The sequence below is a fragment of the Notamacropus eugenii genome, chromosome 1, assembly GCF_028372415.1.
Source record: "Notamacropus eugenii isolate mMacEug1 chromosome 1, mMacEug1.pri_v2, whole genome shotgun sequence".
Classification (NCBI taxonomy): Eukaryota; Metazoa; Chordata; class Mammalia; order Diprotodontia; family Macropodidae; genus Notamacropus; species Notamacropus eugenii.
Genome location: NC_092872.1, coordinates 661,051,616 through 661,112,563, shown reverse-complemented (window position 1 = coordinate 661,112,563; position 60,948 = coordinate 661,051,616). Strand labels below are relative to the sequence as shown.

General features: G+C 41.0%; 1 protein-coding gene across 1 annotated transcript; it reads right to left on the bottom strand.

The window, feature by feature from the left end:
* Window positions 1-967: 967 nt before the first annotated feature.
* Window positions 968-46,423, bottom strand: KCNK12 (potassium two pore domain channel subfamily K member 12). Its single transcript, XM_072635656.1, has 2 exons — window positions 45,341-46,423; window positions 968-1,863 (listed from the first exon to the last, which is right to left on the bottom strand). The coding sequence occupies exons 1-2, from the start codon at window positions 45,720-45,722 to the stop codon at window positions 968-970; spliced, it is 1,278 nt and encodes a 425-aa protein (XP_072491757.1). The 5' UTR covers window positions 45,723-46,423.
* Between the last annotated feature and the right edge of the window lie 14,525 nt (window positions 46,424-60,948).

The window sequence follows — 60,948 nt, the reverse complement described above, 5'->3', positions numbered from 1 at the left end:
TGAGTGGTTGAACCAGTGCTGTAGTAGGTGTTAAATTTTTCTGAGGCCACATGGGCTTGTGGGGTGGTGGCTGGGGTTGGGGAGTAGCTGGCCACACCCTGAATTTACCCTCCCCTTTGACTTCATCTGCCCCTCTTTAGTGTTCCTAGGATGTGGGGTTCTGCCTCAATATCAGAGTGGGCACTTGGCCGCCCTGTGGCTAGAGACTGCTAATGGAATTGCTTCTAGGCTGAGAAAAAGGATAAAACAATTCTCCTTATTTGGTGCAAGTTCAGTGTTGGGGGGAGCAATAGCTTTTGAATAAGTGATATGTTTCATCTCATTGCATAATATTATAGCATCATAATGTGTGTATAATAGGTGTACTGTATACATACATACATAATATACACATATCTATATACACACATATACATATATATGCAACACATGGCTCTCTTCACCCCAACCTGTCATAACTGAAACTGTCATTTCAGAGAACCACAAAGAAATTGCTATTTTTGGTCCAAATTGTAAATCCTGGGGAATTAATTGCAAGCCATGAGAAAATGCACCATACATTTCAGGATTTAGGAGAAATGCTATTTTTAGCAGGGACTCGGTGTAGTCCTCGCCAGTGGTCCTATGGCAGGGAAATACTCTCTGTGCTTCTACCAGCAGAGAGAAACCTTGGACCATCTTTCTTCTCCAAAGAGCTGAGGTGTCATCCTTAGCACCTGCTAGGTAGAGGCAAAGATTTCCAACACATTTAGAAACAGACTCATGAGTTAGCAGATAGCTTAGGATCTTCTGACATCAGCTGGTGATCCTAACAGCCCTGGTAGGATCACTTGGTATTTGGTATCTTATTTCATCTCATTAGATAAAGAATTAGACAGTGCCACATTCATAGGGCAAATTTAAAAAGGAAACCAAAAGGCTGCATCATCTGTTCTTCCCACCCCGCCCCCCACCCCCAACACCCTATCTACCTGGAATCACTTGTTTCTGCCAGTCGATTGTTCATGATCCCAAGAGCCCCCACACCCCCCGAGAAGCCATTCTGCCGTGTGTTGACACACACATTTCGGGGATAGCCATTGGCTGTCTCCGACAGCTGCTTCTGCAAGAGAGCCAGGGAGACCTTGTTGGAGGCAATCAGGTCCCTCATAGAGATCATCTCTCCTGATAACCTCCGGCCTTCCGCATCACTATCATAGTGCCCATCGGCCTCCATTGCAGTGAGGTGGTGGCGGAAGCGGGAGCCAGGGGTAATGGCATTGCGTCTTCCCAGGCGGGAACTGGGCCTCCGGCATCGGTTGCAACATTGGCAGCTGAGTTTCTTCAGCATCCAGTTTAGAACCTGCTTGATGATGATGGAGATGACATTGAAGAGGGAATAGATACAGCACACGCCCATGAGAATGAAGAGGAAATTGCCCAGCCTGTACAGCCCTTGGTTTCGATAGGCCTCCTGCTGGCTGCTGACCAGGTCCCCAAAGCCAATGGTGCTGAAAGTTACAAAACAGTAGTAGAGAGAGTCCATGTAGTCCCAGCCTTCCACGCTGGTATACATAGCAGAGGCACAGCAGGAGAGGAGGATGGCAAAGATGCCCAGGATAAGCATCACGTGGTAGACAGAGGGCTTCCAGCCCACCAGGCTGTCTGCCTCGGACAACGCCGAGCCACGGCGGAAGTTGGGGGGCAGCAGACCACTCCTACGTAATTGCCGCTCATGGCAGGCCCTCATAATGAATGCCAGCAGAGAGATGATACGCTCCAAAAAGAGGTTAAAGAAAAGAATGGTTCCTGCACATCCAAACAGGCCATATGCAATGAGGAAGGCTTTCCCAGCCACGGTTGAGGGTGTAGTCATGCCAAAACCTGTGAAGACAGAGCAGACATCAGTGAAAAGAGGGCTAGTTAAATGGTGAGCTCTGGGAATTGCATCCATTGGGGGTGTCTAGAGGGAGTCCCTAGTTTTTGGATGCCACTGTCTGTGGGCTCCAACACTGTCACATCCCTCTTCTTGCCCTGCCTTCCCTGCAGAACCAAGCAACAGGTGCTGTTTATCCTTCATTCTGGAAGAGGGCCAATGACATCACTTGCAAGTGAATTGGAATTAAGTGAGACTGGGCTGCAGCATGGTAGCCTTAAATCTGGGAGGACTGCTGAGTAGGGGCACCTGTACCATTTGGGATGTGTGTTCTAAGCTATAGTGGCAGCAGGTGAGGGATGTTCTGGGATCTCTTTTACTTGGAAATTGTGCCATACTATAAAAATGTATACTCTTCTTATTACAAACTACAAAGTACAACAGAAATGTAAGCTACCATGATGTCACTCTGAAGTCCTACTCTAACGTCTCATACCGTAGCATGGAAGTATCCTTGTTCTACCAGACTAGAAAGGTTTTGAATGAGGCTTGTTGATAGACAATATGCCTATATTTCTCCTCTTAGAATGAAGAACTTTGAGGGTAGGAATTGTTTTATTATTTGTCATTGTGTCCCCAGTGCCTAACACAGTGCTTGAAGCACACAGTAGGTGCTTAATGCACACAGTAGGTGCTTAATGAATGCTGGCTGTTGTTCTAGCACTTGCTTAGAGTTCAGAGAGGCTCATCTCCAGAAAGACTGAGGTGTTTTGTTGTTTTCTTTGCTGAAGAAGTAGATTGACTGGTATTATCTGCCCTCTGACTCTTCAGCTTCTGAGACCTAACCCTCTTGAGGAACTCCCAGGTACATAATGCTGCTTTTGTGTTTGGATCTGGACTTCACATCTTGCTGCATCATCGTTGGAATGACCTGGCCTTGGTTTACCATACAGTGTTATCTGACTGATACCTCCTTGTGACCACTAGGATTCATGTTTACCATGACTGTAAGAATAAAATCACTGGTATTCACTGAACATCAGAAAAGTAACAGAAAAAATCAGTTCATTCTGAACTATGTAATAATAATGATGAACGATGAGCAACCTGAGCCCTAGATGAAGAAATCCCTCGTTCTTCCCTCTTTTCAGAAGTGGTAGCCTCTTGGTATGGAGTACTGCCTATATTGTTGATATCTTGCTTAGTTTTACAGAAAATATTTCTCCCTCTTTTTTACTCTACATAACAAGGGACAGCCATTTTGGGAGGGGAGGGGAGAGATATATTTGGAAATGACAGTGATGTTAAAAGATATTACTTTCAAGTGAGTTCAATGATTTTAAAAAACATGGAAAGACATGAAATGACGAGTAAAATAAGCAGAACCAAGAGAACACTGTATACAGTAATTGCAATATTGTTTTAAGAACAACTTTGAACGAGTAAGTTATTTTTACTATTATAAATATGCAAATTAAGTATGAAAGGCATATGAAAAAGACTTTATCTGCATCCAGAGAAAGAAGTGATAAATAGAATAATTTTACATATATTTTAATATATGTATATACACTATATATATACATGTACATATGTATACATACTATATATGTGTATATATATGTATACATATACATACATATATCTATCTATCTACTTATTTGTGTCTAATGATAGCTGTCTCTAGGACAGGGGGGAGGGGGGAGAGAAGAACAGAAAAAAAGAAAAAAGAGGAAAAATTTACAGGATAATTTTGTTGTATATTTGAAAGGAATAACAAGTCGTGCACAGTAGATTTGTAATTTCATGCATAATCATCTTTTTTGTAGAAATACTTGTTTTATTACATAAATTAACACCAAAATTTAATAAAAAGAAAAAAGGTATCAATAAAATTTCTTTAAAGAAACAAGTTCTGAATAAATATAAAATAGTTGACTTTTCATTATGCAAAATTACTCTTTCCCCGCAGCTAGGTGGTGTAGTGGATAGAGAGCCGAGCCTGGAGTCAGGAAGACTCATTTTCCTGAGTTCAAATGTGGCCTCAGACACTTACTAGCTGTGTGACAATATACTGACCCTGAGTTTCCTGTCCTTTTGTTTCCAACAGGCAAAGCAGCTCAGCCAGGCAGAAGAAACCTGTTGAAGTTAATATGTGGAAATGTAGTCTGAACGAGGTGTTAATATAAAATTTCAGAGCATGGGAAAAGAAACAAATTGTTTTTTGAAAGCAGTAGGGTCTCCGATCAAGAGAACCGAGAACAAAGCCCAGCCAGGAACTGGTCTGTTCCCATGCCCATTTAAAGCTAAAGCAGCCTGCCTGCCACCCAAAAAGTGATTCAACGAAATCACAGTTTCCCCTGCTTCTACATTTGAGAACTCCTTAGTCAACTATTTTGATTTAACAGGATAGATGACTCAAACTATCTTTTGTATATTTAAATATTTAGCAGTGACGGGTGCCGTTACCAGAGGTATTTTTTCCAAAGAGTTGTTGTTCAGTCATTTTCAGTCATGTCTGACTCTTCATTGACCTCATTTGGATTTTCTTGGCAAAGATACTAGAATGGTTTGCTCTTTCCTTCTTCAGATCATTTTACAGATGCAGAAACTGAGGCAAATAGGGTTAAATGACCTGCCCATGGTCACACAGCTACTAAGTGTCTGAGGCTGGAGTGGAACTCAGGAAGATGCCAGCACCTCTAACTGTGGCCAGCCAAGAGCTGGCTATAACTTTTTCCTTAGCACTATTCTTTGTGAGTGGTACGACATTATTCTCATTGGTGTATGTGAATTATCCAGTAAAATTTCATAGATCACTTCCATTCTACTCTAGAAAAAAGCCTTCTTTTATCTTGATTCCTGTATTTCCTAATTACTCAATCTTCAGTGTAATTTTAGAATGAATGTTTAATTGAAGTAATTAAAATGTATCAATGAGAGTAATATCAACTCTCATTCACCCATTCATAACTGCTAGTTTTGATAACTCAAATCTACCTTGTTTTTCCCATAGCTGGAGTGCAAACAGTGGGAGGGAGTCAGAACATAGTTGGGATTTAGAAGACCCACTGGTCCCGTCACTACAAAATATGTGGCATCTATGTAGTCTGTGTATTGTTTTAGGAATTCTTCTCCTATCCCAGGTCCCCTTTGATCCCTGCTCCATCTTCTGGATATAATGCAAACCTAATGAAATACTATGCAAACCCAGATCTCACTAATGCCGGAAAGAGTGCTTGACATTGTCATTAAAATATTGGCAAAGGTAGACAGTTGGATTGCATGGGGCTCTGACCCTGTTTTGATTGCCATTTCTGCTCTTGCTCTCATTCTCCCCTGCCCCCCACTTCAAAAGTCCTGTAAAATTAAAATTTTATGTTAATCCCATTTTGCTAAGACAATCAAGCTAGATTTAATATTCACTTTTCTGTTCCTTCCCCTTGTAAACTTCACTCATCACCCACATCTCAGAGAAACTTGCTTAAATGTCAAACTTTTGTCTTGTAATTACCTCCTCCTTTGTAACCCCACCCATCACCCACTTTCCAAAGAAATTTGGTAAATCTAAAGGTCAAATCTCATCAATTCCCATTGCGTTAAGACTCCTACCATTACCTGGGAACCTCTTTCTTCATGTCTTGGCTGTGGATTTCAGAAGTGGAGGTCCAAATGATATAATCTCAATGCTGACTACATCACTGATAGCCAATCAAAAGAAGATATGACTGTACTGTTTGAGATTTTGTTCTGCTGCCATCTTACTAATTGTTATAAAAGACTCTGTCTGTTCTTACTCAAGGTCTTCATTGAGAAAGGCCATTGACTCAATTTATTGGTTACTGCTAGCTTAATTAATAAACTGCTCATGCTCAGAATGCTGTGTCTCAGTTACCCTAATTTTCAAATGTAACATCCTCACTGTCTATCTATCCTGAAGACTCATCAGATTACTTGGGCAAACTCTCAGCACCATGTTTTTGAATTAGACCAAGCTCTTTAAGAGTTAGTATACACATGGCTATGTTATCCTTACCAGCTACAAGAAGGACAGGTGGTTTGTTGTCAAGTGAAATCAATTCCAGGCACTGAGCTGAACACTGAGAATACAAACATAAGCTCAAAGAAAGATAAATGTCCTTTCTCAAAAAACCAACCTAAATGGGGGAAGGTAATGCATATAAAGAGGTTGGAAAGGGTAGGGAGTGAGAGGGTACCCATGAGAGGCCATGGTGGAGAGAGTCTGCAGAGGAATGAAGACATGGGTGGATGGAGCGTTCTCTTAAAATGGAGGTTCTGGGAGGAACTGGCCACTCAGAAGCAGGGATCCCAGGGGGACAGTGAACTTCAAGGGCAAGAAAGCTATTCTGCTTCTTTTTTTCTGATTTGCCAAATGTGGGGAGGGAGGAATGAATAAGCATTTATTAAGTGCCTAGTATGTATCGGGCATTGTGTTAAGCATTTTACAGATATTATCTCGTTTGATCTGTACAACATCTCTGTGAGGTAGGGCCTTTTATTATCCCCACTTTACAATGGAGGAAACTAAGGCTGACAGAGATTGAGCCAGTACTCAGGCTCACACAGCTACTAAATATGGAGGGTGGATTTAAGCTCAAGTCTTCCTGATTCCAGCTCAGTAATCTATCCACTGCACCACCCAGTTGTCTGTGGGGAGACTGGGGGGGAGCAGCTGTCATTTGAACCCTGGACAGGACCCTAGGCACAGTTTCCTGGGGAGGAATCTGGCTATCTCTGGGCAGGGTGTCCTCCTGATATAGGGAGTTCATAAAGTTTCCAAAAGGCAATTAGAAAATGCTACCCTTCCCAGTGAAAACCTTTTTCTTTCAATTCTTTGGTGTGCCAGGAACAAGGGGTTCACACCCAAGAGCAGGATGTTTTATTTATAAAGTGATTTAGCTGCCATCCAAGTTTTGCAGAAAGCAGACTTAATTTGCTGCTTCAACAAAAGCTGTGAAACACCTTCCCATGATTTTCCTGGTGTTGCCTTCTCAAACAGGGAAGCACCTGTAGCACTATAGATAATACTGTGATTACTGTTCTGTAATACTTCAACAGGGATTTCAGAGGCTTGCTGGGAGCTTGTTGGCAAACATTCGGATTCTGAGCTTCAATTGTACAACAAGTCAGAGATGCTAGAATTAGACCCTGTTGTCTAATTTAACTCTGGAACATAACAAACCAACCTTAATGACATATTTCCCTCCACAGATGTGAGCTTTCTTGCTGTAACCTTTAGCAAACTGAAAGAAAGAAACTCTACAGAGCTGAGAGCCCTTAAAGACAAAGCTTTAAGATTTCAGGGAGGGTCAGAGAACGTCTATCCATTCATCTCTCTATCCAAGTATGATGGAAATGGCAGAAAGAGAGATGGCAGAGAGGGTCAGGGAACATATATTATTCATCCTTCTACCCAAGTGTGATGGAAATGGCAGAAAGAGAGATGGCAGAATTAGAAAACATCTATCCATCCATCCATCCTTTCATCCATCCATCAAAATATAATGTAAGTTGCAGAAAGAGAGACTGCAGAGAGTCAGAAAATATCTATCCATTCATCCCTCTATCTAAGTACGATGCAAGCAGCAGAAAGAAAGACTACAGGAAGGGTCAGAAAATATCTATCCCTCCCTCCATCCATCCAAGTAGGATGGAAGTTGCTCAAAATAATTAGGTTTGATGTCAGGAAAAACTTCCAATTAGACCTATCCAAAAATGAATTATACTGTTTTGGGAAGTAGAAGATTCTTTCTTATAAGAGATTTTAAAGCAGAGGTTGGATAACTATTACATATGTTGTAAAAAGGATTCTAGTTCAAACATAAGTTGCATTATATGGGTTCTGAAATCTCTTCCAAATCAGTTTCTGTGAAAAAAAATTAAGACAAGAGCCTTAATCAAAGGACTTTCAACAGCGTTGTAAGTTCCCAGAGGGGAATGTGATATGTTCTATGAAAGGAACAAAGTACTCAGAGGATTCAGAGGAGGCAGAGACACTATGACTGGAGTAATACAGGAAGGCTTCATGTAGTGGATGACTTTTAATCTGGGAGAGATGGACAGGAGGATGCTCCTCAAAGAAGAAATAGAAAGAGAAAGTGTACAATCTGGAAAAGATGAGGAATATTGGAATAACAGTGAGAAGTCAAGTTTATTGACAACTAAGGTATTTTGGGTACATGTAAGGAAAACCTCAAAGAACATCTGGTAAATGTAGTCGTGACAACAGTAGCAGAGACTGGTTGTGTGTCCGGGGTGTAGTGTGGAACTGAAATCAATATTCAACACTTAGGGAGCCAAAGAGTTGTTAGGCATCTTTGGGGATTTATTATGTAACCACACCCAACATCTCTTATGGAGCCTGGCTGTGCTGAAGCTTCACATCCTGGACAGCTTTATTTATTAAATCCTGGGAATAGTGAAGAAACTCCCCCAGACTGTGCATCCTTATGGTTTTAGGGACAGGATCCCCCCTTTTGGGAAACCAACCAATTTAATAATTAACAAGTATTATGTGCAAGACTCAGACTTTGTCTTCTAGGTTAGAGGTTAAAATTAATTGGAAGGAACTTGTAGGGTGGGGGGGCAAACTGATCAGAGTGTGCTAAAATAAAAAGCAATACAATCACTGACAAAGCAATGGAGTGTTAGGTCAGAAGACCAGAACCCTAGTCAGGGATTTGCCACATGACGCTGGACAAGTCATTTATCTTTTATTTTCAATTTCCTCATCAATTAATCAAGGAGGTTGTGATCATATTCTCATTTATTTTCTCCACTCCTAGCGCTACCACTCCATTTAGGGTCGACGTGGTGGTCTCCCAATTGGTCTCTTTGCTTCCAGGCTTTTCCTTCTCCAATCTAATCTTCCTAAGGTAAGGTCTGACCATGTTATTTGTCTGCTCAAAAACCATCAGTAGCTCTCCCATTGCCTTTAAGACAAAACACCATCACCTTGACTCAGCGTCTTGCATTTCATCATAGTCTGGTTCCAAGCTACCTTCCTAGATTGGTTTTCCTGCTTTTTCCTAGAGAGAATACTGTGTTTTCAGCTCCTGTCAGTTGGTCAATAAACATTTATTAAGCACTTACTATGTGCCAGGCCCTGTGCTAAGTGCTGGGGATACAAAGAAAGGCAAAAGAGAGTCCCTGCCCTCAAGGAGCTCCCATCTGTTGGGAGAGACAACACGCAAACAATTGTGTGCAAACAAGATATATCTAGGATCAACTGGATTTAGTTGACAGAGGGAAAATACTAGCATTAAGGAGGAGAATTACAGGGAAGGCTTCCTGTAGGTATTATTTTTAACTGGGCCACCAAAGAAATCAGGAGGTGGAAATAAGGAGTGGGGGAGCATTCCAGGCATGGAGGACAGCCTGTGAAAATGCATGGTCTGGAGAGAAAGGGTCATTAAAAAACCCAGCAAGGGGGTCAATGTCACCTTATCATAGAATATTTTGGTGAGGGGGGTGGTAAGGTGCAAGAAGACTTGAAAGCAGCTTATGAAAGATTTTCAATATAACAGGTTTTTACATTTGATGTTGGAGGTAATAGGAAGCTACTGGAGTTAACTGAGTAAGGGGAGGACATAGTCAGACCTGGATCACTTTGGCAGCTGAGTGAAAGATGGATTGGAGTGGGGAGACACTTGTAGATACCAACTAACAGGTTATTTACGTGATTGCAAGAAAACATCTACCCCACAACCTGGGGGAGGGGCAGGAGCAATTTTGGAAGTCCCTTTTTACCTTTCACAAATTCTGCATCAAATTCACTTCTGGGCTTCTCAAGTGGCAGGTCAGTTCACTGCTGGACCCCGGTCAAGCACCTTAGAAACAGCTCCTCACCACCTCAGCTATTGCTCCTACCAGCTCCAAATCACTAATGGGGCCTTTAATGGTTCCTCTGACTTTTTGAAGCTCACATTTTCATAGTCAGGTTTATTTTGTCTACAATAATCATTTGCTAAGAACGGAAAAGAACAAATACAAGAGTCTAGGTGTGAAGTGATGAGGGCTTGCACCAGGGAACTGGCAGTGTCAGAGGGGAGAAAAGGGCATATCCAAGATATGTTACAAAAATAAAACCGATTGTCCTTGGTAACAGAATGAATATAGGGCATGAGAGAGAGGGTGAGGAGTCAAGAATCATTCTTAGGTGTGACTGGGTAGTTGGGAAGACGGTGGGGCACTCAACATTGGTAAAGAATTTAGGAAGAACAGAGGGTTTGGAGAGAAAGACAATGGGTTCAGTTTTGGATCTGTTGACTTTAAGATATGTATGGGACGTTCAGTTCAAGAAGTCCAAGAAGCAGTTAGTCATGTGAGACTGAAGGTCAGCCGAGAGATTATGGCTGGTTAAGCAGATTTGAGAATCACCAGTACAGAGCTGATAATTGAATCTGTGGGAGCTACTGGGATCACTGAGTAAAATAAAATCAAAGGAGAAGAGAAGAGGGCCGAAGACAGAGCCCTATGGAAAAATGATAGCTACCATGCATGGCTTTGATGAAGATCCAGCAGGGGAACTGAAAAGGAGCAGTTGGGTAGGGTTGGAGGAGAGCCAGGAGAAAGTAGCGTCACAAAAACCTAGAGAGAAGAAAAGTAGTGGAGAGATTTGCATGCCCGAAATACTCCTTTGTCATTTGGAATCTCCAGCCCCCTTCATGGCTCATCTCAAATGCCTCCTACACAAAGACCTTCCCTCACCCTCCAAGTTGTTCATGCTCTCCACCCATGGAAGCCATTTTAGATTTACTATTCATACATTTTGTGTTTCTGTTATCTGTGGAATGTTGCTTTTTTTTGCAGTACAATATAAACTTCTTACAAGAGTTTATGAAAACTCTTTAGTTTTCATCTTTGTATTCCAGCACCTAGAATAATGCCGGGCACCGAGTACATAGTTAATGAATGCATGATCTCCCTGTTAGAGTGATACTTAAGAATGAGAAGGTATCCAACTCTGCAGCCACAGGAACCAGATTAAAATGTAATTGGTAAATAGTTAATAAAATTCAATAAAACATAATAACATTACATTTTAAAACAAAATCAATATGTAGTTCACAGGAATCCTTATACATGGGTTAGCTGCCCTCTTTTCGTTTGGAGTTTGACATCACTGGTGCTGGAGTCAAGACTTGAGTTCAAACCCAACCTTACTAGGTGTGTGCTTCAGTTTCCTCATTTATGAAATGCAGAAAATAGTACCTGTTGCTCTACCTTATTTCAACCAAGGAAGAAGAATTGCTGTGGGTTTCTAGGTTGGGGGCGAGTTAATGTAATCTCCCCAACTGGCTGCCATTTGGCTGTGAATTCATGCCATCATTGTTTCTTTATCTTTTTGTATTTGTTCGTTCCTGATCTTAGCAAATGAATTTTGTGGACTAAATGAACCAGGCTATGAAAATGTGAGCTTCAAAAGTCAGAGGAACCATTAAAGGTTCCAGCAGCAACGTGGAGCTGGGAGGAGCAGTAGTTGAGTTGGTGAAGAACTGTTTCTGAGGTGCTTTGACCAGAGTCCAGCAGTGAACTGACCTGCCAGTTGAGATGCCCAGAAGTGAATTTGATGCAGAATTTGTGAAGGGTGAAAAGGACTTCCAAAACTGCTCCTGTCCCTCCCCCCAGGTTGTAAGGTGGATGGTTTCTAGCAATCACTTAAAGTTTGAGTCTACTTCCCCCAGGGACCAAATGAGTATATAGAGGGAACCGTATTCTCCTGACTTGGAGGCATGTTATTCTACATTGGTCTTTGCTACACCTTTTGAATAAATATCCTTCTGTTGAGAGGCAGCTAGGTGGTGCAGTGGATAGAACGCTGGCCCTGGACTCAGGAAGGTTTGAGTTCAACTCCAGATTCAGACATTTACCAGCTCTATGACAATAGACAAGTCTCTTGACCTCTCTGTTTCCTCAGCAGTAAAATGGTGATGACGATAGTAATACCTACCTCCCAAGGGGTTGTGTGGATCAAATAGGATCAAATCAGGGGAGGGCTCTTGGCATGGCCAAAAGATACCTCTCTTCATAGCTGTCATTCATAGAGAACTTTAAAGCCGGTAGTTTTTTAGTTAGTGTTCCCTCACAGTATCTAGGATAGTGCTGAACACATAGAAAGGCTTCAATAAATATCTTTTGGGTGTATGAATGAAAAGACAGATTAATTGGCCAGGACTAACTTAATCATGGCCTTTTAGTTCTGCTGAACTAGAAAATGAGCTATACTCGAATCTCAGTCACTAGATCATCCTGGTGGTCTCTTTCAGTCGGGGGTGTGCTGCAGGCATCTTGACTGAGTGTTACAACTTAGAAAATCGGCAAACCCTACAAATCAGCGTTGGAATTATTTACTGATTGTCTAAGCTTAAGAAGGGCAGTTAGGTGGCACAGGGGGCAGAGTGCCTACGCCTAGAGTAAGGCAGACATCAGTTCAAATCTGGTCTCATATACTTACTAACTGTGTGACCCTGGGCAACTCACTTAACCCTGTTTGCCTCAGTTTCCCCATCTGTAAAGTGAGCTAGAGAAGGAAATGGCAAACCCCTCCAGTATCTTTGCCAAGAAAACCCCAAATGGGACCACAAAGAGTTGGACAGGGCAGAAGTGACTGAACAAAAAAGCTTAAGAAAGTGATGAACACAATGTTGATAAGGCAGATTAAACTTAAAAGTGTGTCCCACGAATTCCAACCCTTGTACCCCCAAAGAACAGATTGTTGAACATTTACCAGCATTTCACTGGCTTCAGCTCTAAAACCCAGGTAGAGGCAAGGAACAAAGTAACACAGGATCATAGATTTAGAGCTGGGAGTTACCTAAGAGGTCACTGACTCCAACTCTTTCATTTTTCAGATAAGGAAACTGAGGCACAAAGTAATTTGCTACACAGATAGGCAATGTCTAAAGCAGGATTTGAACCTTGGACCTCCTGATTCCAAGTCCAGTGTCCTACCTACTACACATGTGTGAGCTCAAAAAATTACCTGGCCCCCATAACTTCATTTGGTTGCATTAATTTCTAGACTTCCTCTCTCTAATTATAGCTAGCGTCTACATACTGCCCTAAGGTTTGTATGGCACTTAACAAATATTACCTCATTTTAGTCTCATAACACCCCTGGGAAGTAGGTGCATTTATTATCTCCATTTTATAGACAGCAGACAGAGATCAAGTGACTTGCTTAGGGTCACATCTCTAGTAAGTGTCTGAGGCAGGATTTGAACTCCGGTCTCCTGGACTTTAGGTCTAACACTCTATACGTTGCCCCTTTAATATCTAGAAAGGCTTTTGTTTGTCTGGGATGGCTTTGTTGAGTCTCTGTGTAGAGACAGGGGAATGTTCTCAAAGACCTTTCAGGAGCTCTTCCAGTCTGACTGTAGGATCTGGCTTCATTCCTTGTTGCTTTTCTCTATGCCATACAGCGGCAGCAGGGAGAACAGGATGAGAAGCTGAATTCTCTAGCCCTGATCTTGCGGCAGTGTTTATATTTATCCTGTTAACTGCGGGAGCCTGTTTATACTCGGAGAAATAACCTTACAGGCAAGATGAGTGAGCTGCCAAGGAATCAGCTGCTTCTGCGAGGCAAGCTGGGCTCTTCCGGGCCAGAGCTGCTCCCCAGGAGATCCTGAAATAACTACCCCTTGTATTTCTCCTGAACATGGCCTCCTGTGGCATACTCAGGTCTGCCCTCACACCATCCAGGCCTGAGCAGGGCCAAGGATTATTCTCTCCATGGAGGTGTAACATTAAAAAAATTTGTTGCTGTCGAGCAGTTTCAGTTATGTCTGACTAGTGTGATTGATTTTTAAACAAACCTATTACAACTTATCCATGCAAATGAATTGTCTCCAGGCCCCAGAAGAGGGTTTCTATGCTAACAAGCCCCCACAAACAGCTATGGCGCAAATACAAGTGTAAATAACCCCATCTGGGGGAGGTTGGCGTCCAGTTCCACCCAAAATGTCCCCAAATAGGGCAATACCTCCAGATACCCTTGGGGAAGACTGGCCCATCTGTCCCCTTCAAAATAGTTTCCTTTAGAGTGACTCATACTCTCCATGGTGCTTAGAATAATGCTGAACATATACTGGACACACACACATACACACACACACACATTCACATACAACCTGTTGATTGATCATCTCTAAACTGCATTTGAGTCAGCATCTTCTCTCTCTCTGAAAAGTGGCAGAGTGGGCAGGTTTGCATGCCAATGAGGTTTGTTCTGGCAAGAAGTAAACCCTCCGGGGGAAAAACTTCAGCATCAAAGTTCTGATGTGTTTGGTTAAAGACAGAGACAAAGTAAGGGGCGGGGAGGGGAAGACAGAAACAGAGAGACTGCATGATAGTCAGTTATATTAAGCAGGTGCTCTTAACATGAAGTAATTAAATTTAAAAATTTTAAAAATATTTTTTATATCTGTTTCAACATAATTAACTTTCTTTGTAATCATAAATATTTTAATGCATTTAAAAACATTATTTTGAGAAGGAACGCATGACTTCACCAAACTGTTGCCAAAGGGGTCCAAGATACCCAAAATGTAAAAACTCCAGAAAGCCACATTTCATCAAAGGGGTAAGAAGTAAGCAATCCCAGCACCCAAAGCAAGCAAGCACCACAAAATGTCCCTGGGCCAATAGGCTGGTGGGCTACATTTTTTCACTAATGCATACTCTTGGAGAATTTAATTCATTAATTTTAAAATGCTTTTGGCAAGTATACAATTCTGCTTTATGTCTTGTCTGATAATTTTTCATACAATTATTTCTGTTGTTATGTCTTTCAAGGAATCTTATATGATTTTTGAGCTATGGTTGGAAGATACCTGGTTGGAATAGAGGCCTGCTTGAAGGTGACTTTTGCTCTACTAAATCAAATAGCTTTTTATGATCAACAAGCGATGGACACAATGGGATCTTATTATTTTTTCTAGCTTTCAGTTAATTGTGAAGTTGTAATGGTGTCCACCATTGTGATGGTGAAGATCTTGTCAGTCATTCGGTCAGTAAGCATTTATTGAAGCTACGTACCAGACACTCTGCTGAGCAGTAGGGTAGCAAAGAACAGCAAAAAAGACATTTCCCACCCTCAAAGAGCTTATATGCTAATGGGAGAGACAGCATCTATATGATTATGTACATACAAGTATAGACAGTGTAGACAGAAGGCACTCTTAGACCCTAAGATTACCCCTAAGACTTTTGGTGTCTTAGACTCTTACCAGTTTGGGAGTTCTCTCCAATAAGATAGTTCAAAACCTATCACTGTCTTCCCATAAGTTTGAGATAGACCATCCACCCGGCATTCTAGAAGCATTCTCTGCTTTTTCTGGATATTGTAAGGATACCAATGGAGGACTTTGGCTGTCTACCTCTCATCCTTCATCCTGAAGGCAGAAATTGGGGGAGAGGCAGAGGAAGTCTTCTTCAAAAGGTGAGATCTGAGCTGAGTTTTGAAGGAAGCTAGGAAAGCTGGATATTAGATGTAAGATTATGAGCAGAGTCCAAGAGAAAGAGGTATTCTCTGTGGGTAAAAAGGTACTGTACATGCTCTTGTTTATAAATGACATTGTGCTGACTGCATCAAGCTGTGGAACAACTCAAGAGTCTCTGGCAGCCACTCCAAAGCATTTGGCCTTTCCACTCATACAAAAAAGACCAAGTGGATGAAGATTGTCTGTTGGGCAGATTGTGATATATACATTTGGATAGAAAACCTACAGACTTTTCTTTCAGTCTCTATGTTTGGGAAAGTTAGTTGGACCCAGACTTGAAAGGGGGAGAAAAATGGACTATATTTGCATTTGAATCTCCTGTGCTTAGCACAGCATCTCCAACACAGTAGGAACTTAATCAATGTTAGTCGGTTGATGGGAAATTACAAAGTTCCTCTAATGACCATAAGCTACTTATTGCTGATGTGGAAAAAAAAAATTAGAAATGGCTACCACACAGAGGGCAATGGAGAGATCCAAGGTAGGCTTGAGCAGGCAGGCAGCAGCGAGGGACAAGAAGGGAGTAAAAGATGTTATCAAGGAATTGTATAATGGGAACAGAAAATGGGATGGTCATGTGTTTAATAAGAATAATAAACTTGCATTTATATAGCACTTTGCAAGGTGCTTTCCAAATACTGCTTCATTTTATCATCACAACAACCTTGGGAGTTGGGTGTTACTATTATCTCCAATTTATAGATACGGAAATTATAGGTAATATTTTATGAGAGAAATTAAGTGATGAGAGGCAAGTCTCTGAGACAGGATTTGTACTTCAGTTTTTCCTGACTTCAGGTAGACAGCCAAAGTCCTCCACTTCCAGCCTAAGGTCTGCAAAGAGCAGGGAACGCTTCTAGAATGCCGAGTGGATGGCTTACATCAAATTTATGGGAAGACACAAGGCCTCTTGGATGGGAAAACAGTGATGGGTTTTGAACCATCTTTGGACAGAGCTCCCAAACTGATAAGCTCATAGGACCATGACAGTTTCTTTTTTTTTAAGACAAATATTTATTGCATGGTCAATCAGAAAAGACAATATTTTTGTTTACCAAACTAAAGAAACTAAATCTTAGCTAAGTAAAAAAAATTAAACTTTATTTCAAAAATGCAAATTATACAAAGGGCTCCTTCTAATAAACCCTTCCTACTCCTCTGAAATGCAGAACAATGTTTCCAGTCTTGCCTTACCTTAGGAGGTCCAAATACACCCTCATCCCCAGCCTCACAGTTTGCCATGAAGGACCGACTAGTGGTGGAATTCAAGGTCTGGGGACCATAGGTGCATCCTTTTAAATGGAAACATTTACCTTTTCTGCCTTCCTTGGCAGTTAACATCCATATCTCTAGGGTCACATATATTGGCTGAATCCTAAGAAACACGATGCCCAGAGAGGTAAAGAGGGGGAAAATATTCAATTGATTTTTCTGTGATCCAGCTGCTTTGGGGGCACCAGGGTTGGAGCAGTGGCTGCTGGGCCTGGGGGAAGAAAGCCCTCCAGACCCCATTAAGACCTGGGCTCTGTATCCCCAGAGCAGGCAAGGCATCAGGCCAGACAGTTTGGAAGACAGAGGAAAGGGGCCAGGCACTGCAAGCAATTAAATCAGCAGATAGGTCTCCTATTCCCTCCCACCCCAAAGCCTCACAGAAGCTGAACAGAGGGAAGTGAGTAGGAAGCAGAGGAAGGAAATAGAAGAACGGCTGGTGGCGGCTGTAACAATAAGGGTCCTGGATACTGAGACTGAGAAAACTCTGCCCCAAAGGACTCCTAACACTAGGCTGTTGGTTCATCAGGGTGTGTGTGGACACACCTAGCATCCCTGCCTCCCGCCCCCCACTCCTTACACTTGTGTTCCTGGGGGAAGGATCAGGAAAGGGGCCCTTAAATCAAGTCTGTAAGAGCAGTTCAGTTGGGTAAAGCCTTAAGGCCTCAGGGAGAGGCCTCAAATCTCATTAAAGTCCCCTGATGCCAAGAGACTGATGCTAAGGGAGGGAGCAGGGCAGGGCCAAGCAGGCTGGTGCCCACCTAAGGTGTGGTCTAGGGTGGAGGTTGGAACTGGGAGGAGGAAGTCCGTAATTCAATAGTTTCCCCATTTTTACTAATTATTCTTGCCAACTAGATGCTCATCTCTTCTTTTCCTTTCCCCTTTCTTTCTCTTCTTTCTGTTCCCTTGTCCTTCACTAAAATGGGGGCTAAATTTGGCTTGTCTTTGGCTACATAGCTCCTCCAGTATGTGTGTTTCTCCATGAACAATCTCACTGCAGTCCTATTAATATGATTGTCTTCTCTTATGCTAGCAGGTTTGCCTTCTATGGGAAGATGGCACAGAATAGTAATAACTTAGCATATCTGCCAGGATCTTGGATCTGGGGCCAGACAGGCCAGGATTCAACTCCCTGTATATGATTACCAGCAAATCACTTCCCCTAATTGTCCCTCAGTTTCCTAATCGGAGTTTCTCATGCTGGAGGGATGTTAGCTTAACAATTGTACGATTAGATAAACTTAAAGTGGTGGAATGGTTAGACCTATTGTGTAGTCATTAATGGAACTTGGAAGGAAGACTTTAGTGTTCTATCCCAGAGATCCATGGCTGGCCCTGAACTGTTCGCCATTTTTATAGATGACTTGGATAATGCCACACTCATTCAATTTGCAGAAAGAAAGGACCCCTATCTGTGGATTAGTAACTCTGGATCAAAAGAGATTTTGATAGGTTACCAGAGGTGGGGAACATGTGTCCTTCTAGGTCCTCAAGTGTGGTCCTTTGACTGAATCCAAACGGAATCCAAATCCCTTAGGAATTTGTTCTGTGAAGTTTGGATTCAGTCAAAAGGTCACACTTGAGGGAGGTCCCAGGTTCCCCACCCCTGCATGGACTGAATCTAATAAAATGAAATTAGATAGGAATCTAACAGGAATTGATGTAAATTCTTATATTTGGGTTCAAAACCTGACTTTGAAAGTACAAGATGAGGAAGTCATGATTAAGTAGCAGATTGTCTCAAAAATATTTGGGAGCTTTATTTAAAGGGGTGCAATTTCAGTGTGCGTCAACAGGATGACATGGCAGCCAAGAAACCTTAAGACTTCTTGGGCTACATTTGGGACATGATGGTCCTTATGTCTCTGTTGCCTTAGTTAGAAAATGCCTAGGGTATTGTGTCAATTTCTGGGTATCACATTTTATAAAGGACATTGACAAGCTGGAAAGAATCTAGGTTATGGCAACCAGGATGATGAAGGTCCTTGAGTTAATGCCATATCAAGAGTGGTTGAATGAACTGATTGTTTAACTTGTAGAAGAACAGACTTGGTGGGGGTGGTGTGTGTGTGTGTGTGTGTGTGTGTGTGTGTGTGTGTGTGTGTGTGTGTATGGGTGTGTGTGTGGGGGGGGTGTGTGGGTGTGTGGGTGGGTAAGGACTCAAGAAAACCTGACCTTAAATCCTGTTTTGACACCTATCATCTATGTGACTTGGGGCAAGTTAATTAACCTTTTCGAATATCAGTTTATCTACAATATAGGGATGACAATGACTTTAGTCCACAGGGTTGCTGTGAGGCTAGAATGAGATGAGGGATATGAAGCATTTGGCACACTTCTAAGCATTCCCTAAATGCCATCGTCCTTGTTGTTGTCACCAGTTGCTCAGACTGCTAGGAGTCTCTCCTTCCTCAGGGTCCTTGCTCTCCAGTCTCCTTTCATTTTCTACTCAGAAAAGTCTGATTTTCCATTTCTAGCACTTGGCAAACACTCCTAAAATGCTGAGGGGGTGGTTAGAGCCCCTGTCCAAGGGCATTCCACCCTCAAAAAATTCACACTGTTTTTTTGAGAAAGGAAAAAAAATGAAGCTCTATCCATCCCGAGTCCTCATCCTCTGCCCTTGAGTAGTTATTTGTGTAAAATGAAAGGCCAGACACCATTTTAAATGTCATCACCAAAATTATATTTCTCTTCATCCTGAACCACATCCAACTTATCCCAGGGATTTTGTAAAAAATGAAAAGGCATATTTAAGCTGACATGCAGAAAAAGATAAGTACCTCTTATCTGGTCTACACATACACATACCATCCTTGGGGCTATAGAAGATACAGCAAGGTGTGCCCCTGTCCTCAAGGAACTTACAGTTCTGCTGGGAAGATAAGAAATGCACCTGATGAAAAGGTAACCTTTATACATCAGTGGATCATAATAAGGGCTATGAAAGATACAGTCACCAAATGATATAGGAATCCAGAGGAGGAGAGAACATGATGAATTAAGGGTAGTCAGGGAAGTCTTTATGAAGTAAATGGAACATAGGCTAGACCCTGACAGCAGGATAAGATTTGACTAGGAGAGGAGAAGGGGAGAGGTATTCCAGGGAGGGGCAGGTGAAATGTATGGACATAAGAAAGTTCAATGTATTTGCATTCCAAGGATTACCTCACAGGGTGGTTATGAGGATCAAATAAGATAAGACTTGTAAAGCAGTTAGCACAGTGACAGGCACATAGTAGGTACTTAATAAATACCTGCTTTCTGTGTTTGTCAAACCCAGTCAACAGTATTTGTGTGACTTGGAGGAACGTACTTAACTTTTCTTATCTCAATTTCCTCATCCATGAAATGGGAGAATTAGTTGATGTTTAATTTCCAGACTTCCTAAATCTCTTTCCTCTAGGATAGTTGTCCCCCAATTTTCTCATCCTGTAAGAGGGATTTGGATTTCCTGGCTACAACCTGAAATATTGGAATGATGGCTCTTGGCAGGAGAGAACTGGTAAGAATATATTTGTCAGAAATGTTGCAAATCTCAATGAAAGGGCTTTATACTGAATATGGGGGAAGACTGAGAAGCTAACCATATACATATGCCATGTACTTCCACAGAAAGTAGTAGGAACACAAAAACAAGTACTCCATAGAACGTAATATTCAAGAAAGAGCCTGGTGACAAGCACAACTTCAGATAGATATACACATCCAAAATGTGGACAATAAACAAGGTGAACAAGAGATCCTAATGCAATGAGACAAAAATTAACCTCATAAGTATCAATCAGACTCGGTGACATATACTCATGACTAGAACATAAAAAGAAGTGAAGAAGCATTATACTTTCACAAAGTATGTTTATGTGAATAAATCCATGAACAATGGCACGATGGAGTGCATTCAGATGAAACTCAATGGAGGGAGAAGAATATGCAATAAACCATCTACTCAGAAGGCAGAAACAGAAACAGAAATTGTGAAACATCACAAACTTGATACAGAGGTATAATATGGAAGCGATGGGGGACCTCATTTATCTAGCTGCCTGTTAGAATTCTCCCCCTCGGCCAGAAGCAAAGCAGCTATAAATTCTTGACTAGCCTTAATAACAATTTTATAATATAATTTTTAAAAATATCAATCAGTTCAAGAAGCATTTATTAAATAAATACCCTACAATTTATTTGTTTAGTAAGTCTGAATTTTCCAATTTTGGGCTTTATTAAAAAGGGCCACATCAGTCCTGAGAAGAGCACTGGGAGAGAAAGTTGAATGCTTTAACCATGAAATTGTAACTATTTTCAGGTTCTATGTGTGGTTTAAAAAAATTATTTTATTTTTAATTTATGGAATAAAAAAAGTTCCATAACAGTATAATAATAAAGATTATTGCATGTGAAACTGCCAATCAATTATGTATAACTTGTTATTCATTTTAAATATATAATAAAGTTATCATGTTAATTTCCTTTTCTCCTTCCCTCCCCCCACACCACCTTAGAGATGGTTACTGTTAGACACAAACAGGTGTATTTTGTAAAATTATTTTATACAATTTTATATTATTATTAATAATTAATTTTAATTCTAGGCAGCTGGGTGGCCCAGTGGATAGAACCCTGGGCTGAGAAGTCAGGAAGATCTGAGTTCAAATCTGGCCTCGTATATTTATTAGTTGTGTGACCCAGGGCAAGTCACTTAATTTTTTTCTGTCTTGGATTCCTCCGCTGTAAAATAAGGAGGATAACAGCATCTCCCTTCTCCAGGTTTTTGTATCAAATGAGACAATATTTGTAAAGCACTCAGCATAGTGCCTGGTATACAAGTAAGTGCTTAATAAAGGCTCATTTTCTTCTCCTTCCCTTCTCTTCCCTATCCTTTAGAAGGTAGAGAAAGTTCTGATTTTAACCAACAAGCAGTAAATAGTTCCTGAAGTAGAAATAATGTGCCGTAGGGAGAAAATAAACATTCTACTTCAGAATTTGTCAGAGAGGCTTTGTCTGATATGCATTTTGGGACAATATTGCAAAGAGTTTAAAAGAATGAGGGATTCCTTGGCCAAAATTCTACAGGGAGTCAGCCCTGTAGGGCTGAGCAGGAAGCTCTCAAAAATGAAATCTTAATTACACAAACAATTGAGTTTGATGAACATTAACAAATGAGTCTGATGAACACTCACTTTTTTTTTTATCAATAAGTCATTTTCCCCACTTAATAGTATTTTTTCCAAGTACATGTGAAGATCATTTTCAACATTCACTTTTATAAGATTTTGAGTTCCAAATTTTTTTCTTCCTCCCTCCTCCCCAAGATGGCAAGCAATCTGATATAGACTACACAGTACAATCACGTACAATCATGTTAAACATATTTCCACATTAGTCATGTTGTAAAAGATGAATCAGAACAAAAGGGAAAAAACCAAACAAATAAAAAAGAGAAAATAGAAGGCTTTGATCTATAATCAGACTCCATACTTCTTTCTCTGGACGTGGACAACATTTTCTATCATGAGTCTTTTGGAGTTGTCTTAGATCATTGTATTGCTGAGAAGAGCTAAGCCTATCAAAGCGGGTCACTGCACAATGTTTGAACACTAGTTTCTTAAGGAAGAAAAGTGGAAGTTGTCTAAAGATAACCATTAAATTCGATTTTAAAGACCTGTGTATAAGATGGAAGTAAGGGCAAAAAATCGCAGGTAGTTTCAAAAAAGGCGTGTGACCTTATAGTAACAGGGCCAAGAGCAACTAAGCACAGAATCAACAGAAGGTAACAAGTTTTATTGGGGGCCAGAGATACATGAGAGAGGGACAGGAAACTGCTTAGGATAAATAGGACAATGGAGAGAAAGTAGAACTGTTTTTCATTTCTCACTTTGTTTCTGATTTCACTGCCAAGAGAATAATATTTGGACTGAGGTTAGAACAAAAATAGTTATTTGAGAGCCAACAGAGTACTCAACTGATCTCAGTGAGTTCAAGATCTTTGGCTTGCATAACCCATGTCCTGGGCAGATGTGATTGCTGGAGGTGTGGTTAATAATCTATGCAAGAATGTGTCAAAGATGAGAGGTGTCATATATAGGACAGCAGATGAATAGATGTCCTGATTTTCAAAAAAAAAAAAAAGAAAGAAAGAAACAAGGTGAGTGTTTTATATACTACCTATTGGTAAGCTTGACTTTCATTTTTTGGCAAAATTCTAAAGCACATCATTAAAGAGATGGTTTTACGTACATTAGAAAATGAGATGTTTACAAAGAGCCAGAGTAGCTTACTCAAGAATAGTTTATGGTAGACTAATTCAATTTCCTGTTTTGACTGAGTTATTTGACATACATAAAAGAATGTCATAGACATAGCAGGTCTGAATTTGAGCAAAGTATTTTTACCAGTTTTCTTATGAAATTCTTGTGTTCAAGATGGAAAGTTGTGACCTAGAGGGTAATTTAGAGTTAGGTTAATTTAGAACTGATTGAATAATGAGTGAACCCACAGAAAGTGATCAAGGCACTGTCCTTCATATAAGGACACCTGTGGGGACACCTGGCATCTTGGTGTTGAACACTTTCATCAATGAACGGGATAAAGATAGAGATGGCAGGGTTGTTGAATATGCAAACAACGCAAAGACAGGAAGGATGGCTCACATGTTTGATGACAGCATCATGACTGAAAACTTCTAAACAACCTAGAAGGACAAGCTGGATCTGACAAAATGATAATTAATAGTGACAAATGTAAAGTCTTACAATTAGGTTAAAAAAATCAATGTCATAAGTACAAAATAAGAGAGACACAGCTGGACAGTCATTTCTATGAGAGAGTTCTCAGGCTCTTGGAGAGCTATAATCTCAGTATGAGCCAATTGTGGGACAAGACAGCTGGAGTAGTTAACATAGTCCTAGGCAGTCTGAGGAAATGAAGGAGGTGAGAGTGCTACGGTTCCCTAACCTGGATGAACCAGACTATTGGGTTATAGTCTAGATGGGACAAGGGACGGAAATAAGCATTTACAAAGTTCCTACTATGTGCCAGGCACTTTTATAAATATTATCTCAGTTGATCCTCACAACAACCTTGGGAGGTAGATGGTCCATTTCACAGGTGAGAAAACTAAAGCAGTGGTTTAAGTGACTTGCCCAGGGTACAAGTGTGTGAGGCCAGATTTCAAATCAGCTATTCCTGACTCCTGCCTCAGTACTCTATCCACTGCAAATCATGATATATGAAATTACGACATAAGTATATTGGAAGAGGTACACAAGATACTAGGTGAATTCAGAGAGGGAAGGCTATTTGCCAAATGGGAAGGAGTTTATACAGTTTGTTCCTGATCATTCTCCATACACACACACACACACACACACACACACACACACACACACACACACACACACCCATTATCAGTCCGTGGTGTCTTTCTATTTCTGTCAGTTTGAGGGGATGATCTTTTCGGTCGTCTGTCTTTCTGGCAGGTTCTGGCATCACAGGCAAATCGAATTAATGGCTTGGGAAAGTCAAGAGTGGCTTGGCAGGAGGAAACACCACCACAGTCCTTTGAAAAGTATTGGCTAAAGATCACACAGTGTGCTCAGTTTATTCCAAATAGTAACTTTCCACACAGCTAGAATATATTTATTTATTTTTATATATTATTGAATATTAATACAATATTACTAAACAGGTGCATCAGGTGCAAAATAAGGTTGAGTGGGAGGGGTAAAGTAACTGACAAGGAGTATCAAGACAGGTTTCATGGAGGAGGTGGCATTTACTATTATTATTTTTAATACAAGAAGGTGGCATTTTATCTGGGTTTTAAAGGATGGATATGACTTTAGTAAGTGAAGAGGGGAAGGGAGGACATTCCAGGCATAAGAAAGCACAAAGACCCAGAGATAAAAGAGCATGGGACAGGGTAGGATCAGCAAAGATGAGTATGAGATATAGGACAAGGCTGGAAAGGTAGGCTGGCACCCTTTGAATAAGGCTAAGGGGTTTAGCCAATGAAAACTTTGGAGCAGAGAAGTGGGATACCAGATTTATGTATCACAAAGGCAATTCTGGTGTTGGTATGAAGGGGTGCATTGGGGGGCAGAGAGAATGGAGTGAGAAGCTCTATTGGGAGGCTTTTACGATGGTTCAAGCAGGTAGATAGTAATGACAACCTGTAGTAGGGTACCGGCAGTGGGAATTAAGAGGCAGAGATGGATATGAGAGATGTTACAAAGGTGAACTGGATAGGGCTTGGTAACTGGTTGAATATAAGGAGTCAGGGAGAAGGAAGAATCAAAGATAAAACATGGGAGGCACAGTGAACAATGCTGCTGTTGCTACCAAAAACAGAGAGATCAGAGGGAGGAGGAGGTTTAGGGGAGAAGTATAACAAGCATGGTTTTGGACATGTTGAGTTTGAGGTGCTAACAAGACATCCAAGTAAAGATGCCCTACAGTGGAAGATGTGGGTGTAACTCTCAGAAGAAAGGTTGGGTTGGAGATTTGGGACTTATCTGCAAAGAGATGGTGATTGGAGTCGGGAGACTCAATACGATTGTCAAGAGAGAAAAAAGAGAGACAAGGGGCAGGGCCCTTGAGAGGACCCTCCACATTAAGGGACTAGGAGGAGGATGAAGAGGCAGTGATGGGGACAGAGCAGGAATGATTATCTCTGAAATTCAGAAAAGAGAGGAGGGGAGTTCAATAAAAGATGGCCAACAGTATTGTAATTAGGATATTTTCGGTGACTTCAGAGAGCACTACCTCAGTGGAATAATGAGGGCAAAAGCCAAATTGCAAGATGAGGAGACAGTAAGAAGTGAGGAATTGCTGGTTAGGGAAGCCTGAGACCCAGTGGCCTCATTTGCTTGGTGTTTCTTTCTCCAAGCACAAGTGACTGAATGGTGATCATTAGAGGTGGACTTCTAAGGAGTAAAAGGAGTTTGGGAGCTCTTGGGTTCCTCAGTTGGTGTGATTGGCAACAGAAGGTTTTTTATTTTTGTTTTTTCAACTCTGTGCTTTTCCAAGAAGATGAACACAAGCCATGACATGAGGGAAGAATTCAGACAGTGCAGAACTGTGGGAATGGGGAAATGGTACTTGGATAGTCCCACAAAATATCTCACATTCCAGGGTTTTAAGAATTAACCTCCTGGGTGAGTATAAGAGGAGTTATTGTTTATCCTTTCATGTTTTAAGTCTTTGTTAACTCTTATTTATGAGTCTCTTTGTGTCTCATTGTGTGTGTATATATAGGAAATAAATAGCTGTTTTATACATGATCTACCTTATACATTGGGTACCTTTCTAATCTTTTTTTGAGAGACCCCAGACATGAATCATACCTAAACTTTAAATGATTTTCCTCTTCTTTGAAGACCAGATTCCCCTGTGACTAGACCTAGTCCACAGGCCCATTGCTGGGACTGCTTAGTGGGAGAAGGTACTCTAGTTTCCTGTAGCAGCAAGTAGCCTGACACATCCAGGATGGCCTGTTAGCACAGGTTCTTAGATCTGCTTTTCTAAAAGGAAAGTAACTTTTGAGGGGTCAACAATCTTCTTTAATCACATATACCAAGAGATAAAATACAAGCAGAGAAATAAAGACCAACAGACAGGGCTTCTAACTGTCTGACCATAAGCAATACATAAATCAGACATCAACAGACAGATCCAACTGTCTGACCATTACATTTATACACAGTTACCAGAGAGAGAAGCACCAGCTTCTGGGTTTGGGGAGGGTTCCCTTAATGGCTACCCAGAGTCTCATCTGCACAGGAACCTTCTTCCAAAGAGTAAGCCCCCAAAATAAAACCTCACCTCAGAGTATATATACACTTTTCAGAGCAGGAGGGCATCACAACCCTCATGCCTCATTACAAATTAACAAAAAGTGTGGGCCTTCCTACAAAACAAGCCTCCCCTAATCAAACTTTCCTTAAAGGGCTTCACCTGAGGCCTATTAACGGGTGGGGAAGATCTTTTACTCTCATTAACATCACATTCCCTGGCCCAGCAAATCTGTTGTAACACATATATATCTTTTATTCCCCCACCTGGCCTGTAAGGTTCATGAAGGCAGGGGTCTTGTCTCAGACTCTGTACTCTTTAGAAAAGTAAGCATACAATACATATTTCTGAGAGAATGAATAAGGTCAGTATTTTCCATTTGTATAATTTCCTTTCAAAAAATTTTCATATATGTGTGTATTTAAGTGTGTATATTTATGTATAGTCCATATAGGTATACGTATATAAAATTTCACTTGCTCCTCACAACAGCTCTATGAGGTTGGCAGGGAAAGTATTGCTATGTTCATTTCATAGATAAAGCACCAAGGCATAGAAATGTTTCATTATTTTCCCAAGTTGGATTTGGAACATAGATCCCTGGAAAGCCAACCCAGTGCCCACCCCACTGTCTCATGGTAGTACAACTCCTGCAATAGACAAAGGGTGAAAAAATTTCCAGTTATTCCTCCTGCGGTCTAACAGTGCTGCACCCAGATCTCTCCCTTCGATATACTCAAACACAACCATGTAGGCTCATGACCCAGAGAGCCAGTAAGCCACACTGGCGGTATTATTTTTAAGGGAAACCCCAGATCCAGTAAGAGACTTCCCACTTCACACACCCACTAGCCTGCTGATAAAATGATCCTTAAACCAATGGCCCAAAGAGACACAACCAGCTCTTAGAGTACAGCAGGGGGCAACCACTGGGAGGTGACTGGAGTCATCCCAGGTCCCATTTCTCCCATTTCCCTATTTCAGGCAGCTCCAGATTTCATGTCAGGGATTGTGGTTTTATTATCATCACCTCCCTCCCCGCAGTGACTAGGGAGTGTTTGGTGGCCCCTAGGATCTGATGCAAAGGGCAGGCTATCTCTTCAAAGAAACAGCCTTTTGAAAGACCTAATCTTGGGCTTTGTTTTCCCTTGGGATTCCCAGTTGGTTTTGTTTGGTTTGTCAGAGTCCCTTCCTCCACAAACCCTTCCCTGATTCCATGTGATTCCACAATAGTGTGGAACAGGGGAATGAACACTGGGTTTAGACCAATATCTGAATCCTGGTTTTCCTACTTGCTTCTTGGGTGACCTTGGAATGCCACTGGACCTTACTTTCCTCATCTATAAACCAAAGGGGTTGGATTAGATGGTACTTTAAAGTCTCTTCTAGCTCTGATTTCTTGGATGATTTCTCCTTTGACTATTTCTCATAGCACTCTGTAGACTTTTCCTATTCACCACATTCTATTTTCTGTTTGTATAAATGTCCCATCTCCCTCACTAGATTGTAATGTTTCATGAAGGCAGAAAGAGTTTCTTATTCCACTTTATGTCACCATATCTAACACTGTGCTTGGCACACTGTGTTGCATTGGATTCTTTGTCATTCCCACTATGGACACCATAGTACCAAACCCTCATGATGTCTCCTGGATTTTTGTAAAAGCTTCCATAATGGTTTTCCTAAACTCAATCTAACTTCTCCAAGTCATCCTTCATAGTTAATGGGATCATAGAAAAGATTTAGAGGCAGCCAGGTAGGGTGGTGGCTAGAGTCCTGGACCTAGAGTTAGGAAGACCTGAGATTGAATTCTGTCTCACACACTTACTGTGTAATATTGGGCAAATCTTTTAATCTCTCAGCTTCTTCATCTGTAAAATCAGTATAATAATAGTGCCTACCTCACATGGTCATTATGAGCAAATGGGATAACATACATAAAGAATATTGTAAACCTTAGAGTGCTGTATACATGCCACCTAGGATTACTGAGCCCAATCCTCTAATTTTACAGATGAGGAAACTGAGGCAAAGAGAAATGAAATGACTTATTCAAGGTCACACAGATGATAGAACCCAGATTCTCTAACTCCAAAGCTGTGACTCTTTCTTGGGTGCTCTTTTAATATTTTATTTATTTATTTTAAAAATATTTTTATGTAAACTTTTGAGTTCCAAATTCTATCCTTCCCTCTTCTCTCCCCCACCCCAAGACAGTAAGCAATCAGATATAGGTTATGCATGTCCAATTATATACAACGCTTTCATATATATAACATTTTCAAAATGTCCATATTAGATATTTTGTACAAAGAGACTTGAATAAAAGAGAAAAATGAAAGAGTGAAAAATAGCATGTTTCAGTCTTCATTCAAATATCATCAGTTCTTTCTCTAGAGGCTGATAGTATGCATCATCATTAATCCTTTGGGATTGTATTAGATCATTGTATTGCTGAGAATAGCTAAGTCATCAATTAGTTCTTCATCAAACAATATTGATGCTACTGTGTACAACTTTCTCCTGATTCTGTTCACTTCCCTATGCATCAGTTCATATAAATCTTTCCAGGTTTTTCTGAAATCATCCTTCTTACCATTTCTTATAGCACAAAAATATTCCATTACAATCATATACCACAATTTGTTTAGCTATTGCCCAATTAATGGGCATCTCTTTGATTTCCGATTCTTAGTCACCACAAAAGAGCTGCTATAAATATTTTTATACAAATAGGTTCTCTCCCCCCCTTTTTTTGGATGTCTTTGGGATATAGATCCAGCAGTGGTATTGCTGGATCAAAAGGTACGCACAGTTTCATAGCCCTTCGAGCATAGCTCCAAATTAGATCAGTTCAGAACTCCACCAACAGTATCACTATTTTTTAATATACCATGCTATCTCTCTTCATGTTACCAGAGGATTCTTCCTAAAATATTGATTTGATAATATCATCCCTCAACTCAAAAATCTTCAATGATTTCCAACTCTTTGCATGATAATGCCCAAACTCCCTAGACTTCCATTCAAGGCTCCCTCTCCCTAAATCTGGTTCCACTCTACCAATCCAATCTTATCCCCCACTGTTCCTCTACCTAAAACCTCTGTTCTTATTAGATTGGTTAATTTAGTTTCCAGAATGAAGTCTTGTATTCTCCATTTGGCAATCTTTGCTTATGTGGTCCCCATATCTAGAATGCCCTCCCCCATCTAAATCCTTCAAGATCCAAATTAAGTGCCCCTTCTTCTATGAAGCCTTCTTAGACCACTCTAGCTAACAGTTATATCATTCTCTCTTTTCTGAACACCTATACCATTTATCATCTCCTTCACTCATCTGACCCCATCATATACTGGCAGCCTCATATCGTTAGTTACCTTTTCATGTGGATAAGTCTTATTTCCCCAGTGAGAATACAAGTTTCTTGAGGACAGGAGCCGTATCTTACAAATCTTCACATCCCACCTGCCAGTCTCAGCACAAGGATGAATAGATGTCAGTTAACATTTGATAATTGATTTTTGTCTAGAAGCAAATTGTCACAGGAAGAGGTACAAAGTATTACACACTCCATACTGGCTTGAAATATTGCTTGGGGCCGGCAGACTCTGCTAGAAACTGGTCTTTGACTCTAGGATACAGAGTCCTCCAACTGCAACATTCAAGTTATTGGGAAATGTTGGCCCTGCTCAAAGCAGGGAGAAAAAGAAGTCAATAGGATGGTTTGAATATATCCTTTCATTAGGAGAAACGTTAGTGGGTTGGTTCTCTGTATTATTTCAGATGAAGAGATAAGGCAGAAGACTTTCGGTGGTAGCAAAAAACTGGAAAAAACCCAACTAGATGTCAAACCATTATGGAATGGCTGGCTAAATGATGATATAAGAATGTCATGGATTATTATTGCACCATAATAAGCAATGAATAGAAGAAGTTCAGAGAAATTTAGAAAGACTTACATGAAATGATATAGACCAAAGAACCAAGAAAATAATATACACAATGACTTCAACAATGTAAGTAAAAGCAAGAGATGGCAGCTGAATTCAGAGTAATAAAAGAGAATAGATGATAAAGACACTTTTCTCAGCAAAGAGGTAGGGGACTACAGGTTCAAATCCTGCCCCTGATATTGACTACCTGTGTGACTTAAAGCAAATCATATTACCTCCCTGAGTCTCAGTCTACTCATTTATAAAGGGAGAGTTAGATTAGATGGTCCCTGAAGACTCTTTAAGATGTAGATCTGAGATTCTAAAAGAGTATTACCTATACTATCAGTTATTGTACTGTCCGGTTTTGCTCAACTATTCTTTGCCATAAAGAAGGAAGGGTCCTTGGGGAAAGGGAAGTGTATGGAGAATAGTGGAAATTTTTTTAAAAATGATGAAATAATTGACATAAAAATAAAGACATCCAAAGCTTTTTTTTTCCTTTTTCAAGTAATAGAGTATAAGAATTTGTCCATAGGCATAATTCTTTTTAAGCAAGTCTAATCACATAATCATGGAATCAGAACTCAAGCGAGCCCAGAGGTAATAAAGTTCAATTTTCTATATACATTAATTTTTTGCAAATTGTTATCAACCTTCTATTTGAACACCTCTTGTGACAGGGAGTTCATTACCTTATGAAGCAACCCATTCTCTTTTCAGATAGTTCAAGTTGTTGGGGAAATTCTCCCTTATATTGACTTGAAATAACTATCTTTGCATGATAATGCCCAAACTCCCTAGACTTCCATTCAAGGCTCCCTCTCCCTAAATCTGGTTCCACTCTACCAATCCAATCTTATCCCCCACTGTTCCTCTACCTAAAACCTCTGTTCTTATTAGATTGGTTAATTTAGTTTCCAGAATGAAGTCTTGTATTCTCCATTTGGCAATCTTTGCTTATGTGGTCCCCATATCTAGAATGCCCTCCCCCATCTAAATCCTTCAAGATCCAAATTAAGTGCCCCTTCTTCTATGAAGCCTTCTTAGACCACTCTAGCTAACAGTTATATCATTCTCTCTTTTCTGAACACCCATACCATTTATCATCTCCTTCACTCATCTGACCCCATCATATACTGGCAGCCTCATATCGTTAGTTACCTTTTCATGTGGATAAGTCTTATTATATAAGACTTTATAACTATCACCATTGGTTCTAGTTCTGGAATAATAATTTAAGCTTAATACTCTTCTACAAGAAAGTCTTTCAAATACAGAGTGTCCCAAAAGTCTTAAAGTTGAATAGTTTAAAATTGTACTAAGACTTTTGGGACACCCTGCATTTAAGCATAGGGACCATGTGATTCTTAAAATTTCTCTTCCCTAGGCTAAAATATCCCCATTTCCTTCATATGATGTTATCTTGGGCCCCGTTACCTTCCTAGTCCTCCTTCCTCTGGACATGTTCCAGCTTGCGAATATCCTTCTTACAATGAGGCATCCAGAACTGAACATCCTACTCTAATTATGGTTTAACCAACATGGCACCTTCCTTGATTTGGACACTATATTTCTACTACTGTAGTCCAAAGCTGCATTAGGTTTCCTAGCAATTACATTATACTGTTGATTCATATTAAGCTTATAGTCCATGAACTCTTAAGTAATTTGCCAAGGAGTAGCTAGATGAGCAACAGCTCTCAACTTTAAGTCCAGAAGACCTTCTGAGGTTTAAATATAGTCTCAGAGACTTACTAACTCCATCACCCTAGGTAGGTTACTTGACCTCTCTCAGCCTGAGTTTCCTCATATTTAAAATGTGGATAATTATAGACCTAAGGCTATGAAGATCAACTAAGATAGTATATGCACAGTGCTTTATAAACCTTAAAGCCCTATGTAAATTTTAGCTATTATTATTACTATTTGGCCACATTCTCCTTATCCTTTATTTGTACAGCTGATTTTTTTTTAGAAAGCTATAAACAGAAATGTATATTTACCGTCATCAAATTCCGTCTTCGTAAGAGTCAACCCAATATTCCAGCACGTCAAAATCTTTTTGAATCCCCACTAAGACCTTAATAGATTTTTCTCATTAATTCATTTATTCATAAAATGAATTAGCTATCCCTCCAAGCTTAATCATCATCTGCAAATGTGATAAATGTATATATATAAAATCTATATCTTTATCCAAGACGCAGATAAAAAAGTGAGACATAACAAAACAAAAAATGAAGACCTATTTGTTCAGTCGTGTCTAATTCTTCATGACCCCATGTGGGTTTTTTTTTGGCAAAGATCCTGGAGTGGTTTGCTATTTACTTCTCTAGCTCATTTTTCAGATAAGGAAACTGAGGCAGAGGATTAAGTGACTTGCTCAGGGTCACAGAGCTGATAAGACCAGATTTCAACTCAGGAAAATGACTCTTCTTAACTTCAGCCTGGACACTCTATCCATTGTGCCAGTTAGCTGCCCGCTAGATTTGCAACCAACTACTAAAAATTTAAATGTAGCTAGCTAGCTTGGCAGTAATTACTTAACAAGTATTTTTTGAATATAGTAATTAAATTAGTTGTGAACCGACCTCACTTTACTACTGTCTAGTAAACATCTTTCCCTTTTCTCCCCAATGGTATAATAAGAAACTGTATCACATGTCTTGCTGAAATCCTGATATTACCATATCTACACTATGCTAATGATCTATAAGTCTAATAACCTCATTAAAAATAAAAAAAGAAAAATGAGGTCCATATGGTATGACTTGCTCTTAGTGAACCCATGGATCCTCATTTCCATTTCTAAGAGATAAAAAAAAATCCATTTAAAATTTTATTCTAAAATTTTCTTAGGGATTGATGCAAAAGACAATGAGATGATCTCAAGGCTTTCCCAGAAAGAACGAGGACTGTCTGACATTTCATCTGACTCCACCAGGAATCATGTCTCAGGTCCCTCTCCCCTCTGCACAAATCAAGTATTAACATGCAAGGTATAGAGTATCAGTAGATACTCTTCCTTGGGGAGAGGAACTGTTTCATTTTGTCTTTGGTCTAGCACAGTACTTTCACAATATAGACACTTAACAAATTCTTGGTTTTTCGTTTGATTTTTTTTTTTGAGAATGAGTCTCCCTATTTTGCCCAGGCTGCAAATATAGTAGCTACTCATGCGCCCGATCCTACTCCTGAGGTGCAGCAAAACTTTGATCTACTCCATTTTTGACCTGTATCAGTTTTGCCTGGTACAGTCAGCTAGGTGATGAGGTGGATAGAGAATTAGCCCTGCAGTCAGGCATGTGGGGAGTGCTGGGCCTGGAGTCAGGAACACTCATTTTCCTGAGTTCAAATCCAGTGTCAGATACTTACCAACCGTGTGACCCTGGGCAGGTCATTTCATCCTCTTTGCCTTAGTTTCCTCATCTGTAAAATGAGCTAGAGAAGGAAATGGCAGGCCACTCCAGTCAGTATCTTTGCCAAGAAAACCCCAAATAGGATCACGAAGAGTCAGACATGGCTGAAAAATGAAGACTGAGCAACAAAAGTGGCCTGGTGCCCTCCTCTCATTGAAAAGCTCCCCATGCTGGGGCCAAACCTAGTCAGGACACCAGATCGACTATCGTTATTTTCTTGCATCTCAGAACACTGGAGCTCAAGGGATCCACCAGCCTCCACCTCCCCAGGAGTAGAGATTACAAGCACACGGCCCATGCCCAGCTTTAATAAATGCTTGTTGAATTGAATTGACTACAAACAAGCACAAATAATACAATTCTGAATACCTCCTGGGAGGAGCCATACTATAAAGGATGAGAAACAAGTCAATCAATCCACAAGCATATTATTAAGTGCTTACTGAAAACCAGCTCTGAGTTTTCTGGAGATGAGAGCTCAGTCATTTGTCAGCCATCTTAGTCTCTTTCCCCTCACCTATTTTCTCACAAAAACTCCTGCCAAGGAGCCTTTCGTCTTGATCCAAATTTCTGCTTCCTTGAGGCAATCTGGCTCAGTTGAAAATGTCAGGGTTTTGGATTTGAGTGCTGACTCTGACACTACTTAGCTGTGTGACCATGGACTTAGACTCTTTCAAATTGTTTCCTCCTCTACAAAATAGGGAGAGGGACCAGACTGATATTTTTGGTTTGTTTTCTTTTGAGGCAATTAGGGTTAAGTGACTTGTCCAGGGTCACCCAGCTAATAAGTGTCCGAAGCTAGATTTGAACTCAGACCTTCCTGATTCTAGGACCAGTGCTCTATTCACTGTACCACCTAGCTGCCCCCTCTGTTTTCAATGAGGTAGGGAGTTTTTGGTGAGGAATTCCCTCTGTCAGCGTAGGTTATCACCTCTGTAAGCTTAAAGACTTGCTCAAAACATTGAGAGATATGACTTGCTTACGGTCACACATCCGATATATATTAAAAATATGACCTGAACCCAGTTCCTCTTCACTTTATTCTCTATACCCCACGACCTCGATAGAGTATGGATAACAATATTTCTACTAGCTACTTCACAAGACTGTTGTGACGAAAGGACCCCAAACAACACAGAAGTGTAAACAATTACTGTTAGTATTTCCTGACATACTTCTTGCTTGAGGTCTTATGTGACAATGGAAGAAAGAGGGAAATCTAAAGACATGGAAAGTCAGCCTGAAATCCTTTTATCAATTGGGGAATAGGGCTTTGTACAGTCAGTCCCTCAGAGTGGGGTCTCTGGAGAGTGGGACAGTGCCCTTGATGTTTCCCCACCTGCCTGGTGATCTGATGTCTCTGCCTCTTTGCTGTCAAGCAGGTGGACTAGAGACTGAGTCATTCTGGAATTTCTCATAGGCTTCAGAGCTGCAACAAAGCTGCAATCAGTCCCTGCTGTCTGCTGGTTGCTGTAGTCACACAGCAATGCAGTGCTCTTCAGAGAACTCTGCCCAGCTCTCTGGATCAGCCCTTTCAGGCTCCAGTCCCAAATCAGTGGATATCAGAAGAATGTGTCCTGGAGATCTGGCTCCAACTGGCTCCTTGCCTTCTCACCTTTAAAATTCTACAGAATTTCTAATGACATTCAAAGCTTGATTTTAGGTAGCAGCCACTGTCATCTAAAAAGAACAGGGAGGTCTCTCTGCCACACATTCTACTCTACAAAAGCAACTACAGTTATTTATAAGTTCTTGAATCCCATTTTTGTCTCACTGCTTCTTGGTGTGTTTTAACATCTCTTTCACGCAAAGGAAAGGAATACCTCTCCTTTATCTGATCTATATTGCATAATAAGTACCTTATTATTTTGGGGAGGAATTCCTAAATGTGAGCTATAACTTAACCTATAAATAAATAGACCCTGAGATACTACAATGGAGGTTTAATAAACTAAAGATGTGAGAAAAGAAGTCTAGCATTTCCCTGCTCCCCCATTAGAGGCCAGTCTCTGCTAGTCTGACCATATGCCTGAGTCCACAGCTGAAAGGCCCTTAGGTGGAGACAATAGTGCTATACCCCCAGAACCTCTAGGCCCAACAGTGGATCATCAAACATAGCCCAATATCCTGTACACAGTAGATGTTTAGTAAATATTTCAAGAATTGAATTGAAACTGAAGGGAAAAGAAGGATGGGCAGGAACTGTCTTCTTCTTCCAAAGTGCCTGGCACAAGGCACACATGAGCTGCTTTATTCATTAAACATATCTGTCCTGAATTCATGGAAAGTGGAGGCAGAGAGGTAAATTGAAAAGATCACTGGTTTTGGAGTGAGAAGCCCTTGGCTCAAGTGTTGAGCTCTGACAATACTTAGCCCCGTGACCCTGGGCAAGTTCACTTAACCTCTTTTCATTTCCTCTTCTGTAAAAAGAGAATGTTAGATCAGATGCTCTCTTAGGGGCTCTCTAGCTCTGAATCTGGGCCTGTATGGGGCACCCGAACTAACCTACCTTGTGGATTTGCTTTGAATATTTAATAAGATAATTTAATAAATGGAAATTTATTGAACAAGGTAAAGCACTCCGGCAATGGATGTGAGGTGGTATGATGAAAAAGAGAAGATTTTTCTTGGGAAGACAAGACATACAGACTAAAAAGTTCAATTATAATCTAGTTGTTATTATATAACAACACCAGACAGAAATATAAGGTATATCACAAGAATTGGTGTTTGATTGATCGACCAGAGAACTAAAGATGACAGCCCTGCAGGAAATCACTGAGGCCTCAGGAGGCTGAAGAAAGGGAACATGATGTTGACAAATATGGTGAGGACTCTAACAAAATCAGGGGAAGGTTCTTGGGTACCCCTGCTGTCCTGAAGGAAGGACAAAGAGCTCACCAAGTCAGGATTTAAACTTGGATCTAATTAATGCTTGACTTGTTTTAATTATTTTTAGCTAAGGTCAAGTAGGGTTTCACTAGCAGTAAAGCTGTCCTGAAATCCAGCTTCAGTCACTTACCAGTTCTATGATTCTGGGCAAGTCACTTCAGTGATATCTGCCTTGGTTTCCTTAATTGTAAAAGGGGGGAAATAATATGTCCCTGTCCACACTCTCCTTATGAGAAAGTAAGTTCCTTGAGGTCAGGAACTGTCTTACCATTCTTTGTCATCCCAACGTTTAGCACAGCGCCTGGCACATAGTATCAATGCTAGCTGAATAACTGAAAGACTGACTTTTTTTTATTCCCATTGCTTGTCACAGTGCCTGTCCCAGAGTAAAGGTCTAATACATGCTTTCTCATTTGCTGAGCTCAGCACCTGTTAAATATTTGCTCTGTAAATAAATCAAGAACTAGTTACCTCCCCAACTCCAACAAGAAATTTAGTGAGCAGTACAACAGGGAGCCTGGAATTTGACATGTAAAAGAGCCAGGTCAGTCTGTTTCTGGGATTTTGAAGCAACTGACATAAAGATGATTGACTGCAGAAGGAAGGCAGTAAAGACCACATGACGGCTGCTTGTGAAACTAGGTTCCGATTCCAGTTTAGACCCTTTCTGAGCCCAAGTTTTCTTATCTGTAAAAAGGGCAGGAGAAGATTTGTGCTATCTACCTCACAGGGTTGTTTTGTGAAAAGTTCTTTGTAAACTTTGAAGGAGTATCTAAATGTTAGCTGTTGGTATTATTTCTAAGATTCCTTCCAGCTTTAAATTCTAAAATCCTAAAGTATATTTCCTTAGGAATATAACAAGAGAATAATAAAGAGGATAAACCACTGGCTGGTGAATATGCTTCAGACAAATTGAATCGGAAAGAGAAGACAGGTAGGGTTTCTAAGAACTAGAGCCAAAGTCACTTTCTAGAAAGGGCTGAAATAAGGAAATTGGATATGGATAGCATATATTGCAGAGGAACTATGTGTCAGCCAAGGCAAACTGTGTCTAAATGCAGGAAAAGACTTGTAACCTTACTTGTTCTCATGCTTTTATATTTCATTTTTATTGCTTTGTTTTTTTCCTTCATTAGTTAGTAAATATTCCTTTTAAGAACTCCAACTTTGTTCTTTATTTAAGGGGAAAAGGAGATTTATTATTATTTTTTGCATATTTTGGAAAAGATAGTATCTTGAAATATCCTGAAAGGCCAGGTCTGGCTTGTTTTTGATTACAGACGCTGGGAGGAGCTGATAGAGCTGAGACAGATAGACCAGAGAAGTCGGGAGAGAGCTGTGGACAAGCGTGGCTGCGGCCAACATATTTCCATGTAAGGTTTTTCTTCCTGGTTTAGATTATGCCTTTGTTGAACTTCGTTGGGAAAAGTCACAATACACTGATGGCTGAACCCATTAAGAATTTATATTTCTCTATTATTTTATATTTCTTTTGTCCCTTGCTTCTCCCCTCTTAGTGCTATAAAAGTGGCCAGGTATTGGTATAGTATGTAGTAATGGAAGTAGTCCTAGAATTGTACTGTCATAGAAGTCGAACTGGAAGGGCTCTTAGAGGCCATGTAATCCAGTAGTTCTTTTTTAAAGATGAGAAAAGACAGGCCCAGAGAAGTTAAATAATTCACCCAAGGATGTAGTAAAGTAGTAAAATGGTGAAGTTGGAATTCAAACCCACATCTGGTACTAAGCTCTAAATCTGATATGATTTCTACTGTACCCTATTGCTTTAAAGATGAGGCAGATCCTAAGGCTAGGTTTCCATGTTTCTGTGGTCCTGCTGAATGTGAGAGCCAAACTTCCAGTGAAAATAATGTGATTAATAGACAGTCAATCAAGAACCAGTTATTATTCACCTACTATTTGCCAGGCACAGTGGTAAGCTCTGCAGATACAAAGGAAGACAAAAGGATGCCTTAGGGATGGATGCATCTCCTATCCTACTTCCTGACCCAGCTCTTCAAAGCCTGGTCTCCACAAAGGAACAGCTACCTTCCTCCAAGAAGTCCCTATCTTTTGTTTCTTTTGTACCTCTAGTCCTTAGTATAGTGCCTGGCACATAGGAAGTAGGTGCTTCATAAGTATTAACTGACTGACTGAGTATAACATAAGGAAGTTAGACTGCATGATTTTTCTAAGGTCCCTTTTAAGAAAGCATTTTCATCTTGGAATCTTTCTTTCCACTTACAAGGATGGTTATCAATCACTGGGATATTTTTTGCACCCTGCCAATGGTATTATTATTATTATAGAAGCTATAAGGCCAGGCTGGACCTTCTGTAAACCAGGAGAGTCCAAATCCCAAGCCAGCTCATCCCCAAGTATCTATGGATGGTGGGGGAAGGCACAGTACCTGGCATGTAGTAGATGCTTAATTAATTCTCCTTGGTTAATTGAGGAGACAAAATTCTCTCTTTGTACCTCATCCCATAATTTTCTAGTAGTTATTCTACCTAAACACATCACAACAATGCTCCTCTCTATCCACATTCAGCACTTCTCTGAATGGACAGCTATTAATAAGGAGAGGGAACTAATATACATTCATCAGAGTCTTGACAGGTACCAATAGGCCTATCTGGATTCTTGCTTTCAGGAATTTCTGCCCCTGGCAAGAGGTTTAATGTTGGCCACAGTCAATATACCACAACAGAATTTGTAGCTCAGCCGCAGGGACCTAATTCACTGAATTTACCAAATCTCACTTGTGTGTGTGTGTATATGTGTGTGTGTTTGTGGTATCGACAGAATATTTTACAAGGGTTCTTAACCATTTTCATGTGGCATGGATCCTTTTGGCAGTCTGGTAATGCCTAAGGACTCCTTCTTAAGAATGCATCAAATAAAATATGGAGAATTACAGAGGAAAGCAATTATACTGAAACATGATTATCAATTTAAAAACATATTTATGGGTGCCAGGTTAAGAACTCCTAACCTAAAACAATAAGCTCCTTCTTCAACACTGAAAAAATAAACAAGGGAGATTCTTCTCTCTCTTGAAAAACATATTCCATTACAGGTAAAAACCATCTTTCTTAAAGATCACCAATGTGCTTAGATACACAAGGGCTTCCGAGTTGGAGAACATATGTGTCAGAGGAGAACTGATGTTTTAATACTGCCTTGACATTTAGGTCTTTTAGCATCTCAGTTTCCTTTGTGGCTGAAACATTTATTTTTAAAAATTCACATTTATACAATGAGAGGGAAAAGTAAGTCCTTGTTATGAATCTGATGGTTGGATAATTAAGCATCCCTAATTCTGAAAGCAGCAAACTCAATTATTCCGTGCCAAGCGTGACACCTCTCACACCTTCTTCTCCGAGTCTAGGATAGCGGCATGATTAGAAGTTCTGCAGCTAAAATACACTTCCCGAGAACTGAATAACAGGAGGAAAAAATATTTCTGTTTATAACAAGCTGCCATTTGAAGAAGACTTTAAAATATGTTCCTCTTCCACACACACAAATCTGACAGGAGTTGCATAATTAAAGTCCCAACAGGCAGTTTCTTTTAATCCATTCAAGCAAATCAGTGAAAAATCCTTTAGGAAGTAAAATGATGAATTGTTTAAGTCATGCTAGATTATTTCAAACATATGTAAGTGAAGAAAATGCACAGGATTCCTCTCTCCAAGATGCTGAGAACAAAGCTACTCTTATCAACCTCCTTGAAACAACTCTGAACAACATGGCTAGGGCTACATACATTTAGACCTCAGAGACTGTAAACCTTTCCTTTTACAGATAAGGAAACTGAAGCTCAGAGAGGTTAGGTCATTTGCCTAGTCACACAGGCAGTATGTATCATAGCTGGGATTTTCACTCAGGTTCCCCCACTCATCTCTTTGTTTCAGACTCACAGTAAAAAAAAAAGTATTCAGCATATCTGATGTTCTCTCTGTATCTCTGTTCACTCAATGCAAAAGGAAGCAGAGAATTGACAGTTACATAGTTTTCTGAACCAGTGTAACTTTATTAAGTGTATAAGTCAGATTTCTTTTTTGCATGCATTATACATTTTGACTCTTTACATAGTGTAAGTCAAATCAGTAATTTGCCAAGTTTTTTTTTTAATGCCATGTTAGATATCAACTTTGTCTGCAAAAATGGTCAATTTCCAGCTATTTCCAAACACCCAGATGTTGGACACTTTATAGAGCAAATACTGAGGTGACTGACCATTTTCATTTTCATTTGAGTCTTCTAGAATTGTGTCCATACTGTTTTCCTGAAAGAGGATCTCAGTCCTTCCTGAAATTGATCTCTTTTGTCCTTTCTTCTGGGATGATGATAGCTTCATCATGTCTGTCAAAGGTCTCATTTTATGCCTTACTCCCATTAGAGCCTCCCCTAATAGGTCCAACACCTGTCCCCTTAACTTTATCAGAGGAAGTGTCTTTAGGACACAGTTTCTTCATCTGGGCTTCAAGCGCAAATCTGTAAATCCCTGTCTACCCACAATGTTCAAGAAGCATATAGCTGCTTCTCTCTGCTCTAGGACCACAGCTCACTATGGTTTCCCACACTCACTGGTCCCTATCTCTGAGTCTTTTGTCTAGACTTGTTTTAATATATTGCCTGGTTGGCCTGTGATATCTTCCTGATCCTTCCAACCTACATCATAGGGACCTTAGATGCCATCAAGAGGAACTCCCTCTTTTTACAGAAGGGGAAAATGAGGCTAAAGAGTTTAAGTGACTTGCATAGGGTTATAAAGCTAGTAAGCACCCCAGGTAAGATATGAACCAAGACTGACTTTCACATCCAGCCCCCTGCCCATTAGGCCACATTACTCCCTCTTATAGCTTGGTTTATTGCAGCCCAAAGTGGTAGAAGCAAATTGTTAAATCTATTGCCTGGTGAGACTCTAGATTCTCACCCCCTTTGCTATACCTACTCTGGTGCTACCCATTGCTCTGCCTTTTTCTATTTTCATCTGGTATCCTGCAGACACAATCTTCTGAACAAGACAAAACAAAATTTATTCTAAAGATGCGCCTATCTGTATATCTAAAATGGATTGATAAGTCATTTGAACTATATTAACAAATGACCATGTAATTGACTGACAGGCAATAATCAGTACTGATTATATGTTAAGATGAAAAATAATTACTAAACACCTATAGTGCTTTAAGGTTACAAAGTGTATTACACAGATGATTTCATTTGATCCTCACGAAAACTCTCTGAGGTAGGAATGATCATTATCATCATTTTATAGATAAGGAAACTGAAACTGATAGGGGTTTGGTGACTTGTAGTAGTAAAAGGGTGAGATCCAGACTGACTACAGCATCTAGACATAGTGCAAGTCTTCCCATGTGGAAAATAAGGTTTGATCTCTTGATTAAGAATACCATATTCTAGAGATTCAAAGAAATCATTAAACTGAGTCAATATAGCATAAAGGAAAAAAAAATTTAATTAGTCCATGTAGACAACCAAACCAGATCATTTAAGTCTAACAAATTCCATATTTGTAAATGAATTATGTAAGTTGCCTGGGTGAGTCAAGCAAAGAAAGTGGATATTTGTTCATTTTCTATTCCACTTAGTCCCGAGGTGACGAAGCCCTGATTGCTGATTTGAGACATACCCCTGGGCCCTCTGAACTGCTGGGCAGACAAAAGCAGCAGTGATAATAATAATGACTCTCAAGACTAAGGGGACTTCAGGGCAAGGAACTGTGGTGAGAAAGGAGTAGATGATATTAGTACCATATATTAAGGAAACTGACATTTTTAGGTTCTTGCCTTAATGCAAGTCGATTCTCACAAAGAGAAAGTCTCTTTATTTGGGTACTTGGACTGGATCTTTCTGTAGGGAAGAAGGGTCTCATTAGAAGAGTAGATCATTTTACATTGTGGCCTCACACCAACATTGGCAGGGACCCTGGAAGACTAGTCCCTGCTGTTCATATGGTCGTTTGAGCAAACCGTAAGAAATCATTCCACCAAGTTTCCTGTGGGTTGGTTCTGTGGCCATGAATATAGATTCATTCTAAAGCTAAAATTTTCCTGTAGCACATTTTAGAGGTGATGTGTGGGAGGAAGTAGAAAGTGTACCGGATTTGGAGCCACGGAATCTGGGTTTGAATCCCAGATCTAGTGTTTACTACTTGTGTGACCTTAGGTAAGTCATCAACCTCTCTGGGGTGCAATTTCCTTTCCGGTAAATGAAGAGGGAGAGAGAGGAAATGAGCATCGATCAAGTGTCTACTAAGTGCTAGGAACTGTGCTAAGCACTTTACAATATCATTTCATTTGATCCTCACAACAACCCTGTGAGGTAGGTGTTATTATGATCCCCATTTTACAGTTGAGGGAACCGAGGCAGATGGAGGTTAAAATGTGACTTGCCCAAGATTGCAGAGCTAATAAATGTCTCAGGCTGGATTTGAACGCAGGTCTTCCTATCATTAGGCCCAGCAGTTTTAGCATCTATTTGCTAGGGGATCGGATTAGTCTATTCCTAAAGTCCCTTCCAGTTTTAAATCCCATAATACTTATCTGGATAATATGAAAGTATAGCCATACCCTTCATTGTACAAATGTATCACTTTCCTGAAAAAAACCAGAACACTCCCAAACCCCAGAAAGATAACATGGTCCCTTTTGGCTTGACTGGGGAGCAACCCAAAACTGGAGAAGGTAGAAAGACAAGGTACAGAACCATTTTCTAACATGAGATCTTGATCCTTTTTAAATAGCTGAGGCACACTTTGGATGTCCTGTTCATGATATACTGTGCCGCCTCTGAGGGGGCAATAAAAGGAGGGCTCACTAAGGTCTGTGGGTCATCCATAGAGCACAAACACAATTGCCCTCTCATGGGAACACATAGGCCGGAAGAAAAAAGGTGACTGCCAACAACCTCATCTTCAGACAACAGGATTCATCAGGGAGCTGAAGCATGTCATTAGGAGCAGAATGACATGTCTATTGCTTGTGTGCACAGGTGTTCTTTTGAATGGGATAATGAGGGTATAAAGGATAACAGTGCATTTATAACATTAAGGGCAGAGTCAATGTGAGTGTGCCCATGATGTCATCTTTCAGCTGGCAGTGCCAGCGCTTTCAAAGCACTTTAAAACTCTAGTTACTATGGCAACTTGATGAAGCTCTTAAAAAGAACTTTTTTTTTTGGTTATTTTGTATCTTTAATCACCATAACAACATAATATAGCTTTTAAAGTGTATTTTTATCCAATTTGTGTTTGTCTTAGGCAGTCTGCATTTGCTTCTTCCCTTAAAGAAAAACACATATAAAGCATGACACATGAAAAATCATTGTAGGAAAAGGAGCCATTTATAGTTGGTGCATATCTACATATCTATACCTATACCTATATAAAAATACATACATACACACAGCCAGAGCCATCCATCTTCTTAGCCCCAAAAGAAACTTTTTGCTTTGTTTATATCCTGCATAGAGAATTATACAACTGTACAATTCACAAGTTCATTCCCCTGCCTCCCAGCTGGCAGTCACTGGTCCATCCCCAATCTTCCGCAGGGACAGAGATGCCACAAGTTCCTTTGCCTACACATACCCATGTATCCCACCCTTCAGAAACAGCAAAGGGCAGCAAATGAGAAACTCATGATGGCTGATCACATTTCTCTTCATTGCAATGGGATCCTTCTCATTGGTCACTATGCAACATCAAAGTGCCACCCTTCTCTAGAACCTATGGGACTGATCTGAAGTTCCACTGGATTGAAGTAGAGTTGTTTCTTCAAAACTCTTTGAAGAGGTGAGTGATGAAAAAATACAGCTGCTGCCAACTACACTACCATGTAACAATTGAACATAGGGTATATGGGAAAGCAATGGGAAAATTATGGGGGAAGAATGGAAGAGAGGGGAAGGATAGGTGCTGAAGGAGTTTAGAGTAAAAATAGAAGGCAAGCAAAAAGAGGGAAAGAATTTGTCAAGAAAGTTAGAGAAAGCAAAGGCCAGGGGAATGGAAAAAGGTACAGAAAAGGGAAAGAGGGTGATGGAAAAAAAATGATGGAACTTAAGAAAACAGAAGCAGAGTATAAAAAATGTGGCCTATCAACATTGGTGATCTTACAAATTTAGAACATTCATATTTAACGAATGGAAAGAAGGAAAAATCAGTTTATTAGAAGGGGTTTGAGGTAAAGGACTGGAAAAGGACGTGAGAAAGGAGATAGAAGAGGAAAAATAAGAGGAGGTGAGGGAGGGATCAAAGAATCCTTAAGCTCAGAGGAACTTTAGCTCTATTTATTTATTTTTTAATTCATTTTACAAATGAGAAAACTAAGGCCCAGAGACACAAAGTAACTTTTTTGCAGGCCCTGACTCCCGACTTCCGTGTTAGAGCTCTGCACCATGCAGGAAGAGTGGAAAAGATGAGAAAAGGAAAGGGAAGGAAAGGATGAGGGAAGGAGTAGAAAGAGTCTGGAAGAAAGAAAGGAAAGGGAGAGGAAATAACATGGAGGAGAAAGGGGGCAACCTAGAGGGGAAAGAAACTTAAAAGAGGATGAAAGAAAAAGAGGAAAGAAGAGAGGGAATGACGTGGGGAAAAGCAAAAGAGGGAAAGGATTACCGCGCGCGTTCCTTACCTATAGTTGACACCACGGTGCCCACGAAGTAGAAGGCTCCGGTGAAGTCCCAGCGCGGACGGAGAGCGTCGGCTCGGATACCTGCAGCCAGGGCAGCCTCATAGTCTCGAAGGAAAGCGAGCAGCTCCTCCTCGCCCACGCCGTGCGCCGCGCTGAAGTTGCGCAGCGTGGCGCCCCAGCGCTCCCGCGCCGCTGCCTCAGAGGGACTCTCCAGGGCAGAGAAGACAGTGGCACCAGCCACCAGGTAGAGGCCGATGAGCGCGGCCAGCAGGACGAAGCGACCAGTGTCCTCGTTGAGGTGAGAGCGGCGGCCGCAGCAGCAGCAGCAGAGCAGGAGGCGGCGGCAGCGGCGGGACTGGGGCCGGGGACTCCGGGCTGACATGGTCCGGACCTCAGCCCCTCGGGGGTAGCATGCTCGGCCGGAGGCGATACATCCCCCCAGCGGGTCGCACGGAAAGAATCCAGCCCAAGGAAGTAGGAGAGCAAGGATGGTTACAGTAGGGTTGGGGAGAGCCCAACCTCACCTCGTCTTTCCAGCCTCCCGCAGAGCCCCTAAACGCCACCCCCAAAGGGCCAGTAGGCTGTTGCCGGAAGGGCGGCTCCCGCCGTCTCCCCAGAGTCTCTAGGCACGGAACGGAGGCGACTGCCCCTTCTGCTCTGGCACAGGGGCTGTGGTTTGCTTTGAGCGCTGCGGGGCCAGGATCCTCGTCTCAGCTCCCCGACGCCTGATCAACTCACCACTCTCCTCTTCCTTCTTTCGGCTCAGGACTATCCAGCTGGCTCCCTGCCGCCCCGTGGCAGGGACCCGCTGACCTCTGTCCCTCATACTCCTCTTTGGGGAAGCCACAGACCTGGGGGCAGGGAGGAGCTCCCTACTCCGGGACCCGACTCCAGGCGCCTAGGATTGTGAGGCGGCAGGTGTAGGAGAGAACCCCCAGTCACGTCCCATGAAAGCAGCCCAACAAGCCAGATGCAGCCTTCGGAGGTTCCTTGGCTCTGTATTCCGGGCCCTTTCTCTTCCCTGCTCAGCAGCGGGTTTAGAGCCAGCAGCCTAGCAAGGTCCGGGGAAAAGCGTCCTCTACCTTAGCTCCTGGCTGGGAACTGCTTGGTGTAGAGAGGCGGAGTCACCGCGCCTGGGGCGGGGTGTGTGTGGGAGGAGGGGGGGAGAGAACTAAGCTGCAGTGACGCCTCCCCGTCCTCGTGTCCGCTCCACACTGAGTACCTGAGTATTAGAACAGGTGTCTGGCACCTCTGGCTGTCCAACCCTCCAGGGAGCGACTCTCTCCACCACCTCTTTGGTCCTTCCACTGAGCAGTAACCGGTGGTCTTAGAGACAACTTCGAACTTTACACGCCTTGCGGGACCCTTGCGGACTTTGGAGATGGGACTGGGAGGACGGGGGTGGGAGCTGGTATCCTGCAGACTTCTTGCATTCAGAGGCAAGGTCCAAAGTTCAATTTATCTTCTTTCTCCCTCCTTCCAATTTCTAACCCGAGTGACGGTGCAGAGAGACTGCCAAGCCAAAATTTTTTGTCCCATAGCCTGGAGTGACCTCTCTCCTGGTTTGGTCTACGGATGATAGGGCACCCTTCCTCCAGAAGCAAACACCACTCTGAGAGCTCGAGGGTACTTGCGGGCTGAGTCATACAAGGATACCAAGTCCTGTCAGGTGCTAGCGCTTTGCCTTCCACCCTTCCTTCCCATTCCTGTACCCCAAACCCAAGCTTCTCCAGTTCTTCCTTTTCCTGAGTCCCGCCTAGCTTCAGTACCGCGGACAGCACAGCCGTTGGGGCACCAGTCTCAGGCTGAATCTAGGCTAGTCCCTCCCCAGACTCCGCCCTGCCTAACTCCACTCGTTCACCTAGGTGTCCCTACTGCCCTACGATCTGGGAGTTGGCTAGAGCATAGGAGGGGAAATAGGGGCTCAGCAGGAGGTGATGTGTATGGCCAAGCCAGACTAGGATTTAGGGCCTGGCTGTGGGGAAAGAAAGGGAAACGAGGAAGTGAGATGGCTACAGAGTAGGGAGTGGGGAGGTAAGGGCGGTTGGACACCACCCTGCCCAAACTGCAGACACCCAAGAGGAAGCCCCCTTTCCCTTCCCGGTCATACTGGGAATGGTGAGCCTAGAATCAGCCACGGCGGCAGAAGGAAATACTGCCCAGGTTCTCAGCCGCAGAGCCGGTTCTTGGAGGCGGGGGTTCCGGGGTGTGTGTATACTGGTGGGGAGGTTGGGAAGCAAAGGAGGAGAAAAAGTCGGGTGAGCTTTAGCTCGGCGATAGGAGAGTTACAGCCCCTCCCTTTTCTTCCGGCTGTTCACCTTCAGTGTACCCTGAACCTCAGTGTTCAGTGTCTGGAAAGGCAATCTTCTATCGGCTCCTCAGTTCCCCACTCTTTCTTCATTCTGAATCAGCCTGGCCTCCTTCGAGCCGGGGTCAGGGCCAGGCGTGGGGAATATAGAGCAACCTCTGGTAATAAAGTTATATTCTGAATGCATTTAGTCAGCGGGACAGAAGTGAAATGCCCCCCCCCCCCCCCCCCCCGCCCAGAAAATTCTACTCCTTGCTCCTTTCCTCTACCTTTCCCTCCAGCCCTCCAGAAGGATAAAAACACAAAAAAACCAGTTCTGAGACAACAGCCTTTGCCCTAGAACAGGGTCTGTTTGACGGCTAGAGGGAAAGAATTGCAACCCCAAGGTCAGTTGAAGCCACAGGCAACATTCTCCCTTCCCACCGCCCCCCTCTTCTTTCCTGCTTCTATCCTCCAACTCAGATCTGGCTTTTTCGAGCTGCATCCAGTATTTCTGGAAAGATCCTCATCGGATACACCGAGATTTAGAGCAAGACTCCCTGAGAGTGAAGCTCCTTAATCTAGGTTGGAGAAGCTAACTAACTCTACGTGGACTTCCTTTTAGAGGTTCAGTACTGAGTCGGGTGCAGGCATTTTTGTACTACAGGAGGATTATAATATGTTGTACTGAAGAGACACACTCCTCTTACTCTTACCTCTTTCCAAGTTCCACGCCAGATACCACTACTCTCTATAGGTTAGGACCCATACCTCATCAAAATTTGAACATTACTGCATTTTCTCTCTCCCCTCAATAACAGTGATAACTCCCTTCATTGGTTTAGTGTACCTAACTTTTTCTTAGTGCTTAGTAGAACAAGTATCCTTATGCCTATTTCATACATAGGGAAACTCGGGTTCAGAAAATTTGGGACTTGTCTAAGCTAACAAATCTGGTTTTAGACCTGTGACCTCCTGATGAACAGCTCCTGTATCCTTTTCAGCGATAAACCTGTGCTCCTTTGATTTCAAACTTCATGGCATTGTTTTTCCCCTCTAGATCATTGGAGGTGGAGCATGTTCCTTTTTCAGATCATTTGCATCCTACATGACCATAATTCTACTATCCCAGTTATAACTGCCTTAATCTTGAAAAAAATCAATTCTACTCATTTCCATTTCACACATGGGAAACTTGGTCAAAGCTCTTTGTTCCCTTGCCCAGGCAAAAATGTTCAAAGGTCCCAGGTATGAAGATCTAGGCTTTTACCAGGGCTTTTACTAGGAGGCATTCTCTTTTCCCCTCTACCCTCCCTCCCCAACTCAGTATACGTTAGTTTTTTGAATGCCTGCTAGGAATGACCAAAGTCAAGATGTCTTTGCCCCGACTTCTATTGATCACTATTCATTAACCAGCATAGGACTCATTTAAAATATGAAAATGCCTCACTCAGTAAACCGATTCTCTGGCTGGATGTGGGGTCTGTCCAGGAGCTTCCACTGTTCATTAAAAACAAATGTGCTGTTTTTCATGTTAGTTTACTTAAATTAATATATTGTTTATTAATTATCATGTTTATTTAAATCTGCCCCTGCCCAGACATTAATCCTTTATCTTTCAACCTCCCTTATCTCGGTGCTATTTCTCACATTTGCTTCTGTTCTTTACAACTGGCCACCCCTTAGACTATCCAGCCCCTGCTAGTTGATATTGATTTAATCCAGCCTAAAGAAAATAATATTCATTTGGTTCTATTTCTGATTGTCCAAATGTTTACAGCCAGGATGGGTTTTCACTGGGCACTGTACTCAGGATGTCATAGAAACACACCAAAGGATAAAAAGCAAACTATTCATATGGGGTTTTAGTCCCATTATAAAGACACTTGAGAAAGGTCAGGAAGGAAGTGAAATTGCCCAGTGTTTCTGTAGCTATTGGCACAACCCTTTCTCCACTTGGCAGAGTTAGCTGCTTTGTCCTCCAACTTGCTGTCCTAGCTTGATTAGCAACAAATGCCCGCTATAAATCTTTCCTATGGATGATCTAATCAATTTATGTAATAGGAAAATGATTAGTTCTCTTTGAATGTGCAAGAAATTTTAAAAACTAACACCATGATAAATGTTGTTTTTGCCTACTGAAATAGTATCGAAATATTGAACTTTCCAGCCAGTTAAACTCAATGTTTATTTACTTCATGACTGGCTTATTAGAAAAGCACCTTTCCCAGGGCTCTCTCTCCTACATGCTGCCACCAGATTAATGTTCTTAAAACTTGGCTTTCATGGTGGACATTCTCTGGCCACAAAACTTCTAGTAACTACAGGATAAAGTCTAAACATATTACCTTTTGTTACTCCAGTAAGAGAATCTTTTGCTCTAGGGGCCTCATTATCACCTAAATATGGCCTGCCATTTGTCAGTGGAAAAGTCTTCATATGGGAACTCCATCCTCTAAAGCAGATAACAAACTTTTTACAACTTATATTCTTAGATGGTTGCATGAAGCTTAAAGAGAATGTCTTCTGACTCCAAGTAGAGAACTCTAACCACTGTGCCATACCATCTGTCATCATACAAATACTTTTGCTCAAATTCAATTTCAGGTTTTACTCATTTGGTGCCCCTTTTCTTGAATAGTTTTCTTTCCCCTCCACCATTCAAATCAATCCTACCCATTTCCGTAAGCCCATCTCAAGTTTCGTCTTGCCCATGAATCCTTTCTTTTTCATTTTATCTGTATTGGTCTTTATCTTCTTAGAATTCCTATAATACTTCCTGTGGGTATCAATCATTTGTCAATTATATATTTCCTTTTATTGTTACTTGAAAGTTTTACGTGCACATAGGTTACCTTTTCAACTAGATTGTGAGCTACCCAAATATAGAAATTTTTAAAATAGATTTTGTGTCTCATTTCATGCCTTTAGTATTTAACATCTTATATATAGCAGCTGCTTGGTAAGTATCTGGGAATCAGCTAGCAAGGGTTTATTAAGTATCTACTATGTATCAGGAACTAGGTACATAGCTACGTCCCAGGAATACAAAACCAAAAATAAAACACTACCTACTTTCAAGGAGATTTCATTCAAGATAATTTGGAGAAAGAAGGAAATACTAGTGAAGAGTGAGGTAGAGGGGGTGAATCAGGAAAGTCACAATGTAGTGCTTGACATGAGATTTAAAGGAAACTAACTACTCATTCTGGACCAAATGGTGAGATCAGGGAGATGGGCAATGGTGAAGAAAGTTGTTTTAAGAGGAAATCCAAGAACATTTTGGGCAAGACTCATGTCTAACTTCCCTGAACACAGAAAGATAGTACATAGTATCTAAGGACAACACCATGGGAATCATCCAGGAGACTGTGGGAGAAGATCAAATAAGACAGTAGACCATGTGTGGCAACATAAGACATGTCCTGAAAAAGAAAGAATGCTGGGAGGAGATCTTGATCTTAAAGATTAATTGAACTTTAGGGGAATCCATAATAGGGGGTCGAGAGAATAGGTAGACTTTGGTTGGCAGGGCCACATACTGAGAGGTAATGGGTTCTAGGTTGAAAGAGCACCAGAGTTGGAGTCAGAAGACTTGGTTCAAGTTCTGACTGTGAATGATCCTGAGAAAGTCACTTAGCTCTTCTAAGTCTCAGTTTCCTCATATATAAAATGGGGAATAATACTTGTACCACTTATCTTACAGAGGTGTTGTGAGGAAAGTACTCTGCAGATCTTAAGGCACTATAGCAAAATATTAATATAGTATTGTATAATTGTCAAATTATCTACTTCCCGAAAGCTCTCCCTCAGGGCTTCATCATAATATGGAGGGTGTTCAGGAGGACTAATCCTCTAGTGTGAGGATTTGTCAAGGCCTTTTCAAGGTTACTCATCTACCTTTGGTGTCTACCTGATTCACCCAACTGTCACCTGTGGCTCCAAGAGTTTGTAGCATGTGCAGTGGCCATACCCCACTAAACTGTCTCAGCAGATGGGTTAATCAGGTTGAGGGTAACTTAGGAGCCTCAAGCCCATCGATGAGTTAGATAAAGTCTTCATATGATTGGGGGATGTCTATCCCAAGCATTTGAAGACTTCCTCAGCAGAATAGCTGGATAAGAACACTTTATTCCAGTGGCCCATGAAGGTGGCTGAAGCTCTTAGAGCTTGGTCAGCCTTGGAAGATGCCATGGTCATCCACTGCATCCTGGGCCATCACCAGTCATCATGATCTTTGTCTTGCCACTGGCCTTCAGTGACTCATGGAGGGATCGAGGCTAATGACCTTGTGCTATTCTGCCTCACTTAAATCCGATTCACAAGCAAGTCAAGACATCACCCTCTGATGTCATTGGTCCTCTTTGAAAATGAAGGACAAACAACACCTGTTGTCCAAATTCAGCTAAATTGTCAGCTAAATTTAGAATTTCAGATTAATTGCAGGGTGATGTAATTTGTGGTCCCAGCAATTCATGAATATCATTTCTCACATCAGAGAGATCTTGATCTGTGTTTGTGGAAGGAATACCCCTACTAAGGAAATCATGAATCTTTGATGTACAGAAATGTGCAATTAAAACCAGAAGTTGTTTAGTGACTTAAGTGCTGGCAAGAATGACATAACTGAGAAGGACTTAAAAAGAGAGAGAGGTAGAACCTTTCTTCCCTTTCTTTTTATGGATCATAGAATAGGCAGCAATTCCTGACTCAGTGGCCAATCATCTTCGCCATAACTCTTCCCCCACCCCTCAAGTCACAGGGTACCAGTCAAGAGTTGCTGTGTCATCCCAGCAAAGTGAATGTCTCTCAACAAGAGATTCCCATTTTGCTTACAAAGGGGGAAGATGTTCATTCCAGGGGAGACTAGTCAGCTCTATTTCCCAGGTTTCTGAGTTTGGGTTCAGACTTCAAAAAGAATGATAAACACTGAGATGATAGTCCTGCCACAGGCTGCCCTAGCACAAGAGTTACACCTCAAACCACAGCTGAGGGCTCTCCCTTTCTTCCTCAGTCTAGCTCACCCTCATCTACTGTGCTTCCCACCATATCACCATTCTCATTTTCTGCTGCATCTTGCTGAAGAGATGAATGTATTGACATCTCAGCAGCCATCACCCCTGGCACCCAGCCTAGGTGCCAGTGAATAAACATAGAACGAAGATTTAAAAAGCCCCACTGGATGCAGTTCCCTTCTGGAGAGAAGATATTGTTTTGGAAAGGATTTCTGCCGTGGAACAGTTGCCCTTTAAATGAATACTGTGATTGGATCTCTTTTGGATAATGACAAAAAGTATCTGGTGCGAGCTGTATCTATGGCAGGGGCTCAGTTAACGCTGAGTGGAATCCAGGAGCTATATGGCATCATGCTGTGGCAGTTCTACCACAGTACTTTGCCCTTTCATTAAGAAGGCTATTTGTTTTCTAGAACAAGGAACATTGTTAGTTCTGTTTTAGAAGCATGAAAACTGAAACCTCACACAACAATATCGGGTATTTATACAGTGTTTTAAAGTTTACAATGTGCTTTACACACATTATGTCATTTGTTCCTCCAAACAACATAGTAAGAATAAATGATACAAGAGTCTCCATTTAAGAGATAAGGAAAAAGATTCAGAACTATTATGTGACTAGACCATGGTTAAATAGGTAGTAAGTATCAAAGGCAGACTTCAAAATCAGGTCTCTTCTAATTCCAAATTTAAGATTCTTTCCATAGCATCAAACTGTCTTAATTTCCTGGCCTAGACTCAGCCATGGAAGCATTAGTAGGTGAACCTAGGATGAAATCCAATTTTTGGACACCCTTTGCCCCATCTTCTTCTAATTCTTCCAGTTCTAATGTGAACTGGCATTGAAGGGGACAGTTGGTCCTGTGAAGAGTTCAGAATGAACACGCAACTTTTAGATGGCAGCAGTGAGAGAGGCATTTGGGACATAATGGAAACTCAGGATTTAGATTTCTGGGAGTCTTAGAAGTCAAGGAGTCTTATATGAGTCAGTAGTGTGACATGGCAATCAAAAAGAGAATACAATTCTAATCATCAAAAGTGGTACTATGCACAAGGAGTTAATATGTTGTACCCTGTCCCTCTTCACTTAGCGAAGCCCTCTTAGCTCTAGAACTTCACACACATAGACTGAGTTCAGTCCTGAGGAAACCTGAGCCTGGGATGTTCTTGCTCTCATTGTCTTTGGCTCTGTGTCTCTACCCAGGAGACCTGGAGAAAAATTGCTTCAAACAGGTTTTGGCTCATGTCTAAGATCTCCCCAAAGGGAATGTAGAAAGGCACTCAATGTACAATGCAGGTCAGATATAGCATAGCTATTTATTTCTTCTACATTAAAGAAATATTAAGCATAAAAGACAGGGGAAAAAACCTTCCATTTACAGAAAAAAAAGAAGTAGCAGTTAATAATATAAGCACTGTTCCATTCTCCTGAGGGATTGAGACCTAACACCATCAAAACAAAGCACTTTGTAGAACTGCTGAATAGACATGTTACCTTCCATCTCCACGCTGCACTGTGCAAATAATTTCTTTAAAAAAAATTTCCCCCACTTAATAGCATTTTATTTTTTACCAATTATGTGTAGTTTTCAACATTCACTTTTACATTCCTCCCTCCCTTCCCACTCCCCTCTCCAAGACACCAAGCAATCTGATATAGACTATATATATTTGATACATACTGTATATATGTACATAATACATATATATTTTTACAATATACATATATACATATTTCTACATTAGTCCTGTGAAATAAGAATCAGAACAAAAGGGAAAAACCACAAGAAAGAAAATAAAAGTGAAAATGGTATGCTTTACTCTGCATTCACACTCCATAGTTCTTTCTCTGAATGTGGAAAGCATTTCCCATCAAGAGTCCTTTGGAATTGTCTTGGATCACTGTACTGCTGAGAATATCTAAGTCAATCATAGCTGATCATTGCACAGTGTTACTGTTACTGTGTACAGTGTTCTCCTGGTTCTGCTCACTTCACTTAGCATCAGTTCGTGTAAGCCTTTCCAGGTTTTTCTGAAACTTGCTTGCTCATCATTTCTTGTAGCACAATATTGTTCTATCAATTCATTTATGGCAACTTGTTCAATCATTCCTCAGTTGATGGGTATCCCCTCAATTTCCAATTCTTTGTACAAATAATTTCTTAAAAATCCATGTCTTCTGTCAAGCCAAGTCAGAAGTCAAGCTTATTCTCTGGCTGGTGGTTGTCTTCTCCAGAGATATGACAATGGATATAGAGAGGATATAGTAGTGTTTATAGCGTTGATATGGTCAGTTCCACCCAGACTGAGAAACTCAGGAATGCCATGTTCTTAGACTCACAAGGTTGCCTCAAAGTCCAGACAGACTCATCTCTGGATCATTGTTCAGTCACTTATAATCAGGGAATCAAATGCTCCAAGGTCCAGGCTCAGCTTGCTTAGCCAAGCCCTAGCTTTAACTGCTATGTGCTAGCAGATGTCATGCTGTCAGAGTTGAGGGAAAAGAATACTACTACCTTTTTTCCACCCACTCATAGGTCTGGTGAGGAAGCACTACTTCTCAGAAGGGAAAGCCACAGAAGGGAGGACAGTAAAGGGAAGCTGTCTTTGTGAATTGATGTAGCCCCTTACCCACAAGACAAAAAAGGGAATTGTTTCATCAGCCAAAAATGTCTAAATCTTTTGGGGCTGAGAAAGAACAAATAGCTAGAAGTAGGAAGGGTTCTGTGGGTTACAAACCCTATTACACAATCATAGGCTACATCAAAGAAGCATAGTGAAAAGAAAGAAAGCCAGCATGGTATAATGTTTAGAGAGCCTTTCTTGGAGTGGATCTTACCTAGAAAGATCTAGGCTGAATCCTTGCCTCTGACACATACTGGCTGTGCAACCTTGGCCAAGTGACTTAACCTCTCTCTGCCCCTGGCAACTTTCTCAGGCTTTAAGTTTCAGAAAAAGTACTAATCTGCATAGGTGAATTCACAAATACAGGTTTTTTTGAAAAAAATTTCTAGAGCCCAGGAGTATTGTGTTTAGTTCTAAGTGACCTATTTTAGAAATAGCATTGATGAACTGGAGAAAGTCCAGGCACGTTGAAGAACCATAAGATCATGCCACATAGAGCTTGATTGAAGGATGAGGCATTGGTCTTTAAGTCAGGAAGATCTGGGTTTAAATCCTACCTATTTTAGACATTAGCAAGTCTTCTCTGTGCTTTTTCACATATTTGGTTACTTCTCTGCTCTATTAGATGGTGAGCTCCTTAAAGGCAGGGCTGTCTTTTGCCTCTTTTTGTTAAAAATGCTTATTGAACAGGAAAGTGGGGGATAAGCAGGGTGGGGGGGGGGATGATGGATGGGGGGGACATGGGGAGGAGGGAGCAATTTGAGGTCGACACTCATGGGGAGGGACAGGATCAAAAGAGAATAGAAGTAATGGGGGACAGGATAGGATGGAGGGAAATATAGTTAGTCCTATACAACACAACTATTATGGAAGTCATTTGCAAAACTACACAGATTTGGCCTATATTGAATTGCTTGCCTTCCAAAGGGAAGGGGTGGGGAGGGAGGGAGGTAAAGAAGTTGGAACTCAAAGTGTTAGGAACAACTGTTGAGTAATGTTCTTGCCACTAGGAAACAAGAAATACAGGTAAAGGGGTACAGAAAGTTATCTGGCCCTACAGGACAAAAGAGAAGATGGAGACAAGGGCAGAGAGGGATGACAGAGGAGAGAGAAGATTGGTCATAGGGGCAATTAGAATGCTCGGTGTTTGGGGGGGGAGGGGACAAAAGGGGAGAAAATTTGGAACCCAAAATTTTGTTAAAATGAATGTTAAAAGTTAAATAAATAAATTTAAAAAAAATGCTTATTGACTGACTGTTTCAGTATCTTCACTGTAAAATGAAGTGGTTATACTTGATGGTCTCAGACATCCCTTTCAGGTCTAAATCTATGATACTGTGATTATATAAAGACTTAATTGGCATATGATAGCTGTCTTTTAGTATTTGAAAGACATGTGAAAACTGAAGAAAGCATTTATTTAGCACTTACTGTATGTTTAGGATACACACACAAAAAAACAAAACCCAAGCAAAATAATCTTTGTCCTCAAGGAACTTAACTTTAAAAAAATGATTTTCCCCAAATTACATGTAAAAACATTTTTCATGATTTTTAAAGTTTTGAGTTCCAAATTCTATATCTTCCTCCCTTCCCTCCCCCCCCCCGAGATAAGCAATCTGATATAGGTTATACATGTACAATCATGTAAAACATATTTCCACATTAATCATTTTGTGGAAGAAAACTTGAAATAAGAAAGAAAGAGAGAGAAAAATAGTATGCTTCAGGGCTTATTCAGATGCCATCAATTCTTTCTCTGAGACTGATAGCATTTTTTTTTCATGAGCCCTTCAGAGTTGTCTTGGATCACTGCATTGCTGAGAATAGCTAAGTCACTCACAGTGGTTTATTGTACATTATTACTGTTACTGTGTACAATGTTTTCCTGTTTCTACTCACGTCACTCTGCCACGGTTCTTTCCAAGTTTTTCTAAAATCATCCTTCTCAGCATTTCTTATAGCACAATAATATTCCATTTCAATGATATACCACAACTTGTTCAGCCATTCTCCAATTGATGGGCCTCCCTTCAATTTCCAGTTCTTAGCCACTATGAAAAGAGCTGGTATAAATATTTTTGTACAAATAGGTTCTTCCCTTCTACCCCACCCACCCCTTTTTAAAATCTCTTTGGTACATAGACCTAGCAGTGGTATTGCTGGATCAAAAGGGATGCAAGGTTTTATAGCCCTTTGGGCATAAGGAACTTATTTTTAATAGAGAAAGAAAGATGACATGTAAAGGGGAGGTGGGAGGTGGGATAGGGAGGAATGGGTTTCTGGGCAAGAACAGGACTTCTAGGGTGGAGATGAAGTCAGGAGAGTGAGTGAAACCCAGAATGAAGTGAGCATGGCTAAGACCCCTCAGGAAATGAAGGCTTAGGCTAGCAACTCATCAATTACCAGAGCAAGCTTTAGGACCTTTCCGGCATTTCTAGGATGAGAAGGCTGCTGGAGAACAGGGGATATCTGGACAGATCAGATTTGATCTGCTTGGCCTCAGAGAGCAGAACTATGAGCAATGGGTATAGAGAGACAAATTTAGGTCTGATATGAAGATAAATTTCCTAACAAATGGAGATTTCCATAAATAAAACGAACTGCTTTTGGGAGTTGATGGATTCTTCCTCATTGGAGGGTTTCAAGAAAAGATGGATGACCACTGGTCAAATATGTTGCAAAAGGGAATCCTATATAGGTGCAGTATAGATTGGACTAGGTAGCCTCTAAGATCAATTTCAGCTCTGAGTTTCTGTAATTCTAGTTCCAGTCCTGCTTCTGCCATTTATTTACTATGCGACTCTCTTTTACTTTCCTTATCTGTAAAATGGGGGTAAAATGGACCTATTCACTAGCTGTACTAGTAAAGAGCTTGACACATTGTTCTACCCACCTCACAAAAATGTTTGAGGAAAGTGCTTTGTAAACCTGATAGAACTAAAAACAATGTGAGCTGTTATCATTTTGACAGCAGGATGGGAAATGCTAGCACACAATACTTGTGAAAAGAGCACTATGATCTTCTTTCTAGAATTAGCCTCAATTCTGAGAGATGTCATCAGCTGCTCTAAAGACAACAGCCTAGTAGTGACTCATTCTTTGATGAAAAAAAATTACTTAAAAAAAAAAAGAAGTGTGGAATCTCTAGTATTTCAAGAAGAACTAGGTACACCAATTGACACAAAATTTGCTTGGTCCTTTGGAGTATTCCTAAATTCCTATCTTTCTTTAAGCTATGAATTAGCTAGTGAAATGGTCCTCATCTATGTTCCATGGGCTGATATTTTAGGCTCTCTTCCATATGGAAATTCTATTGCCTCTTGATTTAGCTACAGGATTCAGGGGAAAAGTGGCACGGATGATTCCAAAGAGAAGATTTAGACACCCCCAGGTATTTCATTTAGAAAAATGTTAGGACTTTTTGAAAGAGCAGATTTGTTTTCCCATCCTTCAATGACATTCTTGGGGTGTTTGCTGTGTGGTAACATGAAATAACTTTCTATTCTCTGAATACATCACTGGCAAGGTAGCTTGGAAGGCAGCTGAGATCATGCAGGGTAACGGGGGAAAGGTAAAGGTATTCCAGGTTTAAGAACCTGCTATGGAGATTTCATAGATCTATGAATACCGAGTGATGTTGCCAACTCCAGGGATTCCACACCTTAGGAAAGCATGATAGTGGCCATCTCACTTCCTTATTCATAGTGGGATTTCAGAAGCTATGTTCTTGATGGCATGACCCCATCTTCAATGTTTAGGAGAGGTCCAATGAGATAGAAGAAAGAGTGATGGCCTGGGAGTCAGGAGACCTCAGTTTGAATTTCAGCTCTGTCCCAACTATTTGTGGGATTGTGGGCAAGTCACCTCATCTCTCTGTTCCCTCATCCATAAAATGGATATTGAGCCTTGTGATTTCTAAGGTCCTGCTAGCTTTAACATTCTAGGAAAATTGTCAATCAGTAGTCACCTCAGAGAGGGGTAATTGGAAGAAAAGTGGGAAAGGTTCATGGGAGCAATTATTTTTATAATCAAACAGTGGTATGTCTGGCATGGCTATCCAAAATGAAACATAGGCAAAGACAAGAGTCTTGTTCATTAATATTTAATTTGAATGCCTTGGTTGAAAATATGTCACAACAGACAACACTATGTAAAGTACGAATGGATTCCTTGCTAACAGTCTTGTAAATCTCATTGATCTTCAGCTTACTCTAACTTCTAGGTATGCTTCCTTGGGAATTCCTACTCTGCTCTATTGGACTCTGAGGACTAGAGGTGAAAGGGATTGTGGAAAAAGGATGTGGGTGGGTAGGAGGACTGTTCCACAGCTAGGCATAATCCTATCCCTTGTCCCCAAATGGACCCATTGACTGGTTGTACTAATAAAGAGCTTGATACATTGTGCCCTAATAGTAATAAAGGAAGAAACAAACAAATAATTGTTTTATCCATCCCTCAAGGCCAAACTCAAATCCCAACTCTTCCATGGAGGCTTCATTGGTCAGTCAACTAATAGTCAACTTATCTTTCTGTCAATTACAAAGTGCTGACTAAGCAGTTCTAATCTTGGCATTGGAGAAGACATACTAATGATTAAGACATGATTCCTAACTTTATGGAATTTAAAATCATTCATCCACAGTATTCTTTTCCTTCTGTAGGCTATTGGAGGGAGTCTTGATTTATTCTCCCTGCATATGGTAGAAATTACAAAAATATTCATTGATCACAGAATCATATAATATTAGATATGAAAGGGATCTTGTGATCCATCTATTATATCTCTTGCCTCATGTATGAATTTTCTTCTTCAGCATCCCTCAAAATAGTCATCTAGCCTTTGCTTGAGTGATGGGAAAGAGCTTCCTCCATTTTCAGATGGTTCTAATGATGTCTACCTTCCCATTACTCATACTTATTGGTTCTAGGAGCTCTATGGAACCACACTGAATCCATATTTTAAACAACTACCCTTCAAATTTTTGAAGCCATCACTCTTATCTCCCCTTCCCCAGACTCATCAATTCTTTTCTTTTTCCAAATTAAACAATCACAGTTCCTTCAATTTTTCTGTATATGAAAGGGCTTGGGTCTCCTCACTATTATCACTATGTTATCACTGTTTACCCTCCTCTGAACATATCCCCAAAATTATGGTGAACATGATATTCTTGAAGTGTCCTCATTTGCATGAGGACAAGAGAATGAGGGAACTGACCAATGAGGACCCAGTTCTGGGAGCATGTACAACAGACCCTGCCTGCTGCCAACCCAGAGTTTGGTAGGCCTGCTTCTGAAGTGTGTGTTGATATAAAATGAAGGAAATCTCTGATTCAGGGCCTGGGTAGGTCTTCTGTGACTTTTTCCTGTCTATTTACTGTCAAGGAAAAACCTCTTAATTGGATGCTAAGTGTACATCCAAACTCTCCAATGACCGGACCTCTTGATCCCCTTTTCCAAAGGGTGATGAGTCAGGCAAGAACTCCTACAAACTCAGAAGGCTGCTTTCCCCATCTGGGATGACGTGAATCCATGAGGGCATTGTGAGGCTGTTGTGCTATGTCTGTTTTATTTCATTCTTTTGTAATCTTAGATGAATGAGTGGTGGAGATGGAACAAATCATTAGGCTATGATGTTGTAAACTCTGAAAGGTTAAGACAGAGTCACCAAAAGCCCA

Excerpts from the sequence above, each read along its gene's own strand:
- KCNK12 (XM_072635656.1), bottom strand. The coding sequence starts at position 45,722 with ATGTCAGCCCGGAGTCCCCGGCCCCAGTCCCGCCGCTGCCGCCGCCTC. Across the intron at positions 1,864-45,340 it reads CACCGTGGTGTCAACTATAG|GTTTTGGCATGACTACACCC; the intron begins GTAAGGAACGCG and ends CTGTCTTCACAG.